The sequence below is a fragment of the Brassica napus genome, chromosome C3, assembly GCF_020379485.1.
Source record: "Brassica napus cultivar Da-Ae chromosome C3, Da-Ae, whole genome shotgun sequence".
NCBI lineage: Eukaryota > Viridiplantae > Streptophyta > Magnoliopsida > Brassicales > Brassicaceae > Brassica > Brassica napus.
In genome coordinates this window covers 43784223-43855955 of record NC_063446.1, presented here as the reverse complement: position 1 = coordinate 43855955, position 71733 = coordinate 43784223, and the positions used below count along the sequence as shown (strand labels likewise).

Here is a 71733-nt window from a genome sequence, read left to right as displayed (position 1 = left end):
AGTGGGAGACAGGGAGAGATGAAAGTGATGTTTTTGTTTGTTACGAGGGAGAGAGATACGTAAAACTAATTGCTCATATATATTATTACAAGTGAACATGAAATCCTTTATATAGAAGGGAGAAGTCGGTTAAACACACAAAAAGACAAAACCATTGGACTGACACGTGCAGTGGTGATGGTGCAAAGCTGATGAGGGGAGAAGGACAAGTGTCCAAGCTGGATAATCATCCAATTTCCATATTTATCTTCTAACACTCCCCCTTGATTATCCATCTTGTATTACGTACCTCGTTAAAAACCTAGTCATGGAAAACCCCATTGGGACAAAAACCATGACAAGGGAAAAAGAGTACACTGCCGTAACCTCTCCCTGATAATAGTAGACATAGCTTTCTCGTCACAGGTCACGCAAATGCCGCATTCCGATACCATAGACGTGTTTTCGGAATGTTGTAGTCGGAAGAGCTTTTGTAAACAAATCAGCTGGATTGTCGCATGACCGTACATACTCAATGTCCACTTCTTTATTTTTCTCGAGCTCCCGTATGTATGAGAAAAATCTTGGAGGGATGTGCTTTGTCCTGTCACTCTTAATGTGGCCTTCTTTAAGTTGAGAGATACACGCCGAATTGTCGTCAAATATTTTCGTCGGCTCTTTCTCATTGACTATTCCGCTTGATTCTTGTATGTGGTGACTCATTGACCAAAGCCACACACATTCTCGACATGCTTCGTGAAGCGCGATAGTTTTTGCGTGATTCGAAGAAGTTGCAACCAGAGTTTGTTTCTGGACCGCCAAGAGATCTCGGTTCCACCAATTGTAAAAACATAGCCGGTTTGCGATCGAGTTTTAAGAGGATCTGATAAGTATCCTGCATCTGCTAAACCAACCATACCAAACTCGGGTTTTCTAAAATAAATTAACCCTAAGTCAACTGTACCTTGGAGGTAACGGAATACATGTTTTATTCCGTCCCAATGCCTGTGAGTAGGAGCAGAACTATATCTTGCAAAAAGGTTAGTAGCAAAGGCAATATTAGGTCTAGTACAGTTTGCAAGATATAACAGCCCACCGATAGCACTCATATAAGGTACTTCAGGACCTAATATCTTCTCGCTATCTTCACAGGGCCTAAAAAGATCTCTCTCAACATCGAGAGTTCTACCAACCATTGGAGTACTCAAAGGAGTCGCTTTATCCATATAAAAGCGTTTCAATAACCTTTTCGTATAGTTTGATTGATGCACAAATATTCCTTCTCGGAGATGCTCAATATGGAGCCCAAGACAAAACTTTGTCTTGCCGAGATCTTTCATTTTGAACTCCTCTTTCATATGAGTTCGAGCATCATCACCCTCTTTTTGAGTTCCAATTATGTTCAGGTCATCTACATATACAGCAATGATCACAAAGCCAGATGACGATTTCTTTATAAAAATGCATGGACATATCGCGTTATTCACATATCCTTTACTCAAAAGATATTCACTTAAACGATTGTACCACATGCGTCCGGATTGCTTTAATCCGTATAGTGATCACTGTAACTTGACCGAACAAATCTCCCTGGATCTTTCTTTCAATGCCCCTGCCATTTTCAATCCCTCAGGAAGTTTCATATATATATCGTTATCCAACGATCCATACAAATATGTAGTCACAACGTCCTTGAGATGCATTTCAAGATTTCTAGACGCCGTTAGGCTCATCAAAAATTTAAACATAATTGCATCCATTACCGGAGAATACGTTTCCTCGAAATCAATTCCCGGACTCTGAGAAAAACTTTGGGCAACTAATCGGACTTTATATCGTGTTACTTCATTTTTCTCATTTACTTTTCTCACGAATACCCACTTATACCCAACATGATTTATATTCTCAGGCGTTATGACTATAGGTCCAAAGACATTTCTTTTATTCAGGGAGAGTAATTCAATTTGAATGGCCTTCTTCCACTCTTCCCAATCATGTCTTTTCTGACATTCTAAAATAGACCGTGGATCGGGATCATCATTTTCATGGTAGATCTCTTTGGACACAGAAAAGGAGAACATTCCATCAACATCTTTTATCTTATTTCTGATCCATAATTTTTCATCTCGGGCGTAGTTGATGGAAATATCATACTTTTCTGTTCCCTTCTCGTCATCTGGATTATCTTTATTTATGTCTTCTTTCAGACATTTTTCAGTAACAGGTTCTTCTGGAACCTTTCCATTTATGTCTTCTTTCAGACATTTTTCAATATCAGGTTCTTCTCGAACCTTACTATTTTGGTCATCCAATTTCTTTTTCTTTCGGGGATTTTTATCTTTAGAACCCGCTGGCCTCCCCCTCTTTAACTGAACCCGAGGTTCATTCATTCTATTTCCATCAGTTTGTTTTCTAGGGACATCAACTCTTGATGAAATATTTTCAGCGGGTATACATGACTTTGTCCTTCTCGAATCTGTAAACGCATCTGGTAACTGGTTTGCCAAATTATGCAAATGCACAATTTTCTGAACTTCCAGCTCTCTTTGATTCGTAGGGGGGTCAAAGTGTAACAACGACGGTGTACACCATGTAATCTCTTTAGGAATTCTATTAATTCCTCCCCCTAACGATGGAAATTTATCTTCATTAAAATGGCAATCGGCAAACATATCACCAGTTACTGGTTCTAGATATCTTATTATACTTGGTGACGTAAAACTCACATATATTCCCAATCTCCTTTGTGGGCCCATTTTTGTTCTTTGTGGCGGTGCTATCGGAACATAGACCGCACACCCAAAGACACAGAGATGGGATACATCTGGCTCTTGCCCAGATGCCAATTGTAATGGGGAGTACTTATGATATGCACTCGGTCTTAACCGAACCAGTGCAGCCGCATGCAATATAGCATGACCCCATACAGAAATTGGGAGCTCCGTTCTCAAGACTAACGGTCTTGCAATCAACTGAAACTGTTTTATCAATGACTCGGCCATGCCATTTGGTGTATGCACATGGGGAACTGAATGCTCCACATCATTCCCCATTGACATACAATAATCATCAAAGGCTTGCGATGTAAACTCACCAGCATTATCAAGCATTTTTTAATCGCATACTCTGAGAACTGCGTTCTCAGCTTTATTATCTGAGCAATGAACTTTGCGAAAGCCGTATTTCGTGTCGTCAAAAGAGACACACTTGACCATCTACTAGATGCGTCAATCAATACCATGAAATACTTAAACGGCCAGCACGGTGGGTGGATCGGCCCACATATATCACCATGTATTCTTTCTAAAAGCATTGGTGATTCATTGCATACTTTTGCTGGTGATGGCCGAGTTATAAGTTTTCCTTGAGAACAGGCATTGCATGTAAACTCACCCAAGTTTGCAAAAATTTTCCGTTTTTCAACGGATGGCCATTCGAATTTTGCACTATCTTTCTCATCATGACTGAACCAGGATGTCCTAGCCTCTCATGCCATATTTTAAATATATCAGTAAAATTAATGTTTACCACGGCATAGGACTCAGTCATGGTTATTTTCGTACAATATAGTCCAGAGGATAACATTCTTAGATCTTCCAATATATGTTTCCTCTCGAACTTAATGCAAAGAAATCAATGCCATCTTTACTTATAGTCTCAATATGATATCCATTTCTTCGGATATCCTTAAAACTTAACAAGTTTCTATGAGACTTGGGGGAATACAATGCATCACTTATTTCAAAAAATTTCCCCCTGACATTGAAAATTTCGCTCTTCCAGAGCCAATGATAATCTTTGCATTACCAGATATTGTACTTACGCTTCCAGTGTAATCTTTTATTTTGAGACTGGAGAAATATTTCTTATCTTTAATTATCGTGTGCGTTGACGCACTATCTGCCAAACACAAATCTCTATCCATAGTCTCAAACTTTGGCATTTTTCTCGGCTGGTTTTAGAACTTTCGGATTGATAAGCCTCAGTTGGTCAGAGCCTCATGCTCATAACGTGTTGTGTAATAAAGATGAGGTATTTATATATCTGAATATTAATTCTATTATTTTTTATGTGTTTAGTATATAAGAAAGAAGAAGGAAACAATAGTGGGGGAGGGAGAGATGAAAGTGATGTTTTTGTTTGTTATGAGGGAGAGAGATACGTAAAACTAATTGCTCATATATATTATTACAAGTGAACATGAAACCCTTTATATAGAAAGGAGAAGTCGGTTAAACACACAAAAAGACAAAACCATTGGACTGACACATGTAGTGGTGATGGTGCAAAGCTGATGGGGGAAGAAGGACAAGTGTCCAAGCTGGAAAATCATCCAATTTCCATATTTATCTTCTAACACATAGCAAATATTTTACAGCTTTTTGGTCAATTTTGTAGTACATGAGCTTCTTTTTTGGTCCACAAGTTTTTCGATAAGCTGCCACGACATGAGCTACACCGAAAAAACGGCTCTTGATTAGTTACCGTTATATTCTTCCTTTATAGACAAAATACGTTTAGATATTATTTTAAACTGTATACATATTTAGGAAAAATTCTGTTTTAAACGTTGAGTCAATTATTAAATATTCTTGTGGCATAAAAACAATATTTTAAGGAAATATTCATTTTTTTAAATGTAATAAATCGACATGACTGCTCTAAATATTCTTGAATGTCATTTAGTAATTTTAAACGATTGGTTTTTTAGTTTAAACAAATAATATTAATACTAATTCAAGGGAATGTAAAAAAAAATCTCTAAATTGATAGGTAAACTTGTATTTATTTGGGGTTTAAGGTTTGTTTTTGCATGGTAAACGATATGTTATATTGAGGTAACACTTATAGTTAGGTTTTCACGGGTTTGGGGATTGTTTTGCAAGGTATATCAATTGTTATTCAAATATCTTGCGATGATATCATAAAATGTTGTCAACGACATCTTAAGCAATGGTTATATATATACCCATTTTAAAAGTTATTTTAAGTTAAAAACAAGGGGACCTAGGCCTGGGCATCCGGGTTTTCGGGTCGGGTTCGGGTTGGGTCTTGTCGTGTTCGGGTCTTTCGGATCCTAGAAATTTAGATCCATATAGGTACCTACAATTTTTCGGGTTGGTTTTGGGTCGAGTCTTGTAGGGTTTGGGTCGGTTCGGGTCTATAATTTCAATACCCGTAAAATACCCATAATTTTCGGGTATATTTCGGATCCGGATCAGTTCGGGTATTTAGAACCCGAAAAGGATCCGAAATACCCAAACTGGACCTGAAAACTCTAAAAATACCCGAAAAACCGCAAAAATATCCGAAAATACCCAAATTTTTTTCCAAAATCAGACCCGAAAATCCAAAACATACCCGTATTCTACCCGAATACCCGAATTATATTTTCTACAAATTTAAAATTTTACCTAAAATCTACAATTATACCCGAAAACCCGAACCCGAAACTTATAGAAAAATCTGAAATACCAAAAATATACACAATCACTAAAATATACATAATATATATAATTATTTACGGGTACTTTGGGTACCCGAACGGGTCTCGGGTAGGATCCGAACCCGAACCGAGACCCACGGGTCCAAAAAACAAGACCCAATAAGTATTTTAGCATGGACCCGGACCCGGAACCGAACCTGTATTTTCGGGTCGGTTCCGGTTCGGGTCTTCAGGTCCGGGTAAAATGCTCAGGCCTAAGGAGACCTCCAAAAATGTCTTCTAGACCGTACGATTATATGCTATGAATTTTACCGAAAGCTAGATCCTCCAGTCAATTATCATTATCAGAGACAATTCAGAGTTACATATATGGCAAGTTGTCCACAACCTCTTCACTATCGTTTCTTTAATTGACTAAAAAAAACCCAACATTTATACAGGCCAAACTAGGTAATAATCCGCGCCTTGCGCGGGATGTGATTATTAGTTTCTTTATTTTTAATAAAAGCACATTAAATCTGTCTAATCTGGATATCGGTTCGGTTTTAAGTTAATTTTTGGTTTTTAATCTCCAAAAATATAACTATTATTTTAAATTAATATTTATTTTGGTTTATTCGGTTATAATGTTTGATTTTTTAGTTTTTTCGGTAAAAACAAAAAAAATACTATTATTTGTTTATTTTCATGTTATGAATTTTAGATAGTCGTCATGACGAACCAATGGTTTCATATCATAGTTGGTAAACGGATAATAGTTCAAGAAAAAAAAATTATTAAGATAAATCATTTCACTATAATTTGGTCAGTAGTGAAAGAAACATTTAAAAAAAATATATTACAACTTCCAAAAAAAATAGATACTTCAGTTGTGATAAATACTTAGTCACAACGTGTTCACATCAAGGTGCTCATGTATGTGTATGTAAAAGTATATAAAAATAGTTGAAAAATATATAAAGATATTGTTAATTAATATTAAATAATATTTTTGTTCAAAATAATACATGAAAGATAAAATTAAAATTAATTAAAAATTAAAAAGGCATTGACATAAGTGAATTTTTTTCATATAAAGAAAAATAAATTGTATCCGTAAATAGAGGTGGACACATATCGAATATCCGGGTATTTGGAGACATTCACGTTGATTCAATATTTAGCCACCTGGATAGTCGGTGACTCTGATATCCAAAATGATTTACAATTTTAAAGAATATCCGATTTGTTCTGTAGATAAAATAAAATTTTAAAAATAATTGAAATTTTTAATAATAACATTTTATTACAAAAATAAAATATTATTTTACTTTTTTTAATTTTAATACCTAATATAATAAATTTAATTCATAAAAATATTGTAAAACTTATATAAACTATAATATATATAACATATATATATATATAATACTGTACATATATGTATATATATGCATATAACAGATCGAACTAGATATCCGTTCCGAAAAATATAGGTATTTGTGATTTGCTTTTTTTTATATGTATTTTAGTATTTGATTTGCTTCGTAGAGTTACGGATATCCATATTTTTTTGTTCAAATCAAAACGGATAACGAATCAAATCAAAATTTATAAATATTTTGCCCAACTTTATCCGTAGACAATAAAAATAATATATATATATTTATATATATATATATAGTTTAGCTTTTGATTCGTTATTTGTTTTGATTCGAACCAAAAAAATCCAAAGTTTTATTGGAACCATTCATGTGAGTTTTATATTAAAAAATACGAAATATATAGTGTGAACACACATTTATGAATATAGTGTGAACGCGTTAACATATTTATTATCAAAGCTGTGAGGTTGCCACGTGTCTTTTACAGTGTGAATGCATTTATTACGATGCTTCTCTTTTAATATATAAGAGATATATTATTATTTGTCTGCAACAATATATTTCATTTTCAATCCGTTAGAGTCCATAAAACATGTGTAAGTTTCCAAATTTCATACCAGTATAATTTTCAAAAAATAATTTATTTGAGAACAAAAATTAAACAAATAAAAAAATATAAAATTTGGAAAAATGACCATTGTTGCAAAACAAACAAATATCAAATAAACACTACCAAATATACCACTTTGCTACAATAACGAAAATGGTTCACAAAACCAAAACAACAACCTCAAACACATTACAATACGAATCTTGAGAAATCAAAGACCATACAAAATACAGAAGCGTTACAACATATTTATATAAAGGAAAAAACGTCAACGATCCGCGCTTGCGCGGAGACTACGCACCTAGTGTCTTTAAATGTCACCACGTATTGTTTTTTAAATTTTATTATTTAATTTTCTTTTGTGTGTTAATGTGTTTTTTTTGTTAACTAATCGTACAACTTTACCATCTTGAAGAAATGTCTCTTGTTAAACGCAGAAAAGTGAACATGTTTTGTAATTCAAAAATATTAGTTTTTATTGTAAACAAACGCGATAATGACGTATGGAACAATAGAGAGCTTTAGGAATCAATGGATGGTGAAAAAACAAATTAATATTCAGTTAGGAACCAAAACATAAATTATATCATAAATAAATGTTTGTAGAGCAATCTACTTTGAAAAGAGAAAATATATCTAATTTATTAAAACAGAAACTTTTTTTATCTACTGATAAAATGTCATCTAAATTTTAAATGGTCCAACAAAACATGTAACAATATTTAGAACATTATAAATAAACTAAAGCCTATGTTTGTAACAGCTTTACCATATAATTGGAGCCAATTCGTAAACATGATCTTTAAATATATTTGAATATTAAAATGTAACTTCAAATATATTTAACTACTATTGGAATATTTAAAATATACCTTCACGAATCAATCCCTCATATATAAGAATAAATACATATATATAAAATCACTAATTTTTCATCTTTAATAGTGTAAAAGTCGATCTTACCTAAAATCTTATATATCTAAGCAAATATTGATAATACTTACATGGCTTATCACTCGGAGAAGGCATGATATTATTTGACTATTGCGTATTTTCTACAAATTTAGAATATCTATTAATTTAAAATTTTATTTTTGACCAAACTTACTAACCATATATAATATTTAACTTTTTGGACTAATTTTTAACAATACTAACCTGCAATTACACAAACAATACATGTGATTAATGTATATAAAAATATGAAATCAATACGATAATATTTCAAATCTTAATTATATATTCAAAAAAAAAATTTAGTAATATTAACGATAATCATTATAGATCTGATTCGGGTCTACTTAAATTTTAGGCATCTGTATAAGTTTGGTTTATTTGGGTTTAGAATTTTCAGAGTTATATATTTAAGCTTTATTCGACTATTTATAAATTTTGATTCGGATTCAGTTCAAATCTTTGCGTGTTCAATTTAGATTCAGTTTTCCATTTAAATTATATAAAAAAAATTCAAAATCTCAATATACCTTAAAATCCAGAAAATATGCAACATATAAATTTGAATATTGTTGGCTAAAAATCTAAAATTAACATGAAATTAGTTAGCTTAGCTATTTGGATAGAGATCACTAACATGTATTTAGGGTAATTTCTTTGTTTTGAGTATTTTTTGAATATTCATGGATATTTAACTTTAGATATCTTTCAAATATTAGATAATTCTGAGAATTTTTGAGTATTTTGGATATTTTTATAATATTTGATTTAAAATAATTAATATATTTGAATAAAATTTGTTATTCGGGTATCCGAAATATTTTGATTCGGGTCGGATTCATATCCGGTTTTTTATACACAAATTTTGGATATATGTATATCTTATCAGTTTCGATTCGGGTTCGATAGAATTTTTTGGATTGGGTTTTGTTCAGTTATTCGGGTGTGGATATTTTACACAACCCTAAAAACTTTGATAAGATTATTCCTATGATTGTATCATTTTGTTTGGTTTTTTATAAAAGAAAACATAATCCGCGTTTTTACGCGGGTCAAAATCTAGTTTGTTAGTTAATTTTGGGTTAGAAGAAGAATAATTCGAAAACTAAATGAGAGTATTTATTAAATTACGACTTAAAATTCCTAGATAAATATCTTTTCTTTTTAAAATATTATGTCATCAGTTATTAAATAATTTCGAAAATATGATTACAAATTTCCATTCGCTGATAAAAATATTTGTCAAATTTCATATAGTTTAGTATAATGAACTCAAAATTGATATCTTATCTAGATATTAGTTTTGTTACTTAATGTTCTTGCATCTAATCTATTAAAGTAATAATTTTTTAAAAAAAAATTTAAATCTTAGAAATTCGTCAATGTCATAACATTTAAGTGTGTCCTGAAAATATTGGATTGCAACCATTTCTCAGTAAATGATATATTTTTCCATCTAACTTCATAAAATATTAAAATGTACTTATTAACACATTACATGGTTAAATTTTTGGAATGAAATTAGTTTTTTTTCTTAATTAACGTCAAACCAAAATTTTAATATAATAATACTTTATTTAATAAGAATAATATCAAAATATAAATATTTGTAATAGAAATAGTTTTATAATTTAATATTTAAAATTAAAAAGTGCATATGATATAACGAACGAAATGTAAGAAAAAATATAAAATTTATTTTTCACTTTACTCAATTCGTGAAAACGTATATATATCCATCTAGTTACTTTACGTAAAATAGTTATTTACCAAACACTATAAAAATAAATTGATATTGATTAACAACTAATTACAAAGTGCAAAAAGATAAATATTGTATAATATAATCATCTCAAATTATTGAACTATACAATATATAACATATTAGACAAGAATTATAATATTGTCTTACAAAATAAAATTTTGACTCATATTGAAATAGAAAAATACCCGCCTGTACGGATCAAATCCTAGTTTTAGTTTATTTTTAATATTTTTAGATCAATAATGTTGGTTATTGACTAGCCCAAAGCTATTGCTTGTGAGTTGATGAAAATAGGTGAAACGTTTTAGACTATGAGAGTATATACAATATACATGTAACTTGAGCCAAAGTTAATATAATCTCCTCAGGTGTTCTTGTATTTGAATCTACAAGGCAATCAGAGTTTGTGGTTAGCTTGTACTCTCTTACTCATAATGAAGTTTGGGATGATAGTCTCCCACAAAGCATACCGGTTCAAGACCCGGAATTCGTTAAACTATGGTGTGTTCTTCCGTTTATTGTTCTAACCCTTCATAAAAATTAGAGTTAACGAACGAAGAAATAAGGATCTAAATCTAACGAAAATGATAACAATCCTTACACGATAATAGTCACACTTCCATAGTTTGCACCAAGCACATTTTAATTATTGTGTAGTATAACATAATATTGCAGACCAAATAAATATTGACGAGAGATGTACTCATGTGTAACAAACGAATTTAACACAGTAAGCTGTCGGAATCCATGGCTTGCAATCTGAGCAAAGCCTCTTCACAGATCTCAGGAGGAAACTCTTTCAAAAACTCACAAACAACACGTTCTTGATCTCGATGCATTTTTTCAATGTCCTCTCTCTGTTTCCTCAACAAAGACTCAAGTTTCTCAACTACAATCCCAACTTCTTTATCATTGATGCGTCCTTTTGAAGGCGACGAAAGCTTAGAACTAGAACGTTGAGCGAACGGTGAACGTGAATCTCCAGCTTTAGGAGAGGACCAGACTTTTCTCCCTGAGGGAAATCTATCTAAACGCAGCGAATCAGGAGAAGATAAACATCTTTGCATGGTTGAATAATCTCCGTTAAGACCAGAAGGGATCCAATCGGGAATGTGTGAATGTATCTCTGCGTCAATCATTTTAGCGATCGTCGAGATGTCTTGATCATCGGTTAGGTCTAGTTCCTCGACCATTTCGATGGCTACTGAGAAAGATGTGTCCGTCTCTATGTTAAATGGGAAGTGTATATTACGGATTTGACCTGTATTAACATATTATAATTGTTATCAAAAGAAAGATTCAATAGTGATAATGAAAACTTTTTTATTTAAAGAACAAAAGATTGAAACCTTTGGAATCGGTGATACGTAGTTTTAGGAAGATTGTGTTGAGGTCTTTACGTTGACCTTCTACGGTTAATAAACCTACCGCAGAATCTGAGGGTTTATCTTCAACTTCTCTTCCATTGCATCCGTTTTCTGTATAGAAATCATGTATATAGTATATAAAATATATAAACCGAACTATTGGTTTAAACATAGAAGGACTAGTAGATCTACAAGATCGACCTAGATGGCTAGATCCAACAGCCAAGATTAAAGAAATCATCAAAAATATTTAGAAGATATATCAAGATTATGGTTACCTTTGTAAGATGTGACACAGAAGATATATTAATACCATCTCCAATTGTAAGAACCTCTCATAGATGTTTATCATTATTTTAATTATAAATTTTGTAAATTTTGTAAATTAAATTTTTTTAGAGTTACAATATTTTGTCATGTCCAATGGTACAAAATCCTTCATGGGTTCTTAAGAAAGATTAGATGTGTGAATGTCTCCTTTCTTAGACTGATTTCCAAATTTGAAAAAATCTAAATTACCAAATCAGAACATGAAAATCCTTAAATTGAGATAATATATCCACGAAATCAAACATGATGAAGAAAAGAGAATTAATGTTTAGGACCTGTGTAGAAAAATTGATTTACTAGACAAATTCGAAAGAGCTAGAAAGAGAGGACAAAGAGAGAAAGAGGAGAAAGAGAAGAGGAGCCAACAAAAAACAGACACATTAGAGTTTTTTACCAATTCTAAAAACTCTCTTTTAGGAACCGGATATTATCATTTTATTCTTTTTAATTTTTTTTTGGACTTTTTATTAAAGAACCCTTCCTTAACAACCTCCGTTGGAGGTGCTGTAAGTGATTACCTTTGTAATATGTGACACTTTCGGTCTTTTCCTTGTAGCATTTCAGAAAAGGATCATCAAGTAGTTCCTTGGCTGACAAGCGTTCTGAGACATTTGCGATACACTTCTCTATGAATGTTTTCACTTGCGGATCAGTAACTTTTGCAAGTGAGGCTGGTTTGATTCCCTAACAAGCATCAATAAAATGGACCGACTAAATAAATATACGTCACATAAATTGATGTTGGATTAGGGTTGGAGAGAAAGATCACTTACCGATGTAACTTTCTTATAAATCTGAGCAGCATTTGTACATTCGACATACGGGTACTCGAAAGTTACAAGCTCAAGCAAACACATTCCAAAGGCGTATATATCGACAAGTACATTGTAATCTTCTTCATAGAGTTCAGGCGCCATAAATTCAGGAGTACCTTTAACAATTTCAAACATGTACAATTATAGTTTTAGTTGGTGACATGAGTTGCACTTTATTAAGTTTGAGTTATCAGTATAACTTATAAATGTTACCAATCATGAATTATTTTTAATTTTTTTGAGTTTATGTTTGAGTTATAATGTATTATACTTGTTACTAAGCGAAGCCATAGTTTCACAAAAGGAACTTTGAATTCTAAGAACAAGCAAGCTCAAAGGACTCACCAATGACGCTATGAGCTGAGCGAGCACGATGCAGAATGGCTGCTAGCCCGAGATCTCCAATTTTAACCTCACCTTGGTTACCATTGATCAATATATTATCGCATTTAAGATCTCTATGGATCACAGGGGGATCATGACTATGAAGATAAACAAGCCCTTCTAGAATCTGCCTTGACCATTTCTTTAGTGCTCTTAGATCCACACACTTGTGCTTCTTCCGGTACCTAAAATGTCGAGAATTCGAACGGATTAACATTATATCAGAAACATAATCAAATATTTGAGAGAAAAGAGAATCTAACTGTCTAAGATTTCCGGAAGTGAAGACTTCGGTGATGAGATTGATGGTCATGTGTTGGTGGTGATCGATCCAAGAAGTGTAGAATTTGATGATGCTTTTGTGTTTAAGGGTTTTGAGTAAGTGAACTTCAGAGTAAAGACGATCTAAATCCTCTGAGCTACAGAGTTTATCGTCTAGCTTAACTTGGTTCCAAGCCACTTCGATTCCTTCCAGTTGATCAAATGCTCTGTATCTGAAGAATTGCACTGATGAAAGAAAAAAATTTTTTGTAACTGTGTTTTTTGTGAAAAAGTTCATGCAAGAACAGAGATCTGTTAGAAAAGGATACACTTGTTTGAAAGCTCCTTTGCCTAGAACTTCATTATACTGTAAAGTGAGAAACAAGAAAGATTATAATGTAAAATTCATGGAGAAACAAAATTGTTAGAAAAGGAAAACAAAACAAAGAAGAACAGACTCGTCCATAGCGACCAGTGGGATCAATCTCTACGAACTCTTCCTCGGAGTTTTCCTCGTCTTGTCTCATTCTTTAGGGTCAAAAACAGAGGATTTCTTGACAGAAGAGAAAGCTTGGTCAAAGAAGAAAACGCACCTCTTCGGGAACATTTTTAAAGCACATTACTTAAGGACTCACCATTGGAGTCCTTAACAATAGATAATTAATTTTTTTTTTCTTTTTTTTTGGAATAGCTAAGAACTCTAATCACAAATGTTGATCCAAAGGTGTTATCCGTTATGGAATCATTAGAAAAAAAATTAATAAATTTGTAAAACATTTAAATTTAAAATTTTTATTTATTGAATGACTAAATGTAAACATACAATAATTAAACATCTCCATCATTACCAAACTTGTTCCAAATATTTTGAATCAAATTATATTTCAATTGTTCATGTATATGCGGGTCACGAACTTGACTCCGTATGTCAAGCATAGTACAGAGATTTGAAGGCTTGGGAGTATATGACATATACACCTGTGAACTTCTACTCGAGTCTCCTTCTTCAAACTCTGATGTATCATACTGAGTGTATCCATTGCGTTCATAAAAGCTTGGGAGTATATGACATATCCAATTGTTCGTTTAGACACTAACCTCCTTTGGCCTGTCTCAAGTAAAATCAGACGCATATGCAGCATCCTCACCTGCTCCTGAACATATATCAGACAAACCAATCATTATGTTACAAAGGTTATACAAACAACTATCAATTTCATGTTACAATTTAGATTTGAACTCACCTTAAGCGCCTGTCACTCTCTCAGAAGCTTCTCCTGCTCGTAGACTTTTATTTTGAGCCTCTCAACCTCTTGTTGCATACCCATAACCCATGGTTGCCTGAAATGCAGCCTGTCATTCTGCCAAAACATAATAACCATTGTCAAACTGCAAATTCATTTCGAAGAAGAAGAATGTTAATAACAGAGAACACTATATACCTCGTAGTCTTTGCGCAGATGAAGTATCTTTTCCCAGGGAGGTAGTCATATGTGTCCTCTTCATCAACGACTTCCTTCGTGATTGATCCACAGGGGCATAGTTTAGGAATACCCTGTTGTGCATCTGCCGAAATAAAGCATGTTGTAGTAATCTTTGTGTGCTTTCATATCTCTTAATTCTTCCTCCATTTCAACACCTGCAAGAACAAAAACTAATCGATTTAGAACCCTGTACCCGAACCCTAAATCGATTTAGAACTCAATCTCGAACCCTATAATGATTTATAACTCAATCCCGAACCATAATAACGACGAAAACAACAAAGAAGCGAATCGAGATGAAGAAAATAGCAAACCCAAACGAAAACCCTAATTCGATAAAAATCCTCAACTCGATTTGAAACCCTAAATCCATTTAAACCCCTCGATAGAACCGTAAAAACAGATGAAAACAACATGCAACAACTCCAAATGCAAAAATATTGACGTGAAAGCTCCGATTTACCTTCACCCTTCTCCTATCGCCGAATCGCCTTTGCTATCGCGAGAGCTCTTTTTTCGTGATGGAGAAAGAAAGTGATTCTTTTGTTTTCCCACACACGAAAGACACCTCCATCCTTCGCCTATCAGCTGTTGCCACGCACGTAAGAATTAAGTCCTTAAACACCTTGTTTAAGGACCCTTTCTTAGCTAAAGAAAAAATAAAACTATTATTATACTCGGATTTGCCTAGGATTCCGCGCTAAGTTCCACTTACGTTCCCGCGTTGCGGGTGTTCTTAGCTGTTTTGAGTATTAATTGGTTACTTAGATGTTAATTGACTTTTCTGCCATGCTACTCATATTTAATGGTGTAGACTTAAAAGAAAGGGGATGGTAAACTTTTTTTCTCTCTTCTCTCTCTGAGATTCCGAGAGATTAAGAGTTGTGGGGGTCCCCTCGACGGTGGAAAAATCTGATTCCGGTACATGGTGGTTCTCTCGACGGCGTGTAGCCGGCTCTTGCTTCTGGTGGTTTCGCGCTTCTTCTGGCGGAACTATCCGGCTTTCGTTTCTATGGTGATGAAGCTCTGACGGCGTCTGTGTGCTCTATCTTGAGCCGGTTCGTTCGTCTGCGGTGGTGCTCGCCGGTTATAGTATCTATTGTTTGGGTTGGTGTGACCAAGGTGTGACGAGTTCATGGTGTGTGAGGACCTGAGATTGGATGAGCCCTCGATTTCAGTTTTCGATTGAGCTCTCCATAACGTTCGATTGAATAAATTGTTTCCATTAACCTTCCAATACAGTAGTTGGAGGTGGTTGCAGTGATTCTGTTAAGGTCCTTGGCGTTGGCGTTCTGTTCCCGGCGTGTTCCAGCGAAGTTTGCGGTTGTTTTCCGTCTTCGGGTTGTGCTCCGTGCCGGTGTTTGTTTGTGTGACGCGTGTCTCGCCTAGCTGTTTCTGGTGACACGTGTCTTCTTGTTTCTTTAAAAGCAACACGCGTTTCGTTGCCGTGTTTTCTTGTCGGTTCGTCCGACTTTGTTATTTTGGGCCTGAGGCCGTGTGTAATTTGTCTTTGTTTTGGTCCGTTTGGTCTGTTTCGTTGGGTCATGGTGTTTGTTTTTTGGTGTTTGGGCTTGGCTCGTTTATTTAAAATAATATTTATATGGAAAAAAAAAAAAATTTAATGGTGTAGACTTCTCTCTTACTCTTGTAGACACTGAGATCCACTGGACAAGACCACGTGGCAGAGGTGTGGGTTGTTGCTTCTTTCCCGCCATGGATCTGTTTTATTTTATTTTATTGTCTTGCCTATTTATTGTCATGTGATTTCATTATTTTAGTCAATTATTTTGCTTTCTCGGTCAACTTCAAGATGTTTCTCGTTTACGGTTACGGGAATCAAGAAGAACTCTCTATGAATATTTTCCCTTTTCTTCTTCCGTAAGTCACAGTCTTTTTTTTTTTTGTAACTAATAAGTCACAGTCTTGTAGCTGACTATAAAAAACCTACCCCAAAACTGAAAAATTAGAAGTCAAAAGGGGTTCGGTAATTACAAAATTGAGGTTAGGATTTTCTCAGTAAAGTTCTCTTATTCTCTTTTAAGAGTCTTTCAAGTGTTCTTCCACATTTCTGTTAATACCATATCGAGGTTTTTTATACATATTCTTTTTGGTAAAATTTTATACATATTCTTGATTTGAAGAAGCCACCAGTTCAGCGATATATTATACACAAGCACGCTCTGCAGATATGGTCATATGCTAATGCTTATCTATCATCTGGATTTGGTCTGAAGTTATGTTAACATGATGTGGAAGTTGAAAGTCCTTTTACAAAAAAAAAAACATGATGTGGAAGTCTGATTTCGAATTAACCAGCTGGAGAACGCCAATGCTTAACAATAGTCGGAGTAAACCAATCACTCAAGTTAAGCTTGCTTTTGGGACCACATAAAAGCAAACGGCTAATGAGGCAACAGAGACGAGGAAGCATGCACCTAGAAGCCATAGCTAATAGCACTGCTATAAGTAGACACTACTGGCATAAGGAGAGAGATAAGATAGAATAGAAACCATAAGATTGTAATGATAGTGTGACGGATAAGCTTTGTAAGCATAACGTGTATTCATAAACTTAGTCTCTAGATAGAAATTGACCGAGTGTGGAAGTGCAAGATGGGTCTAATACAGAGAGTAACACGTACATCACAAAGTATTACAACCTAAAAATAGTGAGATTTTTTTTTATAAAGAAAAAATGTATTACTAACTCCCTTTTGAGTTAATTTATATGTCACACTCAAACAGATATACTAGCCTACTACGTTCAAGGATCTATCTAATCCAAGAATCTCTCAGGGGTAAAATTATTTATGCATTTATGTAAAATTATTAAATAATATACTATTTTATGCTTACAAAGCTTTTTCGTCACATTTATGAAATTATTTATTTTTTCTGTTTAAAAAAAATATATTTTATGCATTTATGTAAAATTATTAAATAATATACTATTTTTCATGTTATTGTGTCATTTTAAATATTATTTAAGTAAGAAATAAAAAAAATTAAAAATTCAAAGGTCTATTTTATAAATAAAAAAAATTTCAACCCCAAAATGGAGTAATTGGTAAGATTACTCCATAAATAGAGTAACCCTAACCATTACTCCCTCTTGGAGTTGAAAATAAAGTAGGGTTGAAAAAGATTTTACTCCATAATGATGTTTGAAGTTGAAAATGAAGTAGGATTGGAGATGTCCTAACATCATTTTTGAGTAAAATATATTTCATCCTTAGTTTATTTTCAACACCAATATGGAGTAATGGCTAAGATTATCCACGCTTGTTAGTCCATTTTGAAGTTCAACTTTTTTATTTATAGAATAATTTTTTAAATCTTAAATATTTTTATTTTATACTTTTTCTCATTTTTATTTAATACTTATATTTTAGCGCGCTGTGGACACGAGTCATCGACCCAACCTTCACCAAAAACAGAATACAAATATATATCAGCTAAGAAGAAAATAAAACCAGCTGCCAGAAAATGTCGACTTGTAGATTCACCGCCGTTGTGCAAGCCTGAAATGAGAGAATTCTCTAAGAAAATGTAGAGGAATCTGTTTCTTCTGCATGAAGAAGTTTCTCTATTTCAACCTTGATTACATGTTTTGTAGAAGCGGCCAATGGTTGTCTTAACACACCTTCTAGTGCAATACATGTCCTTAAATACATAAGCTGAGTCGCAAGAATAGTCGACATTGCAGAATCAACAACAACCTGTCATAACATAAATAAAAATTAGCATTTTATCGAACATCTTCTATGCCAAAACTTTAATTTACTAACTCATCTGCTATCTAGGGCCCGGAGACGGAACAGCCGTCACGGATGAGAAAGTATATAATATACTTAGGTGGTGATGTAGCCTTCTGACCCGCGAACTCCTCTCTATCAAATATTATACCCCAAGATGACAATAGTAGCCAACATAACCAAAGCCATGATTATAACTTCATCCTTGTTTAATTGGATTCTTGAATCATGCAACTTGCTAACTTGTCGTATTTTGAATTCAACCAACCCAGATTTAATGGCAAAATTTGGGTCGGCGTATCCCTGAAAGAAATAACAGATCTTGCAAAAGAAATCAAAAGAAGTTGTCTTGTTGACGAAATATGCTTATATAAGCTTTGTCCGTAGACGTTTAGCATATATAGGAGTAGGAAACCATAGTGCTTAAATTGGATATAGTAAAGCAATAGAAATCATGATCTGGAGATCGTTTTTAGAAATGATAAGCTTTGAGGTGTAAGGCGTTCCAGCAGTTGGGTTGTATTTTACCTTTGCTATCTTGCAGCCTGTAGGGTCCTGCTCCCTGCACCTCGATTATCTTATAGGGTCCTTCCCACCCGGGGGCGAGTTTCCCTGCTGCTTTCTCTTTGGTGTTGTCACCTACTCGTCGCAGAACCCAATCCCCTTGCTGGAAGGTCCTGGTTCTGACTTTCTTGTTGTAGTTCTTGGCGACATCTTGCTGGTAGGACCAGTTTCTTAGTCGAGCAGCTTCACTCCTTTCGTCGAGTGGGTCGAGGCTCAGTGACATCAGTTCGTCATTCTCTTCTTGAGAGGTAGACCCTGAGACCGTTGTTCTCACGTGCATTTCCGTGGGTATTATGGCCTCAGTACCGTAGACCAGCGGGTAGGGAGTTCCTGCGTCGCTGTTTTGGGAGAGGTCCGGTAGGCCCCGAGGACTCCATGTAGTTCTTCTGTCCATTTCCCGTGAGAACCCTCCAATCGCTTCTTCAGCATGTTAACCATGGTCTTGTTCGTGGATTCGGCTTGTCTGTTGGACTGGGGGTGTCGGGGTGTAGCGAAGGTGAGCTTTATGCCCCAGTCCTTGGAAAACTCCTTGAAGTTGTGGCTTGTGAACTGGGGTCCGTTGTCGGTGACAATCTCTTGTGGAACCCCAAAGCGGGTGATCATGTTCGTCCACATGAACTTTTGGATCTAAAGGTATGTTATTCGGCTGAGTGCTTATGCATCAACCCATTTCGAGAAGTAGTCAGTTACTACCAGGAGGAAGACCTTCAGCCCCGACGCTGTAGGGATTTTTTTCCACTTTATCCATGCTCCACTTTCTGAAGGGCCATGGTGAGCTTATGGATTTGAGGTTTTCCGGAGGGAGTTTGGAAACTGGAGCATACCTTTGATACTGATCGTAATGTTTAGCTTGCTTGTTGGCGTCTGCGGCCATCGTGGGCCAATAGTAGCTTGCCCTTCTGGCCCTTAGCACCAGGCTTCTGCCACTAGAGTGCAATCCACGGTCTCCCTCATGTAGTTCTACGAGGATCCTAGCAGCTTCTCCGGGAGTGACACATATCAGGTAGGGGCCGGAGAAGGACCTTTGATATAATTTCTCTTGGGAGATGCAATACCTTACAGCTTCCTTCTTGATATTTCTGCTATCGTTGCGGTCTTCCGGGAGAATGTCATTCTCTAAGTATCGGATTACGGGGGTCATCCAGGTTTCTTTCTCTTCGACAGCGGAGATCCCTTCGGATTGCAATTCCTCCAGGGTGGCTGGCCATTAAAGCACGAGCAAGGGGATGCTCATCTTGCTATTTGTTTCGAGAGCGGACCATAGATTGGCCAGAGCATCGGCTTGCGAGTTCTGCCCCCTAGGAATTTGCGTGAGCTTGCAGCTCTTGAATTTCTTGGTGAGGCGTTGGGCGACCGCCAGGTATTGGATCATGCTGCCGTCCTTTGCTTGATATTCTCCCTGCGCTTGGTTGATTATCAGCTGGAAGTCGCTGAAGAACTGAATGTTCTCTGCACCCATTTGATGGGCGAGTGTCCGCCCTGCTATTAAGGCCTCGTACTCGCTCTCATTGTTGGTTGCCTTGAACTTGCACCTTACGGCTCTTGAGGCCGTATTTTCTGTCGACGAGGTAAGCATTATTCCTACTCCAGCTCCTCTAACATTCCTGGACCCATCTACATGTAGGACTCATTCTCCCTCTTCTTTTGTTTCGCTTCGGAGGCGTACTTCTTTATCCAGACCTGGGAGCAAGATGGGGGAGAATTCGGCCACAAAGTCCGCTAGGACCTGTGAGTTTATAGCCGTAGCTGGTCGAAAAATTACGTCGTATTCCCCCATTTCCACAACCAATTTCGGTAGGCGTCTGGAGACTTCAGGCTTGTGGAGGACCAGTTTTATGGGGAAGGAAGTGACGACCATGATTGGGTGAGCCTGGAAATAAGGTCGTAGCTTGCATGCAGCGACTATCAAGGCTAAGGCCAGTTTCTCCAGATGGCTATAACAGGTCTCTGTGTCTAGGACGGCCTTACTCACATAGTAGATTGATAGCTGCTTGGTCCCTTCCTCGCACACCAGTACAGCGCTTACTGCATGTTCTGAAACTGCTAGTTATAGCAGTAACACCTCGCCGAGCAATGGCTTGGATAGAAGAGGAGGAGTGGTGAGGTAAACCTCGAGTTCATGGAGAGTGGATTCACACTCTTCCGTCTAGTGGAAATACTTTGGGTTTTTGAGGGTCCCGAAAAAGGCGTGAAACTTGTCGGAGAGCCTGGAGATGAACCTGCTCAAGGCTGCCATTCTTACTGTTAGCTTTTGGACTTCCTTGACGTTCCTCGGGGAAGGGATCAACTGAATGAACCTGATTTTCTCCGGATTGGGTTTGATGCCCCGATGGGTCACGATATATCCGAGGAATTTCCCGGAACTGACACCGAATGAGCATTTAGCTGGATTGAGCTTCATGTTGTACTTTCGGAGGTTGGAGAAAGCTTGCTGCAGATGAGATATGTGGTCTTCGGCCTCCAGAGATTTGACCAGCATGTCGTCGATGTAGACCTCCATGGTCTGCCTAATCTGACCTGCGAACATCATGTTTACCAGCCTTTGATAGGTTGACCCGACATTCTTTAAGCCAAAAGGGATGACTTTATAACAATAGATCCCTCTGGAAGTGATGATGGATGTCCTTTCTTGGTCTTCTGGATGCATGAGTATCTGATTATAGCCTAAGAACGCGTCCATGAAGCTCATTAGCTGATGCCCGGCCGTGGCGTCGACCAATTTGTCGATGTGAGGCAGAAGAAAAGGGTCATTTTGGCAGGACTTGTTGAGGTCTGTGAAATCTATGCAGACTCGCAACTTCCCATTCTTCTTCTTGACTATGACCACTTTGGCTAGCTACTCGGGATATTGCACCTCGAGAATGAACCCTGCGTCGAGCAGACTTTTGATTTCGTCGTTGATGATTGCATCCCTTTCAGGAGCAAACTTCCTCCAATTTTTTAACGGGCTGGTGTAGGGGATCTACTTGCAGCTTGTGCATAATGATCTCCAGATCAATCCCAGGCCTGTCTGTGTGGGACCATGTGAAGCAATCGAGTTACACCTGAGGAAGTCTATTAATCTCCTTCTTAATCCCTCGGTTAGCTTGGAGCCGACCTTGAGGTGTCGGGTCTGGTCCCCTTCGATCGACGGTACATCGTCCATTTCTTCAACCTCTGGTTCCTCGGTGTGTCGAGTCGGAGGGTTGCTCTGTAATTGCTATAAGACCTTGGTCTTTCCCTTCAGAGTAGTCTCGTAGCAGGAGCGGGAGTTTCTTGGTCTCCTTTGATTGCTCTTATGCCCCATGGTGTTGGGAATTTCATCATCTGGTGATGAGTCGAAGGGACGGCTCCCATGTCATGAATCCAGGGCCGTCCCATGATCATGTTGTAAGATGATTGGCAGTCAATGACGAGGAACTTGGTTGACATGTTAATCCCTTCAGCGTATAAAGGGAGGATGACTTCTCCAGCAGTCTGTTTGACTTCTCCGTTGAGTCCTATGAGTGGGGTTATTCTCCGTGTCAGACCGCTTTCTTCCAGCCCCAGATCTTGATATGCGGCTTAAAAGATGATATTGCCCGATCTCCCATTGTCTACCAATATCCTCTTTACTAGGCAATTCGCTACAGTGAGCTATATTACCAAGGTGTTGTGATGTAGGGCTAGGACCTTCTCTTGCTCCTTGGCATTGAAGCTTATTTCATCTGTACCCAGAAGCAGGCATTTTGGCTTGGCTGCCTCTAGGCCGTGCTTGGCGTTCCAGGTGCTTTTCTTCGCGGCCGCATGGGTTATGCTGCAGATTTTCGAGCCTCCTGATATGACGTGGATTATTCGGTCATGTCGAGGTGGCGAGGCAGGAACAACTTCAGTGGGCTTCACGACGTCTCTTTGTTTAGATGGTCTTGGCCTTCTCGGAAAGGAATTCCCGGAGGTATCCTTTCTTAAGTAGTTCGTTGATCTAGATCATTAGTGTGACGCAATCCTCCGTTTTGTGACCGTGGTCGTGGTGGAAATCGCAACAAAGACCAGGATTCTGAAAAGAATCGGGTGTTTTCATCTTCTGACGCCACTTGACCTGTTGGCCCATCTGCCTCAGAACATTGACCAGTTTCGGCTGTGAGATAGAGAGGTGAGAGATGTCCGGCCACGTGGACACTGCCATCCCTTCTGCCTTCTCGATCGGTCGGTTCTGGTATCTGCCCCGGTTTCTGTTTCTGGAATCCTTTATTGGTCTTGGAGAGGGTCTCTCGTCTTGCTCGTTTCGGTCCGGCCTGACCATCTTGGGGTCTTGCTTTTGCTGTGCCTTAGCACGAATTGCGACGTCTTCATCCCATTTTACATGTGCCCAGGCTTGGGATAGCACATCTTCCATGGTCTTGCACTGGTATTTGGTTAGCTCCTTGTAGAGGTCCCCATCAGGGAACAAGCCTCTCTTGAAGGCATAGATTGCAGTAGGGACATTACATTCAGGAATGGCCACCTTCTCTTGATTGAAGCGGGCTATATAGCCTCGCAAGGGTTCAGCCCGATGCTGGAGGATGTCATACATGCCATCTGAAGTTTTCTCCAGGTTTCTACTGCTAGCGAACTGCTCCAGGAATTTGTCGCTAAGGATCGCAAAGGAGGATATGGACCTGGAAGGTAGGTTGATGTACCATTGCAAGGTGGGTCCAATCAGGGTTGAGCCGAATCCGTTGCACATAGTAGCTTCGCGCGACTCTCGCGCGACTCCTTCGGGAGTGCTACGCGAGCATCCTTTGTCTGTATTGGGCGATATGGTCATCTGGATCGCTGGTACCATCATACACCTTTATGCGGGGAAAAGAGAATTTCCTCGGCATCTCAATCAAGGTGATCTCCTCCGTGAAAGGAGTATTGGCGTAGGAGTCGAGATTGCTTTTCCGTATCGGGGGAGCTACCCCTGGGAGCCTTTCCACCATGGATTGCATGGTGTCGAGCCTCTTGGAGAACTTCCTTGTCGGATTCCGACTCGGATTCGCTGTCTTCTACGTCGTAGGTCTGAGTACCTTTAGCCTTCTCGTGCACTTCTTTGTCTCTGTTCGACGTCGTAAGCGGGCGAGTTGTGTCTCCTCCGGAATTAGGTGTCTCCAGAGTTGGCATGGGTCGGATCTGACTCCGAAAGCGACGCTTCTTGTTACTAGCCGTGTTGAGGGCTTGGTTTTCATCTCGGAGGGTAAGGTTCTCTGATTCAAGCTGGTTGAACTTCTCGGCGCTCTTCTCTAGTTGCTTGAAATGTTCGTCTAGCTTCTTTTTCAAGCTTTGGACTTCTGAAGAGAGCTCGGGATTCTCCATAATCTCTTCTCGAGCCCTATGCAGCTCGGTTACTTGGCTTTGTAGACCGCCGAGTTGCCTTTAGAGTTCGGCTTCTCTTTGGGTAGCTCGTTATGCTCATCCACCGCCATTGTCACGTAGTTAGATTACTCCCCTCCTTCTAGCGCCACACTGTTAAGGGATTTTTGTGTAGGGTCTTTGTGAGTACCACAAAACGATGGATAAGCCTTCCCGTTTGCTGAGGGTGAACTACATGTTCGTTATCTGGGTCTCCCTCTCATGACTCAGACGATGAGAAAGCAAGATTATTTTCCTCTTTTGGAAAAAATCAGAAACATGATAAGTTCTTGGACGTTCAGATTTTTTACCTATGTAGGACGCCTTCAATTGATCAAAGCAGTTTTGATGAGCATTGTCAACTTCTGGTCAGCTGTTTTTTCGTATCCTAAGCAAATGCATAAAGGAGGTGGAACAAATTTGCTCTGCATTTCTACGGACATGGCCCGAGCTCAAAACCAAAAGTGCTAAAGTAGCGTGGAAAGATGTCTGTATGATTAAAAATGAAGGTAGACTAGGGATAAGAGATCAAAAAGAAGTTAATAAGGTGTTTAGGCTTAAGCTTATTTGGAGAATGTTATCAGGTTAGTCGTTGTGGGGTAAATGGATCAGATTCAACCTGCTTTAAGGGCAAAAGTTTCTAGGAAGTGAGCTCAAAAACGCATGTTGGTTCTTGGATGTGGAGAAAGACGTTGAAATTGAGTGATGTGGCTAAGTCTTTTTATAGGAAAGAATTGGGAAATGGTAGGCATACCTCCTTCTGGTACGCTGATTTGTTGCGAGAGAGAGGCATTATTGATATGGGTATTAAAAGGGGAGCTATGATTGAGGAAGCATTCTCAAACACTCGGAGAAGAAGAAGACATCGAACATGATTACTAAATGACATTGAATCAAAGCTGAACATAACTGCAAGGAAGCTAAGCTCTGTGAAGGATGATGTCAGTTTATGGAGAAGTAAGTTTGGGAGTGATATCTTGCATATTTTCATTGTCTTATCCATTCACCCATGTGCATTTTGATCATATAGACTAGGATTTAGCCATGTTTAGGTTGCATTTTGCATACATGAGTCCTTATCAGGTATTGGAGTACCACATGGAGTTCTTGGAGACATTTAAGTACATTTGGAGCTCAAAAGAGGTGAAAAAGGTGATCATTGGACGAGTAGTGCATGGGAGCGACCTCACCGGAGCGACACCGTGAAGTCGCTGTGACACCCTTTCAGAGCGACTTGACCGGAGCGACGCAGCGAGGTCGCTCGCGTCTCCATCACCCGGAGCGACTTGACCGGAGCGACGCAGCGAGGTCGCTCGCGTCTCCATCACTCGGAGCGACGTGACCGAAGCGACGCAGCGAGGTCGCTCGCGAAGAGCGACCCAGAGCGACGTCTCGCAGTGACCCCTCCAGGTCGCTCCCGAAGCCTGGAGCGACCTCTCGGAGCAACTACTGGAGGTCGCTGCGCGACGTCTGATTACTCGAATTCATTTCTACTCAAGGGCCTTTTGGTCATTTTATTATGCACGTTTTTACTTCTGAAAACCTATGTTTTAAGTACTCTTGGCAGCCACCAGACAGTTTATCTTTGTTCTAAGAAAAAACCTTTGGAAAGTTCATCTCTTGAATCATCTTTGTTCATCTAGTTATTGCAATTCTGTGTTTCCAATTCGTTGTTGTATCCCTCTGTATGATTAATCTGAAATCCAAAATGGGTTTAAGAGGAATCATGAAGAGTAGTGAGTAATCACCATTTGAATTCATGGGTTAGGAAGATTAAGGGTGATTAGGTTAGAGCTAGGATGTTTTAGAGTAGATCATTCCAAAACCTTGCTAGTAGAGTAATCATAATGCATCTTCTGAGTTAGCTTCTCAAAAGTTGATCTTTAGGCATTTCCCACCCAAAAGGTGTTCGATGAAATGCCTGAAACAACTCTTCTAAGCTTTTAGCATATTTTGCCAAAGACATTTGTTGTTAGAATGCTAAGATAGCCTTAGACCTGTTAGTAATGATTGCTTCCATATTATTCAACCGAAGACATTTGTTGTTTGAAATGTGTTAGTAAATGAACATTCATCTAGACATAGAGTTTGTTTAGAATCGTGTCTAAGCTTAAGGTTGATAGTTTGATTGTTCGTTTGCCATCCTTAGTTCGAAACTTGATCACCCAAGGTCTAATTCCTATGCCCATGAGTTCTCATTTCCTTAGTTAAGAAAGTCAACTCATTTACCGTTTTTATTATTCTGAAACTGCATTAGTAATAATCATTAGTTTAGAAAACCTTTAAAATCATCGGTTGCACTTAGATTAAGTAAGTACTTGCATTCTCAGTGCTTGAAATCCCTTGGAATTGGTTCGACAATCATTTATACTACAACATTTGTCTTAGGAGCCTTGAAAACTCCTAATATCAAATTGGCGCCGTTGCCAAATTCTAAGTAGATTTGAACATTGAGATTTAGTCATTTGCTTGAGACTAAGTCATTTTAATTTTCTTTAGTTACTGATTCTCCTTCTTCACCTCCCTTTAATTTACAGGTGTATGAACTTGAGGAGCAGGGGTCCATCAAACCTAGTTCCAAGAGCCGCAGACATCAGAGCTTTAGAGAGAGAGTGTGCTAGAAAGAGAAGAGAAGAAGAGCAACAGTCTCACTTGCAGAGATTGGATACTGATATGGGAGACATACCTCAAAATGATGCCAACAACGTTCCTCAAAACCAACAGCGAGCAGCTCGACCCATTGGCACTTATGACCGCCCCAACATTCATGGTCATAGATTGGGAATCCGAGCACCAGCTGTAGCAGCCAACAACTTTGAGATCAAATCAGGACTCCTCAACGTGATCGAGAACAACAAGTATCATGGCTTGGCTCTAGAGGACCCATTTGATCACTTGGACAGGTTCGACAGCTACTGTGGGTTGTCAAAAACCAATGGTGTGTCTGAGGATGCCTTAAAGCTGAAGTTATTCCCTTTCTCTCTGGGGGATAAGGCACGACAGTGGGAGAAGTCTCTACCAAGTGACTCAATCACCACTTGGGATGACTGCAAGAAAGCTTTCTTGGAGAAGTTCTTCTCTACTTCAAGAACTGCTAAGCTGAGAAATGAGATCTCCAGTTTTCAACAGAAAGGCTTGGAAGGCTTCAGTGAAGCCTGGGAGAGATTCAAGGGCTACCAAGCTCAATGCCCACACCATGGCTTCTCTAAGGAGAGCTTGCTGAGCACATTCTACCGTGGTGCTCTTCCTAAGTACAGGGCCAGACTGGATACAGCTAGCAATGGGTTCTTCTTGGGGAGAACTGAGGAAGATGCAGAAGAGCTGGTTGACAATATGGTAAAGAGTGATGCAGTCTACAGTGGAGACCACGACAGAGGCAGTCGAACAGATGACAAGCAGACGAGGAGGGAGTTAAAGGCTCTCCAGGATAAGATTGACATTCTCATTGCTGATAAGGCCACCCAAGAGCAGCTGCACTTTGTTGGTAACCCAAACAAAGAAGCCACACCTGTTGTCCAGGAAGTTGATGGTTTGGAAGGGCAAGAAGAGCTGTGCTTCATCAACAACAATGGTAGCTGGTACAAGAAAGAGCCAAACTTTCAGTACAACAACTACCAACAGAGATCTTACCCCAACAACCAACAGAGTGGTTATCAGCCTCGGAACAACCAGCAAGGCAGCTATCAGCCTCAACAAAACCCTCCTCCCGGTTTCAACAACAAAGGACAACAACCTGCCCAACAACAACCTACTACTTCTACCTCTACTCCTCCAGTCAGCAGCACTGATGCCCTACTAAAACAAATCTTGGAGTCTCAGACAAGAAGTGAGAAGCATGTTGGCTATGAGTTGAAAAACCTTCACGCAAAGATTGATGGAAGCTACAATGAGCTCAACAACAAGTTCAGAACCTTGGAGAACCAGTTTGCTGCCATGAACACTCAACAAAATCGCCAACAAGGTTCTTTACCTGGAAAATCTGAGCAAAACCCCAAGGAGACCATGAAAGCTATCACCCTCAGGAGTGGTAAGGAGTTACCTCAGAAAGCTCTCACCAAGGATGCTGAGAAACAAGGTGAGGGGGTTGCCATCAACATAGATGATGAAGTGGTGATTGTTGATGAGAAAATCAATGATGAAATCTTGGAGAAGATTGTGGAAGCGAAAGGTAAAGGAAAGGTTGGGGAAGAGAAGAAAACAGTGAAAGATGGTGAAGTTGTTGCTCCAGCAAGTGAAAATTCTTTTGTTCCTCCTCCTTATGAACCCAAACTACCATTCCCTGGTAGATTCAAGAGGCAGCTGCTAGAGAAGTACAAAGCTCTATTTGAGAAGCAAATGAGTGAAGTTCAAGTCACAATGCCCATCATTGATGCTTTCATGCTAATTCCTCAATATAGTAAGTTCCTGAAAGATGTTGTAGCTGCAAAGAAGAAGGAGATGGAGGGCATGATGATTCTCACTCATGAGTGCAGTGCCATCATCCAGAGGCTTGTTGTTCCAAAGAAGCTAGAAGATCCAGGATGCTTCACATTACCTTGTGCTCTTGGACCTATGGTATTTGATAGATGTCTCTGCGATTTGGGAGCTAGTGTCAGCTTGATGCCTTTATCTGTTGCTAAGAAGCTTGGTTTCACTCAGTACAAGAAGTGTAGACTGTCTCTGGTATTGGCTGATCGTTCAGTGAAGTACCCGGTGGGTATCTTGGAGGACCTCCCCGTTATGGTTGGAAAATATGAGATCCCTACAGACTTTGTGGTGCTTGAGATGGGTGAGGAAGCTGCAGATCCTTTAATCCTTGGAAGGCCTTTCTTAGCTACAGCAGGAGCAATTGTTAATGTGAAAGAGGGCAAGATTGATCTCCACTTGGGTAAAGGGCATGTTCTTCACTTTGACATCAAGGAGGTAATGAAGAAACCAACAGTTCAAGGGCAAGTTTTCTACATTGAAGAGATGGATGCCCTTGCTGATGAGCTCCTTGAAGAATTGTCAATAGAAGACCCTCTACAGCATGCTTTGACGATAGAGAGGCCAGCTGAAGTGATTCAGAACCTGGAGAGTGCTGCCTATGGGATGATGTTGGATTCACACAGAGGATTTGGTAGTAAGGATCAGTATGAGGAGCTGCCTCAAATTGTCCATCAGGAAGCCTCGGTCATTCAACAAGGGGACACCCAGCAAAACGACTGGAGCGAACTTAAGGCGCCTAAGGTGGAGCTTAAACCTCTCCCCAATGGTGTAAGGTATGCATTTCTTGGTCCTAATGGAACTTATCCAGTCATTGTGAGTAGTGAACTTACTGAAACTGAGCTATCTGAACTTTTGAAAACACTTAAAAGATTTAGAAAAGCAATAGGTTACTCACTTGATGACATCAAGGGAATATCACCCTCTTTGTGTATGCATAGGATACATCTTGAGGATGAATCAATGACTTCTATCGAGCATCAAAGAAGGTTAAATCCTAACCTGAAGGATGTTGTAAAGAAAGAGATTCTTAAACTCTTAGATGCTGGTGTTATCTACCCTATCTCAGATTCTAAATGGGTATCTCCTGTGCATGTTGTGCCAAAAAAGGGTGGTATAACTGTGATTAAAAATGACAAGGATGAATTGATACCAACAAGAACAGTCACTGGGCATAGGATGTGTATTGATTATCGCAAACTGAACTCTGCATCTAGAAAAGATCATTTTCCACTTCCATTTATTGATCAGATGCTTGAGAGACTTGCAAATCATCCATTCTATTGTTTTCTTGATGGATATTCAGGATTCTTCCAGATCCCCATACATCCCAATGATCAGGAGAAAACAACATTCACATGTCCTTATGGTACCTTCGCATATCGAAGAATGCCATTTGGTCTATGTAATGCTCCAGCCACCTTTCAAAGGTGCATGATGTCGATCTTTTCTGATCTGATTGAGGATGTTGTGGAGGTGTTCATGGATGATTTCTCTGTCTATGGATCTTCGTTTTCTGCTTGTTTGTCAAATTTATGCAGGGTCCTACAGAGATGTGAAGACACCAACCTTGTGCTGAACTGGGAGAAGTGTCACTTCATGGTCAAAGAAGGGATTGTGCTGGGGCACAAGATTTCAGAGAAGGGGATTGAGGTGGATAAGGCCAAAATCGATGTTATGGTTGGTTTGCCCCCACCAAAGACAGTGAAAGACATCCGAAGTTTTCTTGGTCATGCTGGGTTTTACAGGAGATTCATAAAGGACTTCTCCATGATCACTAGACCATTGACCAGGCTGCTGTGCAAAGAAGCCACCTTCAGCTTTGATGTGGAGTGTCTAGAAGCCTTCAAGAAGCTGAAAGGTGAACTCATCAGTGCTCCAATTGTCCAGCCACCTAATTGGGATCTCCCCTTTGAGATCATGTGTGATGCTAGTGATTATGCTGTGGGAGCTGTTTTGGGGCAGAAGAAAGATGGCAAGACCCATGTGATCTACTACGCGAGCCAAACCCTGAATGATGCTCAGATGAGATATGCCACAACAGAGAAGGAGATGCTAGCCATTGTCTTTGCCTTTGAGAAGTTCAGAAGCTACTTGGTGGGATCTAAAGTCATTGTCTACACAGATCATGCTGCGTTGAGACACCTTTTGGCGAAGAAGGATGCAAAGCCCAGGCTCTTGAGATGGATTCTTTTGCTGCAAGAGTTTGATTTAGAGATCAAGGACAAGCCAGGAGTTGAGAATGGTGTAGCTGATCACTTGTCCAGGCTGAGAGTGGAGTGTGGCATTCCCATTGACGAAGGACTCCCTGAGGAACAGATCATGGCTATTGGAGCAGTGATAGCAGTTTGTGAGACTGGAAGGAAGCTTGAAGAAGTCAAGGCAACAGAAGAGAAAGAACCTTGGTATGCTGATTTGGTGAATTACCTAGCCACAGGAAAAGAGCCTTTGAATCTTGTGGGTTATGCCAAGAAGAAGTTCTACAAGGATGTGAAGAGATACTACTGGGATGAGCCCTACCTCTACATTCTCTGCAAAGATCAACTTTATAGGAGAGTGGTTGCTAATGAGGAGATTGATGGGATCCTTACACAGTGTCATGGATCATCTTATGGAGGCCACTTTGCTACCTTCAAGACTGTTGCTAAGGTGTTACAAGCTGGATTCTGGTGGCCACACATGTTCAAGGACACACAAGACTTTGTTTCAAGGTGTGATTCATGCCAAAGGAGGGGAAACATCACCAAGAGGAATGAGATGCCTCAGAATCCAATCCTTGAAGTTGAAGTGTTTGATGTGTGGGGTATTGACTTCATGGGGCCATTTCCATCATCACATGGCAACAAGTACATCCTGGTAGCTGTTGATTATGTCTCAAAATGGGTGGAAGCTATTGCAAGTCCCACCAATGATGCAAGAGTGGTAATCAAGATGTTCAAGAGCACCATCTTTCCAAGGTTCGGAGTTCCAAGAGTTGTAATCAGTGATGGAGGGTCTCATTTCATCAACAAACTGCTTGAGGGACTTCTCAGGAAGAACGGTGTTAAGCACAAGGTTGCAACTCCTTACCATCCTCAAACAAGCGGTCAAGTTGAAATTTCTAACAGAGAGATCAAGTCCATTCTGGAGAAGATTGTGGGGATTACAAGGAAGGATTGGTCAGTTAAGCTTGATGATGCGCTTTGGGCTTACAGGACAGCTTACAAGACACCTCTGGGGACCACACCTTTCAACCTATTGTACGGGAAAGCTTGCCATCTACCAGTGGAGCTTGAGTACAAGGCACTTTGGGCAGTAAAGTTGCTGAACTTTGACATCAAGAGTGCCAAGGAGAAAAGCTTTTTCAGCTACATGAGCTTGATGAGATAAGAATGGATGCCTTCGAAAACTCAAGGATCTACAAGGAGAAGACTAAATCTTTCCATGACAAGAATATCCTAAAGAGAGAGTTTAAAGAAGGAGATCAAGTTCTTCTCCACAACTCAAGACTGAAGTTGTTTCCAGGAAAGCTTAAGTCAAGGTGGTCCGGCCCTTTCAAGGTCAAAGAGGTTAAGCCATATGGAGCAATAGTTTTGTGGAGTACTGATGGAAGAGACTTCACAGTCAATGGGCAAAGGGTTAAGCTCTACATGGCTGATGCACCTGAGGAAGATGGAGTTTCAACTCCACTGTCTGATCCTACCCCAGCCTAGTCCAAAAGGAGGCAAAGTCAAGCTAGAGACTTAAAACAAGCTCACTTGGGAGGAAGTCCCATGCGTATCCTTGTACATATTGCATTGGTATTTTCATTTTCATCATATTTCATAAAAAAAAAAAAAGGGGAAAGTGTTGAAGTATTGTTCAGGTGGTTCATCGATCCGGTCAAGGCAAGGACTCGAGCGTGGGAGTGAGGTTCCGCAGCGACGCCACGAGGTCGCTCCAGCTGGGAGCGACGTGATCAGAGCGACTCGGCTAAGTCGCTCGCACATTCGGTGTCCGGAGCTCGAGAGTCGCTCTGGGAGCGACGTCTCGCAGCGACCACGTGAGGTCGCTCGCGTTTTCTGTCGCTGGGAGCGACGTGATCAGAGCGACTCGGCTAAGTCGCTCGCGTTTTATGTCTCCGAGGCTCCAGAATCGCTCTCGGAGCGACGTCCCGCAGCGACCACGTGAGGTCGCTCGCGTTTTCTGTCGCTGGGAGCGACGTGACGCAGCGACCACGTGAGGTCGCTCATGTTTACTGCGACACAGAGCGACCCATCAGAGCGACCACTCCAGGTCGCTCCCGAGCCGGTCCAGGTAAGTCCCTCTTCGATTTTGTCCGGTTTAATTCGAGTTAACCAGCCCTAAACCTAACCGGACGACCCTAGAACTACCCATACCCACGACCTTCATCTCTTTCACTCTCCTTTCCTCTCACAAACACTCATACTCTCTCAAACAAACCCACACCAAAAATCTCCTAACTTTCTCAATTCTCACCCAAATCTCCTAGTTCTTGTTTCTAAATCTAAGCTTTCGCCCCAACAGTCTATTCCTCACCACCCATTCCCCATTTCCTTCCATCCAAAGCAAGGTATTGTGTTTTTAAATTCAAATTCGTAGGTCCATGAACCCTAGAATTTGAAAATCGAAATTTGGTCATTTTCTTGCTTGATTGTGGTGAAATAGACTAGGGAAAGCTTATATATCAAGTTGGGTTGTTGAATTGAAGGTGGAACTGAGCTTAATTTGAACTTTGGCAAAATTAGGGTTCATGGATTTGGGGCTTTTCGAAATTGATCCTATTTGAGTGTGTTAGTGGGTGAGTTAGTATGTTAAGGTGTTGAAAGGTTTGATTAGAGAACCCTCTCATTCTAGAATACTTTGATTATTGAATTTTACTTGTCTTGTAATTTTCACATGATGAAAAGATTGAGAATTGTGGTTTTTTTTACGTTCCTTCTTGAAGTTTACATTTGCAAAGTCAATCGACTTATCCCTTTCCAAGTTTTGTATTTCTCAGGTACAATGGTTAAGAAAACAAAGGGAAAGTCGGATGCTGAGAGGCAGGAACCTGAAAGTCAAGAGTCTTCGTTGAGAGGAAAGGCTTTAGCCTCGGAACGAGCTGGTTCTGGGACACAAAAGACTTCTCGACAGAAAACCGTGGCTGCAAAGAAGGCAAAGGAGCAAGAGAAGAGGGCAGGGAAGAGTATAGCAGTTGCCACAGATGAAGAGAGTGGCGATGAAAGTGCAGATGAGCAGGCTCCTACAAAGAGGGCCAAGATGTCCAAAGGGAAAGAGGTTGCTGAGGATAGAGACAGGGCGAAAACTCCATCTGAGGAAGAGCTGTATCACCATTTGTTGAATGGAGTAACTTGGACTCCGACCAGATTCGCTGACCTTGATTTGCTGAAGGAGGTGGGTCTCTATTCTGATATTGAGGCAATGCTGGGGCACCTGAAGATGCCCAAACTCCTCACCATGGCCTACCCCACCTACCAGGATGTCTCCTGTCAGTTCTTGTCTTCCCTTGAGGTCACTTACCATGACAATCCGCACGTGAGGCAAGGATGGGGCAAAATAAAGTTCAGGGTCAATGGGAGAGAGTACAACATTAACTTCAAAGACATTGGGAGAGTCATGGGTTTCCAAGACTTGGCAGACTACTCCCTTCCCAAGTGTGAAGACCTCCCCACTCAGCTTTGGAAGTTAATCACTGGAAACAAACACTCTACCGGGGCTGACAAGAACTCACATATACGGCACCCGTCTGTACGCTACCTCCATAGGATGCTCGTCCATGCATTCTACCCACGGAAGCAAGCTGGTAGTGTCACCGAGGAAGACATGCGCCTGCTCTGCCCGGCTATCCGCCCCTATGCCCCACCTGGAACGTTGCCCCTTCCAAGCAACGACATCTATGCTTCCTTCGGGATGGTCAGTTTCTTCGTGAATCGTCTCGAGCACTACAGAGACTGGGCATGGTACACAACTGATTCGCAACCAAAGGTTGGGATAGGCGGGATGATCACGCCACTGCTCCAATTTCTGAATGTTCCTTTGGGAAAGGACGCAGCAGGGCCTAAGTTCATCGATGGCACTTACTTGAGGATTGCCACCTATTTCAGTGGGATGTATGGGAAGGACTACGTCTACCACTACTACTTGCAGGGCAAGCCGGTCGAAGTGGCTCTTCCAAACCAGAGGCTGACGAGCTTAGAGAGACCTGGAGCTATCAGCTTCAACTTATCCCAAGAAGACTTTCTTGGAGAACACGGGTCTCTCGGTCCCATTGCTGCACCAAGGAAAAGGAGTGTTCCGACGAGACACGACTTCACAGAACCTCCTAGGGAAGAATCTGTACCCATCTATGGACCTCCACGCTACTACTTCAAGCCGCATGATGGAGTCCTTCCCCCTGGTGCGCTTCGTGATGCTCATGACCACATTAGCCGACTTCAGCGATGGAACAAGGCACAAGACAGAACGATCGAAAAGCTGAAGGACAAGTGCAAGGCGCTGAGCAAGACGGTGAAGAAGCAAGCAAAGACTTCAGCCAAGTTCATGAAGAAAGTGGCCGATGTCTTGACCAGAGGAGGAATAGCTGGATGTAGCTCAGCGGACTTCGCCTTCGCGAACACATCAGTCCCCCAGCCCCCACCTCACCCCACTGATCTTGGTTTCCCACTCACTGATAGACAGCTCCAGCGACAACGGAGGAACCCACCCACTCAGCCTTCCGCCTCTGGAAACAAGTCTCCATCCCTAGCCTCTTCAGAAAGTGAAGCTGAGATTGAAGAAGTTCAGAGCCAACAATGGTATGGAGACTACAGCTCAGGACATGGAGGTTACTACGCCACGTTTCCACCGGACGATGATGATGCTGGGGCATCTGCCCCCACTTACTATCCTTGAAGGTATTTCTCTACTTTCCCCTGTATATACCATTTCGTTTTTGCATATTAGTTTTCTCTTTTTGGGTATCTCCCTCTCCTTGACAACACAGAGACTGTGTCATTTAAGTTTGGGGGAGGTACCAAGTATTTGATCATGTTTGCTTTGATGTTGTTTCATTGAGTCATGCATTGTATATCTATTTGCATATAAAAAAAAATCATTTAGTTTGCATCATTTGCATTTCTAGGAGAGTCTAGAGCATATAGGTTGCATTCACTTGCATTGGGAGCAATGATTTTAAATGCCTTGTAAAGAACACTACTTTGCACCTGAGTAGCTTATGCACCTCTCAAAAGGACTTGTATGCTTCGAGCCTTGAAAACTCTTCCTGAAACTTGTTGATTGCTGAAACTCAGTCTTTGAAGCCAACTACAACCTTATTTGAACTGAACGAACTTAATGCATCTTGCTCATGGTCCCTTGTGTACTGAATCATGGATATACACACTTGAGTTGTCACATCCTTTATGCCAATCTTTTTGACAACCTCTAGTGGTAGACCTCTCCCCAAAATCCCTTCCTCTGTTTAAGCCTTCATTGATTGATGAGTGAGGCCTTTTTCGGAAAGTCTTACATGCACATAATGTTGAGAGTATCGGGAACGACAATGCTTGATCTTCATTCTTGCTAGATTAGGCACATTATTGTCTAGCCATAGGATGGGGGTGAGTGTTGTGAAGTTCGATTTGGGAGTATGAGAAAGTTGAAGGAAAAGAGTGAACTCTTGTGTTTAATTGACTAGTCTTTATGGGATAAGTAGAGAAACTTCTAGCTCGATTTGTGAAAAGTCTTGGCCCCCAAACAAAAACAAAAAAAAAAAAAAAAAAAAAAAAAAAGAAAAGGGGGCTAGCAAAGTTGTTTAGAGCTAAGATTTGTTTAGAAGTTAAGAAAATCCTTTATAGATTTCAAAGAAAAAGAGTTTTATGTGCAAAGTGTTCTTGGGGTCTTTTGGTGAGAGATGGGAGTTGGGTTCGACATTATGAAGTGATTGTGTAACTTGTATATTTGGGAAAAGGGTAGAACAATGGAGATTGAGCATTGTATGCATGAGTTGGTCCCTTTCTTAGATATATTATGTGCAATGTCAAGGCTACTCGTTTCGAGAGTAAACCACTTTAAAAGATCATGGATTTCGAACCTCTTGACCCACTTGAATAAAAGCCTTCCCTTACTCAACCAAATGATTTGGACCAATTGACCATTTGCAAGAATTCACTTGATGTTTTATGCTTAATGAATGTGAGAGTTGGTTGATTTGAATGTGTGGATGCTTGATGATGAGTATAAGGGCAAAAAGAGTTGAGATAGGCCTAGAGAAGCTAGAGTGTAATAAGAGAGTGTGCTCATGTTAGATTAGATGTTGAATCGAGTGCTAGTTGTGTTTCTTTTGGCTATGAGCTCCCACCTTCAAACCTCTCTCCCTATGAGTTCTAGAAAGTTCACTTGTGGACAAGTAAAAGAACAAGTTTGGGGGAGTTGATATCTTGCATATTTTCATTGTCTTATCCATTCACCCATGTGCATTTTGATCATATAGACTAGGATTTAGCCATGTTTAGGTTGCATTTTGCATACATGAGTCCTTATCAGGTATTGGAGTACCACATGGAGTTCTTGGAGACATTTGGGTACATTTGGAGCTCAAAAGAGGTGAAAAAGGTGATCATTGGACGAGCAGTGCATGGGAGCGACCTCACCGGAGCGACACCGTGAAGTCGCTGTGACTTGACCGGAGCGACGCAGTGAGGTCGCTCGCGTCTCCATCACCCGGAGCGAATTGACCGGAGCGACGCAGCGAGGTCGCTCACGTCTCCATCACTTGGAGCGACGTGACCGGAGCGACGCAGCGAGGTCGCTCGCGAAGAGCGACCCAGAGAGACGTCTCGTAGCGACCCCTCCAGGTCGCTCCCGAAGCCTGGAGCGACCTCTCGGAGCGACTACTGGAGGTCGCTGCACGACGTCTGATTACTCGAATTCATTTCTACTCAAGGGCCTTTTGGTCATTTTATTATGCACGTTTTTACTTCTGAAAACCTATGTTTTAAGTACTCTTGGCAGCCACCAGACAGATTATCTTTGTTCTAAGAAAAAACCTTTGGAAAGTTCATCTCTTGAATCATCTTTGTTCATCTAGTTATTGCAATTCTGTGTTTCCAATTCGTTGTTGTATCCCTCTGTATGATTAATCTGAAATCCAAAATGGGTTTAAGAGGAATCATGAAGAGTAGTGAGTAATCACCATTTGAATTCATGGGTTAGGAAGATTAAGGGTGATTAGGTTAGAGCTAGGATGTTTTAGAGTAGATCATTCCAAAACCTTGCTAGTAGAGTAATCATAATGCATCTTCTGAGTTAGCTTCTCAAAAGTTGATCTTTAGGCATTTCCCACCCAAAAGGTGTTCGATGAAATGCCTGAAACAACTCTTCTAAGCTTTTAGCATATTTTGCCAAAGACATTTGTTGTTAGAAATGCTAAGATAGCCTTAGATCTGTTAGTAATGATTGCTTCCATATTATTCAACCGAAGACATTTGTTGTTTGAAATGTGTTAGTAAATGAACATTCATCTAGACATAGAGTTTGTTTAGAATCGTGTCTAAGCTTAAGGTTGATAGTTTGATTGTTCGTTTGCCATCCTTAGTTTGAAACTTGATCACCCAAGGTCTAATTCCTATGCCCATGAGTTCTCATTTCCTTAGTTAAGAAAGTCAACTCATTAACCGTTTTTATTATTCTGAAACTGCATTAGTAATAATCATTAGTTTAGAAAACCTTTAAAATCATCGGTTGCACTTAGATTAAGTAAGTACTTGCATTCTTAGTGCTTGAAATCCCTTGGAATTGGTTCGACAATCATTTATACTACAACATTTTTCTTAGGAGCCTTGAAAACTCCTAATATCAGGGAGCTGGAGGTGTCTATCCCTTTGGAGACCTATGGGACAGAAGATATGTGATCATGAAGATGAACGGAGCCTGTGGCTACCCCTTGTTTTGGCGTTCGGTTGGTAAGTTGCTTCGATGATCATTTCTTAGAATAATGTCCGATTTTGGTGTTGAATCATGAAGTTTTCTTCTTTCTTTCTAGATGTGTCTCGCCCTGTTTCTTTTGTCGGAGAAGCATTGGTGAAGCTTGCGATGGGAATCCCTAGCGATTCCAGTGGGTGTCGTTTTTGACGAGTCAGGAGACCTTACGCCATAGCCGGATTTGGGGTGAGATCACTTGCTCTTTTTATTCTCTTGATCTTCATTCTGAACTCCTCCTTTTTATTTATTTATAGGAAGTGCCCTTTGTTTGTCGATATCTGCTGTGCACGATGATTATCATAAGGCTAAGACTTGGAGGAGGTATCTTCACTCTCCTTCATACCCAGGATCGATTGTCCAGCGCATAGCTCGTCCTCTTTGTCAACAGCTCTCTCCACTGGTTCTCGCGGTAACATAGCAGTTGGTCCTCGTCAACGTTCTATGGGAAGTAATCTCCGTCGGTTGCATGACGAAATTCCCCTACTCCGGGATCAGATACGAGACTCGATGATCCAGAAGGAGCTTTCCATTCAGAGAACCCGAGTATCGACTCGATGGGGGCTCATGAAGGAATGGTTGGAGAAGAATACCGACCACTAGAACCCTGACGGGGAATATCGTTGATATTTACTCGTGGTCGGAGGAGGGGGCCCGCTGGGGGACTTTCGATTTACAACGTCTCCGCCTTCTGTGACCGGGCCCAGACCGTAATCTATTTTTAATATTCTGCTTTCTTTGCTTTGAACGAAAACTCTTTGTCATGGAATAATGGCCCTTCATGGCTCCTTCTCTTTTGAATGTACTTTGGTTTTTGCACTTTGGTTTTCTCAGATTATCTTGATTTACTTCTAACATATTAGACTTCTTAGTTGTTTGCTAAGTTGAGCCTTTGCGTCAGGATTCCTTTGCTGCAGGGATGAGTCACATTCTACCCTTCGTAGATAGGTTGCTCGTGATCTTGTTTTGAAAAGATGATAGGCCCTTTTTTCAGGAACCGCAGGTTACTCTCAGGTTTACGAGGTGGACCCAGAGATTTTAGATGGAACCTGCAAGGTTTAACTTTGAACCCAGAGGTTTAAGCTTTCTAAAACATGGACTTGGAACCCGGAGGCCACATAAGGACCCGGAGGTTGTTTTTGGGAACCCGGGGGTTCTTCTCTAGATCATGAGATCGCATTTAGAACCCGGAGGTTACATGGGAATCCAGAGGTTTTCCTTTTGGATCCTGAGATCGTGTTTGGAAGCCGGAGGTTCTTTTTAGATCATGGGATCATATTTGGAATCCGGAGGTTTTTCTTTAGATCCTGAGATCGTATTTGGAACCCAGAGGTCACGTAAGGACCCGAAAGTCATCTTGGGAACCCGGAGGTTTCCCTTTTCGGATCATAAGATCGTATTTGGACCCGGAGTTCCCGTGGGAACCCGAAATGTTTGGTTTGTCATGGACCGTACTCCCCCTTCCTTGGCAAGACTACTACCGGTACCTGTTCGGATCTCACATTCTGCCGCTCGGAAGCTGGCCACTATCGATTTCCTATGCTGCATGCTTCTTCTGCAGGAAGCCACTATCAGACATAGGGGGTGCCGGTGTGGATCTACCTGGTGTAGTGGATCAAGCCACTAGCAGGGATTTTAAAGTGCTCCTGGAATTTTGCATTTTTGCTCCCTCTATTTCAAAGTACTTTTGCAATTATACCCTGTGTTCCCTGTATTGTGTAGCACGTATTGTTTTAATACATGTACTTTTCACATGTGGTACTATAGGGACCCCGATGCGCCTTAGGCTGCACCGGGGTTTAGGTAGTTTTGACAGCATACTCAGGCTTGTGCAGGCCCATTCCTGCTTTATGTCTCATACCCATTTATTTTTCCATGGACGTGCCACTTTTTTGGTAAGGGTTGGCCAGGATCGGAGGTCTCTTGGGACCTGATCCAGCTCTTATGCCCCTTTAAGTATAGTGGTTTTCCTACTACTCTAATAGTCAGAACTTAACTATTCTAAAAGAAATATGTGTAGTTATTTTATTAATAACAATATATATCTATCTATATATATAAAGAAATGTTCGCCTCTCTCCCGTGAAGCCACGTCATCAAGTCGTGCGTTATGGGAGTGACACGTGTCCCATTTTATATTTGGAACCAAAATAAATGAATCCAGTCAGGGGTAATCGAACCCAGTACCTCTAGCACCGGTAATTTCTCTTAGAACCATTAGGCTGAAGTCACTTTTTATAAATATATGGTCACGAAAATACTTATTATCGTGTCGGCTGGAAACCCATGCTTCTTCTGCTTGTGGCCAGGGCCAACACTGAACTGACGTCAAGATGAAGATCGTGAAGTTAAAAACTTTGCTCCAAACAGTTTTGCAATGTTTCCAACCTTTATAACTTGATGCATATAATATATATCAAAATACATTAATTTGTTGTACACGTTTTTATTAGTTTTGCTTTTAAAAGAAGATATTTACAGTTATAAATGTTTTGTGCCAGTGAATTAATGGTTGAAAAACCTCTATACATATGTCATTTTAAAATAACACCCAACTTCTATATATAGTCAATTCATATGTCCATGTTATATTATAGACTAAATATTTTCTCTTTTAAAAATATAGAAAACAGTTTTTTTAGTTTACAAGCAAATGTTATAGAGCAAGTATGCATTATACAAAATAATATATATTTAAAATCCATACGCAAAAACATAAAAGTTGTTATATGCCTCTTTCTGACACATGCACACTCCACTATGAATAATAATTAAAAAGAAAAAACAGTATTGTCATCAAACTTTATCACAAATCCACATTTGTACATCTATAATTATGAGTTGGACAATTAGTTAATTTGATACAATACTAAAGCAAGAATAATCGAAAAACAACTATACCACCGCATACTAATAAGTAACACATAACAGATAACCAAATTTTTGAATCTTAAAACAAATTTCAACTCGAACATTTAGTGAATATCAAATTAACTAATATCCCGCCCGTAGGCGACCCTAGTATTATATAAATACTGATGCCATATATTGTAATTTGTTTAGTAAGTGTTGGTCTATTAAATTTGAAAGCTAAGAAGATACGTGGTGATGCCACCGCAGCCAAAATGACATATTTGTAAATAAATCACTAAATAAAAGTTAGTTTAAAAAAAAAAAAAAAATTAATAATAAGGGGATTCATGTAAAAAGACGCTCTTTCGTAAAACTCAAAACGAATTTTTTATGTGGTCTTCAATTAACGAAAAGTAAAACCAGAAGAATAACCGTTCATTAGATATTTTTTGTGAAATATAAATCATATAATATTATCTATTTTTCCAAAAAATGAAATTGAGCGGACATTAGTTTTGGTCTATGGAGACACTTGGCTCTAATGTACAAAAGGGCAAAAGAGGAGACACCAAAAGCTTCACAATAAAACAATACTGAAGAACTTGAAGAATCCAGACATGCAAATGATGATCATGATACGTCTCTTATGCCTAGTAATCTTCATTACAATTCTCTTCTTGACGAATGGGGAAAAAAGCAGCACACCATCATCACCACCTAGACTTCCCTTGATCTGAAACCTCCATCAGCTCTCCCACCATCCTCGCAAACTAATAGGATGATCGAACTATTAATATAGCTCTTTTTTTTTTTATCAAATCGAACTAAATAAGTAAATATAGCTAAAAATAATATGATTGTAATATATTGAAAACCAAAATAAATTATGATTCAGTTCAAATACAACCAAACTAGGATCTGATCTGCGCCTTGCGCGGGGAGAGAATTAAATTAAATACTTCAGATTTTAGGATATTTCTATTGATATATAATTAATATTTTACATGAAAAATACCAGTGCACATAAAAAGTCTATATGTTAAATACGAATTAAGGATAACATAAATTAAATAAAACTAAATTTACATAACAAACCATATCGTACATAATGAAGTGGACGTTTATAAGATTAATCAACTAAGCAACAAATATTTTGACAACACATAGGCTGTTTAGTGTCTTCAAAACTCATCGTTTTCAATCCTATTACGAGGAATAACAAAGGATATCAGCATCTACCTAAACACACTTTAAACAAAATCAAGACCGGCCATTTTTAACTTTAGAATTTGCAAACGTTAAAAGCTGAATGATTTAATCGAAAGAGATCAGAGCTATATATATAGTAAATCAATGATGCAGATGAGTCAATAAGTGCTCATGGCAAAAACGGAAAAAATATATTATAATTAGTGATCAATCTTTTTATACCATATTTAGCCTATTCGAAACGAATTAGATCCAAAAAGTAGGGGTTAGCACTTTGGTTATTTTATCGGTTCGGTTTGGGTTTGGTTCGGTTTGGTTAATTCGGTTCTAGAATATTTTTAACTGAAGTAAAACATAATTAATTTGGTTTGAATCGATTTCAGTTTGGTTTGTTTTCGGTTTGATTTGTGTTTCGGTTTTGTTTTTGTTTCGGTTTGGTTTAATCGGATTCCCCTAGTTTAGCTCTTTTAAGAAAAATCATGTTTTAAAACATGATCATGAAATCATCACGTTGGTGACTATGAAAAATAAACTTTGTAAACTAAATCTAATATAAAATTGAAACAAAAACCTTTAGAAAAAACATAAAGTTTACACAATCAAATTAAAGTAAACTAAAGTAAAAAAAAAACTAAAAAAAAACATAGTTAATAATGCATCTTAACAATAAACTATGTAAAGTAATTAAATACAATATAAAACTGAAATAAAAACCTTAAAACCCCACAAATTTTTATTTGTAAGAGCACAATCAAACCAAAATTGACTAAAGTAAATAGAAAATTAAAAAAATCCAACATCGTTAATAAAGTTAATAGTGACTTTTTTCTTAGTATTTTAGTATATTGTAAATTGTTAATATGTTTAATTCAAATAATAACAAAAAATATTAATTTCTCGGTTTGGTTTAGTTCAGTTCGGATCAGTTTTGGTTTGGTTGGTTCGGGTTGAAAAAATATTAAACCCAACTATTTGATAGTACACTTTGGTTTGGTTTGGATCGGTTTCGATTGGTTCAGTTTGACTCGGTTCGGTTTGTTTTTTTGCCCACCCCTACCAAAAACCCATCACGCTATTAAATTTGCTTCAATCTTGCACTAACTACGCAATATTTTGCAAGATTGAACTTGTCAGACAAGCTTAGCGTGATTGAATATCGAAATAACGGATTCATTTTCTAGGTATGTTTTTTATAGCGCTAAAATTCAATCATAATGGCACACACGACAATAATATACATAATTGTAGGAAATAGCATCATGCATTTCTTTGAAATACATTCTATTATTTGCTGTAATAATCAAATTTAAAAAGTTGGCCAAACGGACTATAACATGCAACACAATATAATGTTTTCCCCGGAAAAAAATTGTTTAAACTTAATATATTGTGTACACAGTGAGATGTAATATACTGAAGCATGCATCTTTAAAAGTTAGACAGAGGTGGATCCGTAGTAATTTTATCATGTTTATATATCGAAGCAAATTACAATTTTCTTATAGTTCTCATGCTCGACCATTTAATTTATGCATGTAATTCTAAGATGTTCACTATACATCTGGGACTCCGAGTGGCAGTGGCAGTTATCATAATTAGTCTAGTTTTTAAAGGAGATTTATAATACATGGCTGAAGATGCATGAGAAGGCGGCACATCGTCAAAATGACATACATGTAAATAGTTTACTAATTAAAGGTTACTTCTTGATTAATAATAAGGGGATATACCAAAAAGAAAAAACTGAATTAATCTGAATTGTTATACATTAAATCACATATTTGATTGAGATAACAAAATAATTTAATTCAGTACAATATTCTATTTAGTTTTCATACATATAAATTTTAAAATTTAAAAATTAATCCACGGGTGGAAACGATATATCAGTTAACTATAATTTGATTATTTTAAAAATATTTATATCCGTATATGAGTATTGAAAAGTCTTTTTTTTTTACGTCAAAATGCCATTCTATTACTCAAATTTGAGGTGGTCTAGGTAACCAAACCGGAATAGAACAACCAATAAAATGTAACTCCCTATGGAAGGATCTAGCAGTCTTAGCTAAAAAATCAGCAGTCTGATCGCATGCCCGTGGAACGTGAGTGATGTTGAAATCCGGGAAGCATATCTGTAGCGTCTCTATCCTCTCCAATTCCGTCGCAAAGCTTGGCCACGCCTGAAGGTCTTTTACCATTGCAATCAGTTCCTTACAATCTGTTTCAAAGCTCTGGCAGGTTGAATGTTGCAACATATTCTCCATCGCCCATCGCAGTGCTTTTACTTCCGAATGCAAAGCTGATTCGCGTCGAGGAAGGTTTCTTGTCCCCATAAGTTGAATGTTCCCAGAACTATCCATCCATGCCCATCCGCATCCACTAAAGTTAGCAGAAGATGTCCAAGATCCATCTAACAAGCATATATTTCCCAAGCTTATGACTTGGGGTTCCTCATTTATATTGTCATGTGCCACTGATTGTACCACTTCATTGGCATCAAACCAGGCTTGACATTCACTTTCTGCATGTCGAACTAACTCCAAAGGATCTCTATCTATTCCCCTGAAAAGTTTTTCATTCATAGCCTTCCAAATGTACCATATTATCCAGGGATAATGATCTCTATCTTGCTCTGGATCAATAATACTGTTTTTCCTCCATAATAGATAATCCATATTTGTGTAGACGCTTGATACCGGAAAAATATTTGGGCTTGTTGAGTAGATGATAAAGACCAAACTTGGAGAGCTGGTGGGCATTCAAAAATGGCATGTGTTACAGTCTCCTCCACTTCTCCACATCTTGGGCAATAATTGTCACACCTCATGTTGCGTCTTACTAAATTCCTCGTTACTGCCACATGACCAGTTATCAACTGCCATATAAGATGACATATCTTCGTAGGCGCCTTTAAGTTCCACGCAAAAGCTTGGATCTTTGTAATACTTGGCTCCAAAACTTCCTTTTCCTCCGTTGTCTTTAATAAATTCTGAGCCACCCAATATCCAGATTTGACCCTGTATTGGACATTCCTTGTAAAGTTCCAGCAGAAAGTATCACGACGATGAGTTGAGCTTATGGCCAAATTCCTTATGAGTGGTATATCCTCAAGATGAACATAGTTCTCCAATAGTCCAACATCCCAATCCTTCGATCCCTAATCAATGAGATCGCTTACTCTCATATTAGGATGCATCACTGGTGCTATGGGGGCAGCTGATCTCGCAGGGTTTGTTGGAATCCATGGATCCTCACATACCTTGACTTCATAGCCATAATGTATCTTCTGTCTAATTTCCAGTAATAGCAATTCCCTTGCAGCAGAAATGCTAGTCCACACATAGGATGGGCTGCTAGCAGTGTTTACTCTTAGTGGAGAACTCAATCTATAATATCTTCCCCTTAAGACTCGGGCCACCAGAGAATCAGGAAATTGTACTAGTCTCCATAGTTGTTTTGCAAATAGCGCCAGATTAAACTCATGGATCATACGGAATCCAATCCCACCCTCCTCTCTGGGTAGGCAGACTTTTTCCCATTTCGCCCAGTGTATTCCTCTTTTTGGTGGGTTCGAGCTCCACCAGAACTGAGCGATGGCACTGGCTAGATTTTCACATATCTCCAATGGGAGCAGGAAAGTCGACATGACGTATGTTGGAAGAGCGAGCAGAATGGATTTAATCAGCACTTCCTTTCCACCTTTTGAGAGCCATCAACCTGTCCATCCATTTACTCTATGCATCAACTTATCCTTCAGGAATGCAAAACGTTTACATTTAGATCTGCTTATGTCTTCGGGGATGCCTAGATATGTTCCCATTCCTCCTTCATTCTGTATTCCAAGTGTATCTTTTATTTCTTGTCTAATAGTTGCATTAATCCGTTTACCAAAGAGTAAGGACGATTTATCAAAGTTGATACATTGACCTGATGCTTTACCATATTTCCTGACTACTTTCATTACTTCTTCGTATTCACGGGGCTCCGCCTTACAGAAGAAAAGGCTATCATCAGCAAAGAGAAGGTGGGATACCGACGGACACGCGTGTGTGACGCGCATCCTTGTTATCTTCCCTTGATTCTCTGCATGATTAAGAAGGCTAGCGAGCGCTTCCGTGCATAGAATAAAAATGAAAGGAGACAAAGGATCTCCTTCACGTAGTCCTCTACCTGGAATAATATTCCCTCTTGGCTCTCCATTCATGAGGACCTTATACTTCACCGATGTAATGCATCGCATGACCCAACTGATCCATGTTACTGAGAAACTCATCTTGCGCAGGACAGCTTCAATAAAAGACCATTCCATCCTATCATATGCTTTGCTCATGTCTGTCTTGATGGCCATCCTTTTATTGCGTCCACTTAGTTTAGTTCTTAAAGCATGGAACATTTCTTGAGCAATCATAATGTTGTCTGAAATCTGTCTCCCAGCAACAAAGGCTGACTGGGTTTCCGATATCAAACCTGGTAGCACCTTCTTTAACCTCTGATATAAGACCTTAGAGATTATCTTGTAGCTGACATTGCACAGGCTAATGGGTCTAAACTGAGCCGTTGCATTAGGCTTTCTTATCTTCAGGATGAGACATATATTCGTATCATTCAGTCCATTCGCCACCGTCCCCTCAAAAAGGAATTTATTAACCATAAGAGTTAAATCCTCTTTTACTATATCCCAAAATTTTTGGTAGAAAAGCGCAGTCATTCCATCTGGTCCTGGGGCCTTTTCTGGGTGTATGGCAAAAAGCGCTAGTTTGACCTCTCATTCAGAGACCGGAGTTGTAAGGTTGTCATTATAGCACCAGTGATCGTCGCTGGGACTTGAGCTAGCGCCTCTTCAATTTCCTCCGGATTCGATGATTCAAAAATCTGCCTAATGTAACTAGTAGCAATGGCTACTAATCATTCTTCATCCTCAACAATATTTCCATTCTCATCTAAGAGCTGTGTGATCTTATTTCTTGCTCTTCTTTGCTTCGTCAAGGCATGAACTTTTTTTGTATTTCTGTCTCCTTCTCTCAACCAAAACACCCGACTCTTCTGTTTCCAGAACATCTCTTCTGCTTTAAGAGCATCTGAGAGTTCCTTCAAAGCTGCTGCAATTTCCTCAGTTGTGGCATTATCATCTGCATACAAGCCTTCCACTTTCTCTTTAAGCTCCTCCACTAATTTTGCCGAATTGACATTATTTTTCTTTCGCCATTCGCTCAAGGCTTTCCTGCAACTAGAAATATGTTCCATAATAGTCGCATTGGGGGGAATATCAGGAGATTTCCATCCCTCAAGGATAACTTGCCTTAGCTCTTCATTATCCAACCATCTTTTATCGAACTTGAACTTTTTGGATCTTCTCATTGGCTTTATGAGTATGTCTGCAAGAATCGGACGATGATCTGATCCCCATAGCCTCATATACTTTACAGTCGAGTGGGAAAACTTCTCATGCCAGTCCGTATTTCCTACTACTCTGTCTAAACGACATCGAACTGTTGATCCTCCTGCTCTCTTCCCCACCCAAGAAAGCATATCCCCCGTGAAAGGAAATTCTAGCATTCCACAATCATTAAGCATCTGCTTGAAAGGAAAAAATGAAGCATCAGGGCGTTGTCTTCCTCCTTCTTTCTCATTGTGACATGTTATTTCATTAAAATCTCCTATCATGAACCAAGGTCCATTTCTTGTTGTTGAGAAGCGCGTAAGACGTTCCCAAACTTGATTTCTTCTTTCTAATACAGGGTCTCCATAAACAAACGTCATATAGACTTTTATTCCATCAATGACTGCCTCAATGTCAATCATGCGATTATTTGAAAATAAAACATTAACTTGAAAATCATCCATAAAAAATAAAGCTAAACCTCCGCTGAGTCCAAGTGGCTCAACAGTAAACAAATGATCAAATCCTAAGTCGGCCCGAATGTTTTGCAACAACAGCCTTCTGTTCTTCGTCACAGAAAGGAACATAAGTCCTGGGCGATGCTTCTGACACATCTCCGTAAGGCGTCGAACAGTGAGGTCGTTTCCAATCCCTCGACAGTTCCAACTGAGCGTCCTCATTGATCAAGGTGGAATGGGTTTTTGGACCCCATCGAACCATCACTCTTAGATAAGCCGGTTTTCCGTTTCGTAGAGCTATGGTGGTGGCGTCTCGAGCCTCCAGCTCCACCAGACACACAAGCTGCAAGAGACGAAGATGATCTCTTCTGTGGAGATCCTCGAAGAAGGATCTCAAATTTCTTTTTCTGAATGCCCAAAGAAGCACTCGATTTGTAACCATGCTTGGTATGCCTCGACGATCTTCCAGCTAACTTCTGTGATTTTTGATCCGTAACTTGATCGGTCCTATCATGACCAGTCTTATCTTTCATCTCCGCAAGTTCCAACCCCATCAAGTCATCATTTTTCATCTCACAATCCATCAACCCACCATCTAGCTGCTCCGTAATATCCATATCATCGAGCGCTTCAATCACCTGATCATCCTCCGTAGTCGGTTTAGGATCCTGCTCCGTCAAAGTATCGAAAGCTAAAGACCGAAGAGTCCCTTTTAAACGTTTAGTTACGTTTCCAATGAGTATTGGAAAGTCACCAAGTGATTTTTATATAGAAGAATATTTTTTATTCTAACGTTAGCTAAATTTTTAATAGAAGTGCATATTTGCTTTTCAAATATTCAAAACATATATATAGAAAAATTCATGTACAAAGACGTCACTTCGTAAAACTCAAAAACGATTTTTTTTTTTTGTGGTCTTCAATTAATCAAAACTAAAACCAGAAGAATAATAGATCACTAGATTTTTTTTTTTTTTTGTGAAATATAAATCATATAATATTTATCTGTTTTCCCAAAAGAAGAAAAAGAAATTGAGCGGACACTAGTTTTGGTCCATGGCTCTATATGTACAAAAGGGCAGAACACCAAAAGCTTCACAATAAAACAATACTGAAGAACTTGAAGAATCCAGACATGCAAATGATGATCATGATCCTTCTCTTATGCTCAGTAATCTTCATTACCATTCTCTTCTTGACGAAAGGGGGAAAAAGCAACACACCATCATCACCACCGAGACTTCCCTTGATCGGAAACCTCCATCAGCTGGGGCACCATCCACACCGATCACTATGCTTCCTCAGCCACCGTTATGGTCCTCTAATGCTCCTTCACTTTGGTAGCGTCCCCGTTCTCGTCGTCTCTTCGATGGAGGCGGCCAAAGAAGTTTTGAAAACGCACGACCGCGTGTTTGCAAGCCGTCCACGGTCTAAAATCTTCCAAAAGCTTCTTTACGATGGACACGATGTGGCCGCAGCTCCTTATGGAGAGTATTGGAGGCAAATGAAAAGTGTATGTGTCCTCCATCTCCTAAGCAACAAAATGGTACGTTCCTTTCGAAACGTGAGAGAAGAAGAGATGAACCTGATGATGGACAAGATCCGGAAAGCAAGTTCTTTACCGGTGAATCTAAGCGAGCTCTTAGCAAATTTAACGAACGATGTGATATGTAGAGTTGCTTTGGGAAGGAAGTACGGCTGTGAGACGGATTTTAAGGAGTTAATGGAAAGGCTCACAAGGCTATTGGGCGTGTTTAGTGTCGGGACTTATGTCCCGTGGCTTGCATGGATTGATTGGATCCGAGGTCTGGATAGTCAGCTAGAAAAGTTAAGAAATGATATTGATGAGTTCTTGGAGAGAGTTTTAGAAGATCATGAATATAGTGACGGAGACAGGACTGATTTTGTGGATGTGTTGCTCAAGATTCAGAGAGAGAAAAGCGTCGGGTTTGACATCGACCGAGTCAGCATAAAGGCAATCATCTTGGTTAGGGGAAGAATATCTCAAATGACGATACTAGTTCAGATTCAGTGATGTTTTAGTATATAATCATAGTTATTATTTTTTTTGGTTCTTTTTTCAGGATGTTTTTGTAGGTGGTTCGGACACATCTTACACCCTTATGGAATGGGTAATGACAGAGCTTCTACGTCACCCCGAATGTCTTAGCAGACTTCAAGAAGAAGTCCGTACAATTTGTAAGGAAAAATCGAGCGTATTGGAAGAAGACATTCAAGACATGAACTACTTAAAAGCTGTGATTAAAGAGACACTAAGGCTACATCCTCCACTTCCATTGATGGTTCCTCATGAATCAACACATGATGTCAGATTAAGAGATTACCGCATACCTGCCGGTACACAGGTAACGATCAATGCATGGGCAATCGGGAGAGATGTTGCGACATGGGGACCAGACGCAGAGGAGTTTAGACCAGAGAGGCATTTACATTCATCTGTTGATTTCCGGGGTCAAGATTTTGAGCTGATTCCATTTGGAGCAGGGAGAAGGATTTGCCCAGCTATATCATTCGCTGTGGTGTTGAATGAGGTGGTTTTAGCTAACTTAGTGCATCAGTTTGGTTGGATATCTACAGAAGATCAGGCAGAAGTTGCTGAATCAACTGGTATTGCAATTCACCGTATGTTCCCTCTTTACGCCATTCCATCATCTACTTCTTGACTTGGGAATTATACATATATGTTTTATTAATAATGTTATATGTGCACAAACATGTTTGTACTCATTTGAAACTTTTACAAGCAAAAGAGTCTTTGATATTTACATTCTTGAGTAACTAGTCTAATTTAGATAAGCCAAGTCTTGATTCATTGTCAGTCCAATCTTAGACTGAAGTTTTGGGTATTTTCTTTAAGCAACCTCTAATCTAAGACTGGTCCTGCTTTCAGCAATAAGATAAAGCTAAACTTCTGCATCTAATATATTAAATCATTTATTTGAAATGAGCAAATAGGGGATATATTTAGGAGGTCATTGGATTTTGTGGACCTTGTATACCAAAAATCTAACAAATACGGTATTTGAAACATTGTAAAAATTGAAGTTTGTTTTTTTCTTCTGTATGGTCAGAGACATTTTTGGTTTGTTTTGCATAAAAATTTACATGTCAATTTAGTTGTTTTGTGCTTGGGTATCATACTATATGGAGAGATTTCATTAGCTGTGACCAATAAGGCATTGAGGCTATGATGGCTCCTTAAGTATCAACACAAGATGTCAGAATAAAAGAGATTACCATATAGCTTCCGGTACCAGGTTATGATCAAATACTTTGTGTCACTGGGACACAGAGGATTAGATTTGCATCATCTACTAGTTGACGAAGCCATTATATACACTATTATTGATGTTCAACAATAAACATGTTTACTCATTTGAAACTCTTAATATTAAAGACATCCTTGAGATTTATGTTCTTGAGTACAAAGGTTGATTTAGAAAACCAAGTGAAGCTTGCTTGATTCAATGTTCTGTATAACAAGCATCATCACTCCCCTCTCAATTGGGCTTCACGGCTAGTCAAAGGAACATAACGAACTGATGTTTCGCTCCTGATGCTAACCGAACCATCTGAGTTCTTATCGACCACTTGCAGATCTTGGAATAAGTTCCCAACCGGGATCACCAGTCTCCCACCAGGTTTCAGTTGATCAATCAATGCCTCTGGGATCTCAGGTGCCGCTGCTCCCACATGAATAGCATCATAAGGTGCAAACTCAGCCCATCCTTGCCTTCCATCTATTTTTGAAACAAACAACAGCTCATTTTTAATTAAAAAAAAATCAAATCTCGAAAACGTCGAACTGAACCTCACCGCCAACATGAATAGCCAGAGATCCTTGTTTCAGCAATGGGGAAGCAGCATCACTCGCTTCAATGTTCTTGATGGAAGAAGCCACCAATTCAGGGATGTGCTCCACACCAATAGCACGACCTTCGGATCCAACCATAACCGCAAAGCAAGCTGTTAAGTACCCGGTTCCTATCAACAATAACCATTAGTATATCATCAATCCGCAAGCAGAGCCCAAAATCTAAAACTGAATAAGCACTAATTTAAAGAAACAAACCAGAGCCGACATCAAGAACACGCATCCCTGGTTTCAGATTCTTTTCGAGGAGTTGAAGGCACATTGCGTGCATATGAGGAGCTGATATGGTCACGTTATAGCCAATAGACAAGGGACTATCGACGTAAGCGTAAGAACGGTCTGGTACAAAGAGGCCTCTGTCGACAGCCTCCATAGCTTTAGCGACTTCATCAGACGTAATCACACCATGGCTTTGAAGATTCTCCACCATAGCTTTGTTCTTGTTAATACTGTTTGGGCTCCAGAATTGCTACAACAACAACAACATATCACGACCAAACTACATACACTTCAAGTCATGAGCATCGAAGTTTTAATCAATCGATTGTGTCTACATCTATCTCTCCTCAATAACACACTGATGATCCATCGAAACTTATGAAATCAAATGAAACATTTTCAGAATTATCAAGTTTTTGATCGATTAGAGGTCCATGGAAATCACAATTACATCTCTAGAGATTCGAATTTTAACAAGGGAAAGAGTACCTTCATGTTGTGTGAGATAACTTCCCGACTTGAGTTGAGAAGAGTGAGAGAGAGAGAGAGAGGTGATCGGAGGCTTCAGTTGTTTTGCGGAATGCGCGTGATAGCGGAAACTGCACGCAATAAAAAAAAGGGAATATCGTGCGCGTACTTTTGCACTGATGCCCGATATTTTGTGTTATGTTTCACTATTTTCCCCTAGTTTTGTGTTTAATCATTATGACCTCCAAATGTCTATTCTACAACTTTAAAGTTTTAATAGATAGAACAAGCAATCGAGCAAAGTTGCCCTTATAGCTCAGTGGTGGAGCGTCGTTCTTGTAAACTGAAGGTCCGTATTTCAATCCCAGCGTGAGGGCAACATTTGTATTTTTCCGCTCGTTTCTTGGAACGACGTCGTTTGAAGGTTTGGGACTACAAAACCCCCCTTTGAATCTGCTGTCGGCTTCGCTCGTCACTTTCATCATTTCTAGGTTTTTTTTTTTCAATCTGAAATGGCGAATCTTATGCACCGATTTATCAGGAATCAATCCTGTTTAAGAGCGATTCCGAGGCTCGCTCCCAGTCTTATACCACATCAGAAGCCTTGCATCGTCGAGTCTGTATCTGAAGAGTCCGATCCAGTTTCTCTTGCTAATCCCGTGATTACGGTCTCTGCTTTTAAACCCGATGAACCTCTGCGGTTTTACCCTATTTTTCCAATCGGGTACGGATTTAACCCGACTATGGTTCGGGTCTAATCGATATCGTGCCGTTCACGGAGGCGGTGGTGGAGGAGGAGGTGGTGATTTACGCTGATAGTGTGAAGAAGAAGAGGAAGAAGAAGATGAACAAGCATAAGTACAGGAAGACTCAAGGTCGCAAATCTTAAGAGCTTCTTTGCTCGCTCGATTCCTTCTTTTCTGGAAACATATTTGTTTTGAATTAGATCGATAATGTTACAAAATATCGATGAATCTGTTTCTGCATTTCCCGTTAAAGTTCACCGATTTCCACACAGTTGCAATGTTTGTTCTATGTTGTAGCTTCAACGATTTGAATCTTCAGGACTTGTAATTGTGTTTCAAAGTTGGTTGCCATTAGCCAAGTGAGTTTGCTTGCTTCAAAGTTCGCGTCTTTTTTTTCTTCTTGTACTGGTTTCTTCTGGAGGTCTTTCCCTAATCAGAAACCCTGAGATTTATATAGCTCTTTAGTTTGTGATTGTAGTCACTTTTCTTGGTTGCTTTGATCCGTTAGATCTGGGAGACCTATATTATCTAGGTTGAAGTCTGATTGTTTTCATTTAACTCGATGTTTCTTTTCAGTCTATAATTGGTGATATCATCAGATTGTTTTGAGTACTGCTATGTGCCGTCTTTCTTTTGCTGCAAAATACTGTCTTGATATAGATCGAAAGAGGTGCTGATTTCCTTCTTAGTTTCTTTTGCCAGAAGAAATTATAATTATGGAGAATGGGCGGGCATAGTAATTAGTAGTTAAATTTTAGATTCTTCAACGGGTTTACTTTGGCATTGGCCATGTAGATTTAGTCTTTTAGATGGCATCGAGAATTATTTGCTTCTACTGTATAGATTACTCGTTTCACATGGATCAACTTCTTGCCTGCCCTTGATCTCATGAATCAATCTTCCAAGGACATGTTATAAAACGTGGTCAGAAAATATTATTGTTTAATACAAAGATTAAGTAAAAGACCACAAAACCGTAGGAAAGTTGACATATTTACGAGTATTACCTGATTCTACCCAGTTCCAACTCGATCTAAATCAAATCATCATCAAAACTAAACCTAAACCGTAAATCATTATTAAACTGAAGAAACCAGATCAATTAAACGCTAGTTCGAAATTCTTTTTCCTTAACCGTTCCCGCGAAACTTCCCCAATTCCAATTTTGTTCTCTCCTCTCTCGCAAACGGAAACCCTAGAAACCCAAACAAGGAGATTTGCGAAATCCTCTTTTTTTCGGAATCGAGAGGGAATCAAAGATGGTTGAAACAAGAGGAGGTAAGAGAAAGGATATTCCGACGAAAGAAGCGGAGAAGAACGCGAAGAAAAAAAAGTAAATACGAAGGAGACGACGGAGGAATCTGCAACGATGACAGATGTGAAGAGGTCATGGCGATGAATTTCCTCGTGGAAGCTGCGGTGGGTGTTGTATTTGAAGGGAGCAAAGGTGCTCCGACATCAGAGACTCAACCATCGGAGAGGAGGAAGAAGAAGCGGATAACGGCGACGGAAATGATCATGCGGCGAACGATAAAGAGAAAGAAGGGGAGTGGTTCTAATGAAGAAGAAAATGGTGGCTCTGATGAGGGAGAAGATGAAGAGGAGCATGCAAGCGAGGCTGTTGCCTTGGATGAGGAGAAGGAGAATGAAGTTGAGACTAATGCCTCTGATAGCAACAAGGATGGAAACAGTGAGGAGGATTTAGGAGACAAGGATGGAAACAAGGATGGAAACAGTGAGGATGAATCACTAGATGGCGAAGAAGAGAAAGAGCAAGAGGAGGTAAGAATTTAGGAATGGATTGTGGTTGGTAATTTTGTTTGAATGTCAATGTTTGGTGAAGGAAAACTAGGAGTTATGGGTATAACTGTTCGTAACACTAGAACAACTAGGTGAAACAATGAGAAAATGGTAAAACTAGTAATATGTACACTACAAGAAAACAACGGTATTCTGACGGACATTCCGACGGAAAATGAAATCCTCGGAATATGCCGAGGAATTTCCGAGGAAATTCCGAGGAAACACAAAATTTGTGTGTTCCTCGGAATTTCCTCGGAATATACCGACGGAATTCCGAGGAAATACAAATCCGTCGGAATATTCTTATGGAATACCGAGGAAAAACGTATTCCTCGGAAAAAACCGATGAATTCCGAGGATATATTATAGCCGTTAGAGAGCCGTTGGGGGATTTTAAAACTTCCGAGGAAATTCCGACAAACTAGCCGTTTCCGTCGGAATTCCGTCGGAATTTCCTCGGTCTGTCGGCAGGATTTCAACTATAAATACAAGCACCCCTCTTCCTCTTCATTCACTCCATATCTTCATCCTCCCTCTTACTCTCTTTACACACGAATTTGATTTATAAAAAACATGTCTTCTTCAAATTATTTTCGTTCTTGGATCGATCGACCTCATTTGGATCCGAACACGAGATTGCTTACGGAAGAATACCAACGAGGTATAACCGAATTCATGGGGTTAGTTCACCGACAACCGGAAGCAAAAACAGGTATGTTAAGATGTCCTTGCTCTAATTGTAAAAATAGAAAGGTTATTAAAGAGTGGGATGTTTGGACTCATCTATATTTGAGTGGGTTTACACGAAGTTACAAAATTTGGTATCATCATGGGGAAACTGATTATGAACATGGTAGTACTAGCGAACCTCAGCCAGCGGTTAGATTAGAAGAACCAATTAGAACGGATGTAGATTATGGTGTAGGTACTGAGCAGATGGTAAATGATCATTTTAGAGGGGAAGATTTACCCAATGCACAAGCTAGGAGATTTTATGATATGTTGGATGCTGGAAAGCAACCATTGTACGAAGGTTGCAGAGATGGTCATTCAGCTTTATCATCTGCTACAAGATTGATGGGCATTAAAACAGATTATAATTTGGCTGAAGACTGTGTGGATGCGATTGCTGATTTTGTAAAAGGTATTCTACCCGAGGATAATGTAGCTCCTGGTTCATACTACGAGGTTCAGAAACTCGTAGCTGGTCTTGGTTTATCGTATCAGGTAATAGATGTATGCAGCGACAACTGCATGATTTATTGGAGGGCGGATGAACAGCGGGTTACATGCAAATTTTGTGGAAAGCCTCGTTATAAAGATACGAGTGGAAGAGTTCCAGTGCCATATAAAAGGATGTGGTATTTGCCTTTGACGGAAAGGTTGCAGAGGTTGTATCTGTCTGAACGCACAGCGCAACCAATGAGATGGCATGCGGAGCACTCAACAGATGGTGAGATCAGACATCCTTCAGATGCAAAAGCGTGGAAGCATTTCCAATCAAAGTATCCCGACTTTGCGTATGAGAGAAGAAATGTCTACCTTGGATTATGTACTGATGGTTTCAGTCCGTTTGGCAAGAGTGGAAGACAGTATTCTCTATGGCCCGTCATTCTTACACCATACAACCTACCCCCAAACTTGTGCTTGCGACGAGAGTTTTTGTTTCTCTCGATTCTCGTTCCCGGACCAGAGCATCCTAAGAGATCACTTGATGTGTTTCTTCAGCCACTAATATATGAGTTACAACAACTATGGGCTCAAGGTGCTGAAACATACGATGTTTCGTGTAAAGAAAACTTTCAAATGCGGGCAGTACTAATGTGGACAATAAGTGATTTTCCAGCATATGGTATGTTGTCTGGATGGACAACGCATGGAAGGCTATCATGTCCATATTGTCAAGATAACACTGATGCTTTCCAACTAAAACACGGAAGGAAAACGTGTTGGTTTGACTGTCACAGGAGATTCCTACCACCTGATCATCCATATCGTAGGAGTAGGAATTTGTTTACGAAGAACAAGAGGGTGTTTGACAGTCCACCTCCGGAAATTTGTGGGAAAGATTTGAAGATACAACTAAGAGATTTTGGTGCAGAAAGGACGCCAGACGTCGGTGGACATGAGCGTTTTCCGGTAGATGCTGTTGGAGAACTACATAACTGGCACAAAAAAAATATTTTCTGGGATCTGCCATACTGGGAGGATCATCTGCTAAGGCATAATTTAGATGTCATGCATATTGAGAAGAACTTTTTTGACAATCTCATGAACACGATCCTTAATGTTCAAGGTAAAACAAAGGATAATTTGAAGTCAAGACTGGATTTAGTCGATATATGTGCTCGTTAAGAACTTGATGTTGATGAGAATGGTAGGGCTCCTTTTCCCATATACCGACTTGATGCAGAGGGAAAAGATGTGTTCTTTGATTGGATTTCAAACGATGTGGAATTTCCAGACGGTTACGCATCAAATTTGCGTAACTGTATCGACAGAAAGGAAGGAAAGTTTACTGGCTTGAAAAGCCACGATTGCCATGTAATGATGCAGCGCCTCCTTCCGTTCGCCTTCAAGGAACTATTACCACGAAATGTTCATGAAGCAATTGCAGGGATAAGTGGTTTCTTCCGCGATTTATGCACGAGATCAGTGACTCTTGAAGGTATTGAAAATTTGAAGACTAACATAGCCGTGATTCATTGCAACCTTGAGAAGATATTTCCTCCCTTATTTTTTGATGTTATGGAGCATTTTGTTATTTACCTGGCAAGAGAATTGGAACTTGGTGGTCCTGTGCAGTATAGATGGATGTATCTGTATGAGCGGTATATGTTCCATTTGAAGAAGATGGTGAAAAATTTAAGTAGGGTGGAAGGTTCTATAGTCGCACAGATGATCAATCAAGAAACTTCAAACTTTGCCGAGTACTACTTTCCAACAGAAGTTCAGACCAAAAACAGAAGACCTGCTCGGCATGATGATAGAGGCGAACGGGCAACATATCATGTTACGGTTCCAGACATTTTCACAGACGTTGGACGACTTAGCGGAAAACCAAAGGACCGTCGACTTACTGAGCAGGAGCACAGTCATTTGCAAACATATTTGTTCACCAACTGCGAAGACGTTCTTCAATATGAGAGGTAAATAAATTAGCTTACAATTTTTTATTTTAACAAGTTGAAATTTAAATCTTAATTAATTACATTATTGTCATCATATACAGGATTTTCATGGCAGAAAAGCGGTTCGAGTATAGATACGCCACAGAGGACGAACTAAAAGAAATGAAGCAGAGAGAATTTACTGGATGGATGTTTACTTATGTGAATGCTTTAAACAAATTAAAATATATTTTATCATATATTTATACTAATTCACATTTATTGATATAATATATATATATGTGCTATTAATAGGTGTCTGCTGGTTTGGCCAGAGGTGAAACATTTGACGATTGGATACGTGAGATGGTCGCTGGACCAAACTTTGTTGTGAAGTCATATCCGAGATTTTGTACTCGAGGATATGCATTCACAACTCAGAAGAGGAGACGTTCGAGTACGACTTATGATGCTGGCGTTTGTTCTGCATCAGGAGATGATGTATACTACGGACACATACATGAGATTTTGGAAATCAAGTATTTGGGCATGGTTGGATTGCGCTGTATTGTTTTCTATTGTGATTGGCACAACAACACTCCAGATCGAGGTGTGAGAACAGATGCATTTGGTGTTACATCAGTAAATTCGAGGCGAAAGCTGCAATATTATGATCCTTTCATTCTTGCTTCTCAGGCCGATCAGGTAATTAAATGTTAATTATTCAGAATGATTCATCATCATGTGTATTAATTTATAATTTTACTAATAATTTTCTAAATGTTACAGGTTTGTTATATCAAGTACCCCGGGGTAAGGAACAGAGATGATCCATGGGTTACTGTTACAAGACTCAACCCGAGAGGCCGAGTTCAGGGAAGTTCTGAGCTGGAAGACCCACTACAACCAAGCACATCCGACAACTTAAGTGCAGCAGAAGATTTAGCTGGAGTTGGCCTTGTAGTCGATTTAACCGACTTCGGAGAGGAAGCCGTCGTTCACGTAGAGGATGAACCAGTGATTGGAGAGTTTCACCAAGATCCAGATTCAGATTCATCTGGTGATGACGACTCGGAAACAGACTACCATTGATTTTTTTTTTTAAAGAAATACCGAGGAATTTGTTTTTCCTCAGAATTTCCTCGGAATATTCCGAGTCTTTTCCGAGGAAACAAGGTTTTTAAATCGAAAACAACGTTTTCGGTTTGAATAACACTTATATAACCCTTATTAAGTGTCTTAGACTTATTATGTAGTCAAAAATTTGTTTCTTACCCTATAATAAACACTTTTCCGATTGTATGAACGAAATCCCCACAACATAAGAGAAACACTTATACACTTTAATGAACGGTAAAGGGAATACTTTCAATTCGTTTTGAAATTTGTTATTTCATGGTTTATGCTCATCTATACAAAGAATCCTCAATGGTATGCATTACAATTGTATAAGAAATGAAATACGGCAAAAAAAATTGATGTTTTGAAACCCCAAACACTAGTTCCTCGGTATTTCCTCGGAATATTCCGTCGGAATTCCGAGGAAGATAAAGGTTTCCTCGGAATTCCCTCGGAATATTCCGAGGAAATAGGGGTTTTAAACCGAAAACAACGTTTTACGGTTTGAATAACACTTATATAACCCTTATTAAGTGTCTTAAACTGATTATGAAGTCAAGAATTTTTTCCTTACCCTATAATAAACACTTTTCCGATTGTATGAACGAAATCCCCACGACATAAGAGAAACACTTATACACTTTAATGAACGGTAAAGGGAATACTTTCAATTCGTTTTGAAATTTGTTATTTCATGGTTTATGCTCATCTATACAAAGAATCCTCAATGGTATGCATTACAATTGTATAAGAAATGAAATACGGCAAAAAAAAATTGATGTTTTGAAACCACAAACACTAGTTCCTCGGTATTTCCTCGGAATATTCCGACGGAATTCCGATGGATATTTTACTATCCGTCGGAATTTCCTCGGAATATTTTCATTTAACCGGGCAAATATTTCGCGAAAATTGAAATTAGAATTCCGACGGATACTATCCGTCGGACCCTAGGTTTTATATCCACGAGCCGCTTCTTCTTCCCCATTTCTCTCTTCTTCCTCTGCGCGACTCCTCCGGCGATTTACTGAAATCCGACGATATCTCCGGCGATCTCCCCCTTCTCTTACACAAATCATGTAAGGACCCTATCCCACTCTCTTAGGTTCTATTTGTTAGGTTTTTGTGTAGTTTTGATAGATTTTTGTTAGGGTGATTGGTTAGGATTGTGATTTGGTTGTATAATAGGTTTAGAATTGTGATTTGGTTGAATAATTTGTTTTGTTGAATTGATTTAGAATTTTTTATAATGTTTTTATTTTTTTTGTATTTATAAAATCGATTTTTGTATATAAAATCAATTTTTGTATTTTACAAAACGATTTTTGTATATAAATTCTATTTTTTGGATATTACAAAATGTTTTTTGTATATAAATTCGATTTTTTGGATTTTACAAAAATTTTTTAATATCTCTAAAACTTTTTTTGTGATTAAAAACTATTATTTGGGATTTAAAATATATATATATATATATATATTATTAAAACTATTTTTTGTAATTATTAAACTATTTTTTATTTATTAAAACTATTTTTTGTTTATTAGAACTATTTTTATATATTTATTAAACATTTTTAATATCTATAAAACCTTTTTTGTAACTAAAAACTTTTATTTGGGATTTTAAAAAAAAATATATATATATATTATATAAATTTCTCTATTTATTAAATATTTTTAATATTATTAAAACTATTTTTTGTAATTATTAAACTATTTTATATTTATTAAAACTATTTTTTGTTTATTAGAACTATTTTTATATATTTACTAAACATTTTTAATATCTATAAATCTTTTTTTGTGATTAAAAAATATTATTTGGGATTTTTTAAAAAAAAAAAAAATTAATTTATATATTTCTATATTTATTAAATATATTTTTTTAATTTACAGGTATCATGATGATCAGACCCGTCCTCGACAGCGTCGTGGTCGTGGTGGTACGGGGAGCCAGTCTCGGGATTCCAGCCATTTTCAGGATTCCCCTTCGCCCCACAGCTCCTACCATACATCTCCCCCTGCTGCACCCGCTCCTGCTCCTCTCGCTCCCGCTGCTGCATCCGCTCCTGCTCCTCCGGGTCCTCCGGGAGTGATGAGTGTTGCGGAGTTGGTTCAACAGCCCGGTCGTGACCATCTTCCCTATCTCACTCTGTATCCACATGGACGGGGTCAAACATGGTAATTAAACATATTTTTTTTTCTTTAAATTTGGATTCATTATTAACTGTTTGTTCTTTTTATTAGGTTCAACCGATCCGGGAACGGGATCAGCGCATGGATCAACCGTATGATGTACTCGGCCCTCGACAGGGGACATCCGACTTTCACTCACTTCCCTACCGACAAGCAGCATCTGTGGTTTCGTCAGTTTGCGGTAAGTATTCTAATTTTTTACTTATATTTTTAATCTTTAATATAAATTTTCTACTAATTATGTTTTTTTTCCAGCAAGAGTTCAACTGGAATTCTGATGAGACGCTCTTTATCTATCACCACTTCGTCCATAAAGTTATGGACAACTATGGGAAGCAGATCCACGAGTGGAAGAAGAAGTGGGAAATCAATAAGGTTCGATTTAATTTATTAAACAATTTTTTAATTTATTAAACTGTTTTTTTATCTATTAAACTATTTTCTTTTTTTTTTTATTAAAAGGTCTCAAAGTCAATAAACGACATGGTCTAGAAGGAGTTGTGTGCGCATTGGGATAAAGAAGAGACGAAAGAAACTTCTTCCACCAACTCCACCAACCGCAGGAGCGACCGTAAAGGGAAGGACATCTACAAGCATAACTTGGATGCTCAATCTATTGCCACTCTGGGAGATCGCATGGTAAGTTCAACCGCTTTTTTCTTCAATTATTTGAGTTTCAGAATTTTAATTTATTGTGCATTTCTTCTAATTTCTAATGTTTCTTTAATTTATGTTTTTTTTCAAGGCGGAAGAAAATGATGGCGAGCCGGTTGATGATCTCGCCCTAATGAGGAGGGCGTATACTAACAAGAAGACCGGCCAGATTGATGACGGTCTTGTGAGGGACGTGGTCGACCTGGTCCAAACTCAGGTGGTAGACGAAGTGTCTCAGCTTCAAACCGAGGATGACGCTTCGACGGCTTTGACCAACTTGTCCCGGTTTCGAATCAACGAAATCGTTGAATCGGTAAGTTCTTTTTTTTAAAGTTCAATTTATTTATTTCTTGATTTTTATTTTATCATCAATTTATATTATTTAAATTTGACTATTTATATTTCAGTCGGTTCCAAAGAAGAAGGGACGTTTGGTCGGTTTGGGTCGTCGCTCCCGGTCGGCTGCTCCTTCTTTTGCACCACCGCCATATGTTGATCCAGAAGTTCTTACGGCTCAGCTGAAGGACAAGGATGATCGGATATCTGCGTTGGAGACCCAGATGGCAGCTCAACAGGCGGGCTATGAGACACAGAAGAGGCTGAACGAGCAGATGATGGAGATGATGAAGAGGATGTACCCGAACGAGGTGTTCCCGAACATTCAAGACCCGTAGTTTTTTTTTTTTTTTACCAAAAACTCGGAATGTTTTATTTTTATTTGTAGAAGTTTGAATTATCTAATATGTTTTCAGTTTTAATTTTAATTTTATATTTTCGAATTTAAATTTCACAAATTTTAATTTAAAAAAAAATAATTTTTTTTAAAAAATAATTTTTTTCGAAATACCGAGGAAAAGCACCCTCGGAAATTTCCGACGACCTTTTCCTCGGAATAAGTCGTCGGAATTTTAAAAAAAAAATCCGAGGGAATGTTCCTCGGAATTTTCTGAGGGACTACGTTCCTCGGAAATTCCCGATGCAAATTTCGAGGAAGATTTCGTCGGAACTTCCGAGGATTGGACCATCGGAAATTTCCTCGGAATATACCGAGGAAGTCCTCCCTCGGTATATTCCGAGGATCTTTCCGACGATCTAGTGGTCTTCGGAGTTTCCTCAGAAATTCAGTTCCTCGGAATTCCGTCGGAAATTTCCGAGGGATTTCCGAGGAAAAATGAATTTCCGAGGAGTTATTTCCGACGACTTTTTTCGTCGGTATGTCGTCGGAATAGCCTTATTCCGACGACTTACCGACGATTTTTTCCCTCAGTATGCCGCTGTTTTCTTGTAGTGGTAGGTATACTATGAATACTTGAATAACTTGGTAAAACTATTTGGAACAACTGGTATAACTGACGTAGAACTAAATGTTAGTTGCATGAAATTGAGGCTACCTAGGCAATCAAGCCAAGTAGGATGTTCTTCTATGATACGGAGTATACGAAACAGATAAAGCTAGGGACAAGGTGTATGATAGAAGACGTTATCGAAACGTTTTTGTCTCTGGATCCGCCGGCAAGTGATGCGGAGAGGAGGTGGTTTTAGGAGCATCCACAATTCTGTCCCTTGTTCAACAAGAAACGGGATGCAAATGCACAAGAAAATTTTTCCAGAAAGAAGAAAAAGATAGATAACCACAAAGTTCAGGATATGTGGATGTTGTTACTGCATACTGCCGATGTCGTGAAGAGGAGAGAAGTGTAGTTCATTGTCAATGGTGTTCCCATCCGTTATGGGCTGAGGGAACACAAACTGATATCAGGGCTAAACTGCTGTAACTATCCTTTCGGATACAAGGAGTTTGGTAATAAGAAGTTTGTGAAGCGTCATTTCAAAGAGGGCGTATTAATAAGGTTGGAGGATGTGAAAGCAAAGCTGTTGGCAATGGAAGCCCATAAAGACAGGCTGAAGATGATGGTTATGTTGTTTTTAGGAAGTGTTGTTTGCGCGCACGCAAACGAAATTTGGCGTAGGAGCCAATGATCTATTGGATTTTTTCCAAAGAGATGTGGATGATCTTGGATATTGCAAGACCTTTTCATGGGGGAGATACACTACAAGAAAACACAAGCTTAACGAGGAAAATTAACGAGGAATATTTTTCCTCGTTATTTTACGCGACTTTACGAGGAAATTACGTGGAAAAATTAAATCAGCGTTATTTCCTTGTAAAGTAACGACGACATAGTTTCGTCGTAAAGTCGATGTAAAGTGACGTGGCTTTTACGAAGAAAGCGTATTTCCTCATGCATTCCACGTAAACTTAGCGTGTTCTTTACGAGGAAATAATTTACGTCTATTTAGCGAGGAAATTTTGAATCCACCAACTTTGTTTGTCACACGTTTTTTTTTGGCCACCTAACTAATTTTCGTCGTAAATTCGTAGGAAAATTACAACTACCAGATTCAAAAAATTTCTATAAATTGGGACGTTTGAACATCATTTTAAACACACCAAAAAAAAAACGTGAAAGAAAAAAAAATGGCTGGCTCCGGGAATATTTTCGAGTTGCGGATGTGGATGTATATGCATAGAGATGCTAACGGGAGAGTGACGAAAGAATACCTTGCGGGGCTGGAGACATTTATGCATCACGCAGATTCAACACCGCTCGCCCAAGAAAGTGGTAAGATGTTTTGTCCTTGTCGGAAATACAACAATTCGAAATTGGCAAACCGTGAAAATGTTTGGAAGCATTTAATAAATAGGGGTTTCACGCCAAATTACTATATCTGGTTTCAACATGGAGAAGGTTATAATTATGATCAGAATGAAGCTAGTAGTAGTAATAGCAATTTTCAGGAAGAACCGGTTGATCATCATTTGCATAATGAACATAGTTACCATCAGGAGGATATTGTAGATTATGATAGGGTTCATGATATGGTAGCTGACGCATTTGTAGCTCATGATGAAGACGAAGAACCTAATATAGATGCAAAAAGTTTTACGAAATGTTAAACGCGGCAAATCAACCACTTTACAGTGGTTGTAGAGAAGGTCTCTCTAATTTGTCGTTGGCTGCTAGAATGATGAATATTAAAACTGATCACAATCTATCTGAAAGTTGCGTGAACGAATGGGCAGACTTGTTTAAAGAGTATTTGCCAGAAGACAATGTGTTTGCTGATTCTTATTATGGGATTCAGAAACTGGTTTATAGTCTTGGGTTGCTTTCGGAGATGATAGATGTTTGCATCGACAACTGCATGATCTACTGGGGAGATGATGAGAAGTTAGAAGAATGTCGATTCTGCAAGAAGCCACGATTCAAGCTGCAAGGACGGGGACGTAATAGGGCACCGTACCAAAGGATGTGGTACCTACCAATTACAGACAAATTGAAAAGATTGTACCAATCAGAGCAGAGTGCTGGAAAGATGAGATGACATGCCGAGCATACTCAGACGGATGGTGAGATGACTCATCCATCAGATGCAAGAGTCTGAAAAACATTTTAACAAAACAAAGTACATCCGGATTTCGCTAGCAATAGCCGAAATGTGTATCTCGGATTATGCACAGATGGATTTAGTCCGTTCGGAATGTCAGGGAGACAATATTCATTGTGGCCAGTCTTTCTTACGCCATACAACCTGCCACCGGAGATGTGCATTCAACATGAGTTGCTATTCTTTACCATATTAATACCTGTTCTGAACCATCCAAAAAGGTCCCTGGATGTTTTCCTACAACCACTGATAAAAGAGTTGAAGGATTTGTGGTCAACAGGGGTGAGGACGTATGATTGTTCAACGAAGACGAATTTTACGATGTGAACGATGCTTTTGTGGACCATAAGTGACTTTCCTGCCTAAGGGATGTTGTCTGGATGGATTACACATAGTAGATCAGCTTGTCCATATTGTAATGGAACGACAGATGCGTTTCAACTGAAGAATGGTAGGAAGACAAGTTGGTTTGATTGTCACCGTCGATTTCTTCCCATTGGCCATCCGTACCGAAGAAACAAGAATTTGTTTAGGCAAAAAAGGGTTGATGTATTTGATTTTGTGTAAGGTAATGTGGGAGTTTGTTTTATAAATAAGATATTGAGTTATAAGTTAAGGAATGAGGCTTGGAATGGAAAGAATAGATTAAGGTGAAAGAATATATTGAGGTTAAAGGGTAGATGGGTTTGGGGTTTGGAATATATGAAGTAGAAGATAAGGAAGATGGGGTTTGGGGTTTCGGATTTTAGGGATTTAAACATAATACTCGTTAATTCCTCGTAAAGAAACGTGGAAATTACGACGAAATATAAAAATAAAGAACACGAGACTCGTTAATTTCACGTAAGCAGAAATCGTCGTAAAGCACTCGTAAGCCAACGAGGAAATAACGACGAAATAAAAAGAAAGAAAGCGGGGCTCGTTAATTCCACGTAAGCGCAAATCATCGTAAATACCTCGTAACCAAAAATTTAAGAAGCTGGCCTTGCTAATTCCTCGTAGAATAAAAACTAGAAAAAAAGAAGAGAAGAAAGATACATGAATCACATGTGGCGAGACTTACGTAAGTCTAGCCCACATGTGTTCCAATATCTTGTTCTCCTCTTTTTTTTTTCTTCAAATATTTCTAATTTGAAAAGCATTTTGCTGAGTTGTGTGATTTGAGATAGGGTGTGATTTGTGAGTTTGTGTGTGGTTTGAGAAGGAAAGTTGCGGGTATTTATAGAAAAGCGGGGCTCGCTAATTCTCCGTAAAAGGTTGACTCGTAAATTCCACGTAAGATTAATCGTCGTAAAAAACTCGTAAACCTAAACACAGGCCTTTGTAATTCTTCGCTACTTCCTCGTACAATAAAACACGGGCCTTTGTAATTCCTCGTAACTTTACGAGGAAATAACGAGGATAAGTAATCTTATATATACTCCCGAGCGCTCACTCTTTCTTTCCTCTCCACTTCCTCTCTATTTCGTAGCAATAGTAAGTCTCTCTAATTCCTCTCTAATTTGATTAGTTTAGGATAGATTAGGTGGTTAGTATAGGGAATTTAGATAGGTTTACGGGTTTTATGTTAATTAGTGTTGATTAGGTGGATAATGTAAGGAATTATACTGTTGATGTTAATTTTAAAAATTAAATTTTTTTTCCAGGTTCGAAAGAACAGACTTACTGCCCATTACAAAGAGATGTTCGGTGAGCTGGGTAGTCGTTTAGACCCGTCTTCTTCAGCTCCCGGTTCTTCTTCAGCTCCCGGTTCTTCGGGTCAAGAGACTGTCCCAAGACTAAGTCTTCTCAGAGAGTCTCTCGGTCTCCTTCTTCTAGTGCACCATCGGTTCCACATGTGCCTCCTCCGATGGCTCCTCCGACGATGCCTCCTCCTGTGCCTCCTCTGATGGCTCCTCCGATGCCCGCCGATATTCATCCCGATTTGATGGTGCCTCCGAGTGCTCCTTACTCGCAGTACACTGTCGAGGACATTCTCCGTCTGCCAGGCAGAGAAGGTTTACCAGTCATCGACCCCGACTGACCGGACGGAACTTTGTGGTATGTTACATTAATTTTTTTTTAATTCGTTTCAAATTCTTTTATAACATTAAAAAATAATTTATATTTTAAAGTTGTTTTTTTCCAGGTTTGGGGTTGACGGATGTCTTGCATCAGACGTAACCGACATGATCAAAGGTTACTTCTCCATGCCACATCCGAACTGGAGTAAGAAGCCTCACTACGTCAGAAAGACGTGGTTAAAAATTTACGCTGTAAGTTTCTATTAATTAATTATATATACTTTAATTTTTTCATGATTTATATATATTTCTTTTAAAAAAAACTAATTATTAATTTAATTTTTTCCACAACAAAAATATTATTGGGCATTGGGGGTCACTGAGAGGGTGAGGAAAGCGTTTAACGGGAAGGCGAAAGTTTGCTTGTTGGACACGGTCTCCAACTGGAAGGGTGACTGGATCGTGAAGGGATATGAGCGTGGCAAACCCGCTGAGCTCACCACGGATGTGTGGGATGGCCTCATCCGTTATCTGCGTCTTCCTGATTCCATTAGAATCGCCCAGTCTTGCTCTAACTCCCGTAACACGGTCGATGAGCACGAGAACGGGCCGATGCTTCACACTACGGGCCAAAACCCCCACGCCGGTGTCCGTATGGAAATGGTAATTAAATATTTTATTAAATAATTTTTTTAATATATATATTTTTATTCTAACTTTCTTAAATGTTTTTTAGGCCAAAGAGACGGGACATCTCCCGTCTCTTATGGAACTTTACGAGAGGACCCACAAGAACAAGGCGGACGTATTTGTAGATGGCAAGTCCGAGAAAATCTACAACGACGTGGTTGCTCGGGTTAAAGACCGCCAGACCCAGCTGACCCAGCAGTCTACCGACGGATTACCCGTCACCTTATCCACACTTGAAGTAGATAAGATTTACGAGGAGGTAAATTTTCTAAAATTTAATTTTTTTATTATTCATTTAATTTAACTTTAACTTTTTACTAACAATATTTATTTTTTGTTTTTAAGGTTGTCCCTAAAAAAAAGGGACGGGCGTTGGGGATTGGTTCCGTCAACGATGTTCCGAGAGCGACATCATCTTATGGTCAGCGACGGGATGATGAAGTCACTCAGCTGCGTAACGAGTTGGCCTCGACGCAATCTGCGTTCACAGCTCGTGTGGGTGGACTCGAGGGCTTCTTGGACTTTATAGCGGCCACAAATCCGGAATGGGAGACCATGTTGAGGAACATACGACGACAGAATCCTATTCCAGGCGAGGGGCCATCCGACGACACACATGCCGAGGAGGATGTAGACAGGAGGAGTGATGAATTCCTCCGAGCGATGAACGACTCTTAGTTCTTTTTTTTCCGTGGTTGTATTATAAATTCAAAACTTATTTATATATAAAATATTTGCGTATTTATTTATTTTTTAAATTTTAATTTTATTAATATATTAAATAACTTTAAATATTTTTTAATTTTATTTTTAAATTTGTTAAATAATAAAATGAAGTAGATTCGTAGCTAATCTACGACTTATTTACGTTGAACATTTACGAGGAAATCACGAGAAATGTTAAACGACTATTTTACGAGGAAATATTTTCAAGGTATTTACGTGAAAATTACGAGGAAAAAATTTCAAGGTAATTACGTGAATTTTACAAGGAAATACTTTCAAGATATGTACGTGTCGTTTACGAGGAAATGCTTTCGTGGTATTTACGAGGAACGGTAGCGACATTCTTACGTGGACTGTCTACGTGGTCTTTACGACGATTTGTTTTTTTCGTTTTTACAACGAAATGGTTTCCTCGCTATTTTACGACGAATTAGCGAGGAAATATGCGTTATGATGAACGTATAACGACGAAACCCGTTTCCTCGCTAATTCCTCGTAAACTCTATTTTACGACGAACTCACGAGGAAAACCGCCATCGTTAAACTTATATTTTCTTGTAGTGATACTCCTTTGATTATATGGTTAAGGAGATCTCTCACACAATGGATCATTTTAGAGGATTGGTGAAAGAGAAGACGCTATGGCCACTTCCAGGTTTCTGTATTCCACTAGAGGTAAGTAATAGAACATTAGAACATTAGAACATTATCAATTTTTTAGTATTGTTTTGTTAACTTATAAAAAATGTTGGTTTTGTAGCTTCTTGCTTTAGAGGAAATTCCTTAGTTGGGAAAGAGGTTTATACAACCGGTTGAAAGAGCTGATCTAGAGTATCCGAGGATGTGCCAGTTAACGTTCAAAGAAAACGAAATGAAAGGGTTTCCTTTTGCGAGTGTTAATCAAGAACTGGATAGGGTAAAGGTAACTGTTTTCTTCTTCCTCCTGCAAATTTCATTCGTAATTGTCAAATTAAGTAGGTAAAACATGGAAAATTTAGTAAAACTGTTTAGATAAAACTAGGAAAACTTTAAAAACCTATTTTTTTAACTATTTTTTTGTTGTTATCCATATGATATTGACAGCATCCTGCCTGTCTGGAATGATGAAGAAAAAACTCTTTTGGACGTGATATTTAAAGAGGACGACGACAATGATAAGCCTGATATTGATGTGGACAACTGGATGAAGCGTATCAATGAAGGATATACTGTCTTTTTGGAAGACATCTATGAAGATGACATTGCCGCTCGAAAAGTAAATGCAGGATCCGTAAATGCAGATAAGCAGTCCTTGAAGACATTGCGGCAGGGGAAGAAGTGGCAGAACAAAAGAAGATGTTGGAGGATGTGATCAAGAAAGTGGAAAGTCTTGGAAATCAGCTAGAGAGAGTGATGAAGATACTGGACAAATTTGAGGAAAGGGTGCGAGCGCTTGAGTCGTTTGTGAAGGAAGCGCAGAAGGGATCAAAGAAGAAGTGAACTTGTTGGTGTTTCATGTCGGATTATGTATTTTAGGAACCTTTGTTGTTGATGTTTCATCTCGGATTATGTATTTCTGGAACCTGAATGTTGTTCCTTGCAAAACTCTATTATAGGAACCTGAATGTTGTTGCTTATCTAATTCCATTTTATGTGCCTATCTTCCTTTGATTTGCAATGCCATGTATTTATGGAGAGTAGGAAATTAACACACAATAACATAGCTTATGTTTAGAAGGCGTACACAAGTCTTAGGGAATTTAGAAGTTTTACAAGTCTTAAACAACCACAAAATAAAGACTTGTAAAGACCCGCCGAAGAAGGAAACAAACAACAACTAACATGAAAGACCATGAAACCAACAACAAACATGAAAACCAACAACAAACTGGACCCGAAATCAGACATGAACAACAACATTACTTTAAGATTTGAACACGCTTGAGCTGATCCTTGA

At 39.1% G+C, this 71733-nt stretch overlaps 4 protein-coding genes, 1 long non-coding RNA gene and 1 other non-coding gene across 8 annotated transcripts in view; 1 reads left to right on the top strand and 5 right to left on the bottom strand.

The window, feature by feature from the left end:
* The window catches only part of LOC111204569, a 1904-nt gene extending 1198 nt beyond the window's left edge, over window positions 1-706 (bottom strand). Inside the window, exon 1 of the long non-coding RNA XR_002657055.2 lies at window positions 1-706. This exon is cut by the window's left edge and continues 352 nt beyond it. This is a non-coding gene — a long non-coding RNA (uncharacterized LOC111204569).
* A 9986-nt stretch (window positions 707-10692) lies between these two features.
* LOC106374709 (probable serine/threonine-protein kinase WNK3) lies at window positions 10693-14698 on the bottom strand. Of its 2 annotated transcripts, XM_013814675.3 has the most exons (8): window positions 13734-14694; window positions 13605-13642; window positions 13278-13508; window positions 12976-13199; window positions 12589-12746; window positions 12334-12499; window positions 11468-11596; window positions 10693-11379 (listed from the first exon to the last, which is right to left on the bottom strand). In XM_013814675.3, the coding sequence occupies exons 1-8, from the start codon at window positions 13800-13802 to the stop codon at window positions 10841-10843; spliced, it is 1554 nt and encodes a 517-aa protein (XP_013670129.1). In that variant the 5' UTR covers window positions 13803-14694; the 3' UTR covers window positions 10693-10840. The 2 variants fall into 2 exon arrangements, with proteins under 2 accessions (XP_013670129.1, XP_022555356.1); XM_022699635.2 differs by having other exon boundaries at window positions 13278-13642; window positions 13734-14698.
* An 8320-nt stretch (window positions 14699-23018) lies between these two features.
* LOC106355743 lies at window positions 23019-23861 on the bottom strand. The gene has a single exon (XM_013795636.2). The coding sequence runs from the start codon at window positions 23859-23861 to the stop codon at window positions 23019-23021; it is 843 nt and encodes a 280-aa protein (XP_013651090.2).
* A 3644-nt stretch (window positions 23862-27505) lies between these two features.
* On the bottom strand, window positions 27506-27612 carry LOC125584596. The gene has a single exon (XR_007321508.1). It is a non-coding gene; the product is annotated as a small nucleolar RNA R71 (small nucleolar RNA).
* A 22112-nt stretch (window positions 27613-49724) lies between these two features.
* LOC125574964 (cytochrome P450 71A26-like) lies at window positions 49725-51501 on the top strand. Its single transcript, XM_048752863.1, has 2 exons — window positions 49725-50702; window positions 50800-51501. Exons 1-2 carry the CDS (start codon window positions 49782-49784, stop codon window positions 51397-51399), a joined length of 1521 nt encoding a protein of 506 aa, XP_048608820.1. The 5' UTR covers window positions 49725-49781; the 3' UTR covers window positions 51400-51501.
* A 550-nt stretch (window positions 51502-52051) lies between these two features.
* Window positions 52052-53494, bottom strand: LOC125584412 (protein-L-isoaspartate O-methyltransferase 1). Of its 2 annotated transcripts, none has more exons than XM_048752865.1 (4): window positions 53319-53494; window positions 52809-53079; window positions 52553-52702; window positions 52052-52476 (listed from the first exon to the last, which is right to left on the bottom strand). In XM_048752865.1, exons 1-4 carry the CDS (start codon window positions 53322-53324, stop codon window positions 52226-52228), a joined length of 678 nt encoding a protein of 225 aa, XP_048608822.1. In that variant the 5' UTR covers window positions 53325-53494; the 3' UTR covers window positions 52052-52225. The 2 variants fall into 2 exon arrangements, with proteins under 2 accessions (XP_048608822.1, XP_048608821.1); XM_048752864.1 differs by having other exon boundaries at window positions 52553-52720; window positions 53319-53491.
* Between the last annotated feature and the right edge of the window lie 18239 nt (window positions 53495-71733).

What these genes read in the sequence shown, in the direction of transcription:
- LOC106374709 (XM_022699635.2), bottom strand. Translation starts at nt 13,802, where the DNA reads ATGAGACAAGACGAGGAAAACTCCGAGGAAGAGTTCGTAGAGATTGAT. An exon ending in CCACTGGTCGCTATGGACGA is followed by an intron (nt 13,643 to 13,733) that starts GTCTGTTCTTCT and finishes CTCACTTTACAG; the next exon opens with TATAATGAAGTTCTAGGCAA. An exon ending in AAGTGTCACATATTACAAAG is followed by an intron (nt 11,597 to 12,333) that starts GTAATCACTTAC and finishes ATTTCTATACAG; the next exon opens with AAAACGGATGCAATGGAAGA.
- LOC106355743 (XM_013795636.2), bottom strand. Translation starts at nt 23,861, where the DNA reads ATGGTACCAGCGATCCAGATGACCATATCGCCCAATACAGACAAAGGA.
- LOC125574964 (XM_048752863.1), top strand. Translation starts at nt 49,782, where the DNA reads ATGTACAAAAGGGCAGAACACCAAAAGCTTCACAATAAAACAATACTG. An exon ending in GCATAAAGGCAATCATCTTG is followed by an intron (nt 50,703 to 50,799) that starts GTTAGGGGAAGA and finishes TTCTTTTTTCAG; the next exon opens with GATGTTTTTGTAGGTGGTTC.
- LOC125584412 (XM_048752864.1), bottom strand. An exon ending in TGTTCTTGATGTCGGCTCTG is followed by an intron (nt 52,721 to 52,808) that starts GTTTGTTTCTTT and finishes TATTGTTGATAG; the next exon opens with GAACCGGGTACTTAACAGCT. An exon ending in TCTGGCTATTCATGTTGGCG is followed by an intron (nt 52,477 to 52,552) that starts GTGAGGTTCAGT and finishes TTTCAAAAATAG; the next exon opens with ATGGAAGGCAAGGATGGGCT.